The sequence below is a fragment of the Amblyomma maculatum genome, chromosome 7, assembly GCF_055883805.1.
Source record: "Amblyomma maculatum isolate TAMU_Amacu chromosome 7, ASM5588380v1, whole genome shotgun sequence".
NCBI lineage: Eukaryota > Metazoa > Arthropoda > Arachnida > Ixodida > Ixodidae > Amblyomma > Amblyomma maculatum.
The window spans coordinates 95,684,273-95,756,361 of NC_139350.1; the positions used below are offsets into that span (position 1 = coordinate 95,684,273).

The window sequence follows — 72,089 nt, forward strand, 5'->3', positions numbered from 1 at the left end:
GCTGGCAGTGCTTGGATGCAGAATGCAGAAGAATGAACAGTGCTATGAGTATCCATTAGGCATTGATTGAGCCAGTCACCACTCCTTGGCGAAGGACAATATAGCCTCCAATACCTTGAAATAAAAAACACCAAACTTCTGCCCAAGACCAAAATGGCCATGGTGCTCCCCATTATTTTGAAAGCAAAAATGCAACCCATCATATCTGCAAGCCTGAAATTCAACCAAGCAGTACCACAGTGCCAACCCAAAAGGAACCTTCAATTTGGCTGCCATCCCAATGGGTGCAAGTTTGGATTTGAGACCATGCAGCAACCCCTTATATTGCCACTCAAGTAGAATGAAGCTTGCAGGCATCTCTTAAATTGGAAGCTGAAAGTTAAAGAATATATGTTTCAAGCCAAGTACTGGTAAAGTACACTCAGAGTACTTAATCTAAGAAATATAATCTGGAGGGTATCATGAGATAAGTTGCCTACTGGAAGACATATTTTCCGTTGGACCTCGACTGCCTGTCTTAACATATTGCAAGACCCTAATGTTGAACCCAGAGAGCCAATGTGCAAGGGTAATTAAACCACATCCAAAGAAGTGCCAAAGAGAGAGCAAAAAAAATGGAATTGTCTGCCCTAACATGATGCATCACTTGTCGAAAATATACCTGCATTTTTTTTATTTCTAAAATACTTCTACATTTTCCTGATATAACACCACTTCTGGATAAATACATCTACACACTGCATGTTACATATTGATGCCTCTTGCTAAATTTTTACTTCCTTATGATTTGTTCTTTATCACCAGATTTTGACTGATAACTATTGAGAGGTTAGGGACTTCTCTTCAGAGCTAGGGCTTGGGCCATTTTTCCACTTTTCAGCCATCATTGCAAACAAGAATGGTTCTAAGCCTACTTGTCATTACCAAAACTTCAAATTGTCTATATTGGTGATTGGAAACTGGTTGCCAATCACCAATCACTGAACATGAAGATAGTCACACAGATACATGAAGCAGTCTGTTTATGTATATTCTCCCATGGGAGTATATACAGGACTGCTACAATGTGTCATCGACAAGATTAATGCACAGTGCAAAGCTAGTCTAACTAGCCTCACTCAACAAACTATAATCAACACACCACGGAAATAAACACCCACATTCTTCTGCAGCTTCACACATCATTCACCAGCTCACTGTGTGAGGCAACTGGAAAGAGCAGCAGTCTTCAGTGTGCAGAAATGCCCAGCAAGCATAGATGCAGACATATTGCCTTTAAAGCTTTTCGTGTCGCCTCTTTGAAATTAGCAGCTGCAGCATGCACAGGCTGGTAGTATATGCAAATGAGCTTCCTTATAAGCAAATACTGTTAACTCCAACACAGAAGGCATGATTGCAATTAGAACAAAACAGAGTGCTTAATTTACTTGTGTCCATGTGTGTACATAGTTTCGAAAATTGGCATTTGAAAATGACCCCTCCACTTTCAATTTAAGATCACACACAGATGAAATTTTCTCAAAGAAATAATGTTAAAATTACAAAAGAATTCAAAAAGATGTCATTGGTTATTGGACTGCTCCCACATGACCGAAGAGTAATTATGAGAAATATATATTTAGAAATACAAACGACACGACACCCATCCAATGCTTCTTTGCTGAGCTCTCGCCACAGAACAGCCAACAAAAAGCACCACATACACAAAGCAAATAATGTTTAAAAGGATGCAAACATTGCGCACAGCCCCTTGTTTTTTGTTTACATTGGCTCACTGGTAAGTACACTCGGGCTTATGAAGGCTAAGCTCAAGACGCCCATGTAGTGTGCTACATAGCACAAATAAAGCCAGGGAGGTCTCGGAGTGTCTGGCACACCCCACACTTTTTAAGAGCTAGGGGTCTTGAGACCCCTCACACTTGAATGCATAGAGACTGCAAGAATACAAAAGCAGGTTGCCATCTATTCTTGTTAGTACTTGTCAGACTACATCTTCCATAATCTTTTGGCACTTTCACAGTAGGGCCATTTGTTAACCTAGGCCAACTATACCGATTTGGCAAATTTCTGATACCTCCAATGGTGTTATGCTACACTAGTGTAGCTGGCATAGGTTAAAAATGGCCCTAGTAAGTTTTAATAAGAACCATATTACATATTTTCTAAAACCCGATGAGAAACCTCTCTACCCCTTATGCGAATTTGCACGTCGGGCGGACAGGATCACATGACAAGGGTGACATAGGACGTCACAAAGCAACCTCTCCTTATGTAATGAATGCTTTCCACCACCACCTACAACGGCTACGCATTGCCCTCTCAGCACGTTTTTTTTAGAGCGCAGCTCTTTGGCGTCCGTTCCTGGGTTTCGCGTCGGCGTCGTCGTCGGCCTCGTAACCAGCTCCGCCCCCCTTTCATCCCCCCAGCGCTAGCAGTGACCGACTGATACCGCTGGATGCCGCTGACGCCGCTAGAGAGTCAAGATAACGTGACTGCATAGAACACCGTCGCCGCCATGCAGAAAGAGGAGGGGAGGGTCCCCCCCCCCCCCTGTTCCTGTGTGGCGGATAGGGTGCTCTTCAGCTGCCGACGCACCGGTTATTTCACGTAGGCCCCGGCACGTCGACGAATACGTGACCACCTTCCCACGGCTAGACCTGGTTCTTGGCGCTGCGGAAGCGAGGGTATCATATTGTTTGCGTCGGCATCGGCGGCGTTGTCCCTGAAACCAACTCCGCAGCTGGGGTTGACTCACTAAAGGCGTCAGCAGCATCAGTCAGTCGCTGCTATCTCTTCCCTCCTCCCTTTATCGCGTTGTCCGCTTGCTGCGCGCGCTTCTGCCCCCATCGTTTGCCGCTGGGTGTACACGCCGCCCCCCTCTTCCTGCGAGTCTCCGGTTGTCAAAGCGCCGGCTCGAACTTAATTCCTTTCTTCGCTCCTCCTCCAATGCAACCCCAGTGCGGTGGCAATCAGAGAGCCAGATCGGTGGCGGCGGATCTGTATATGTGCACCGCCCGAACCGAAATTGCCGCTGCCGTTCGCCACTGCGAAATTATCTGCCAGTTCTTTCTGAGCCATGAGCGAGACGACCGGTGGAAGTCCTCCGTCTGCTGCTGCTGCTAAACGAGCTGCCAGAGCAGAGGCCCAGCGCCGTCGCCGCCAGAATTCAGAGCAGTAAGCGAGGCTGAAGCAGAAGCTCATCGCCGCCGTCGAGAAGACCCTGCCGTTCGCACCGCCGAAGCGGAGGCTCATCGCCACCGTCGAGAGCAACCAGGTGTAAGCGAGGCTGAAGCAGAAGCTCATCGCCGCCGCCGAGAAGGGAGTCTTTGTTAAAGGAATACGTGTGAAAAATAAAAAAAAAATTCTGTGATAGCGCATACATGTGTTGCTCGATTTCTTTGCCTCAATCTATCGAAAAGGTGAAACAGCTTATTTGCTGCGCTCAAATTTCGCATTAGGAAGTAACGTAATCGTCGGTAATTTTTTTTTACCTCACCTAGCCCAACGCTCTGGTGCTGTGGCTCTTTTGCACACACTTTTTGTTTTCGTTCGTCTTTTCCCCTTCTTTCCCAGCTGGCGGAGATAAAGTGGTCTCGAGATAAAGTGGCCCGTGACCCAAATGGGGGGGGGGGGGTCGCGATCTCTTGCCCTACCCCTAAATATATGCTGGGCACAGCTTGGTTTCTAAACTCTGCTATAATGACTTGCCATTATAAATGAAAAGCGGAAAAACTTACAAAAAGCAATTAAGCACGTCGGCGTTGTTGTGCCTGGCCAAAGCCGCCTAGAAATTCAGCCGGACGCCAAACTTCTTCGGCGAACGCCTCCTTCACAAACTTTGGATACTTCTCTGCAAAGCACCAATGCACTGGAGGCGAGCCGTACCAAAGGGACAGAAGCGACGTGTTTTAACATGCGCTGAACGTCCAGACAGCACGGCGCGCCGTGGCCCTGACGGTGAACCCCTTCTCGCCCCGCGGCATATTTGAAGCGAGAGCGCAGCAAGCTCTCCCATTGGCCCTGCGAAAGTGCTGCCATCGGATTGGACCATTTTGAGCGTCAACGGTTCTCGGCAACGGAGTCTCAAGTGCTTCCGTTCGAGACTCCGAGTGTGTGAGTTCGTCACTAGCGTCCATCGGGAGCAGTTCGCCCCCTGACAGTGCGGACGCGGCGGAATCTCCCCGGCCGTCGCTGCGCGAGAACAGTCGCGCATGGCTATGTTAGCTTTCGGCCCCAGAGCCGATCTTGTTGTTTAAATACCTGTAAATAGTGTATAAAGCCTTTTCTTCATCTCACCAACGCCGACTCGGATTCATCGCTACCGCCCAGGGAGCTGACAGCCCTCGTTCACGAAACGGGTGACGAGCGCTGCGTTACCAACTCCTTGGCACAACCCTGTTGACGGTGGGCTACTGTGTGATAACCCCACCGTCACAACATTGGTGGCAGTTGCAGGATCCTTGGCACAACCCTGTTGACGGTGGGCTACTGTGTGATAACCCCACCGGCACAACATTGGTGGCAGTTGCAGGATCCACTGGCACAACCCTGTTGACGGTGGGCTACTGTGTGATAACCCCACCGGCACAACATTGGATGGCAGCTGCGGGACTGACCGGCGTCAGGCACCTCGGCGCGGTGAGTACCTGAAGTCCCTCAAACGCCAGACTTCTCTAACACACAGGGTAGCTTAGAGAAAGGCTGAGCGTAGCATTGTGTTAACCTTGCGTGTTTCAAGCCTACAGGAAGTGTTTTGAAAACCAGGGGATGCTAAGAGGGGAATCAGTGTGAGAAAGGCTTGCGCATCTCTTGCTAGGAGCGAGATAGCGAACGTATAGTACACTATTCTAAAAAGGCAAACAACAAGAGGCCGGTGTAAAGATGGAAAGTTACAAGGTCAAAGAACTTCTCCAAATTTGTGATGAGTTGGGCATCGATTTGGGCTCAGCGAAAAGAAAAAAGGAAATTCTTGAGATCATGCAGGCAGAAGAAGTGACGGTTGAGGAAGCCGCAGAGGCCTGGGATGATATTCAAGAGAAAAAGAAAGAGGATCGTGAACGTAGGGAACGTCACGAGAAAGAGGACGCCCGTGTATGGCAACTGATGCAGCTGGAGGTTTCAACACATAGAATGAGCGTGGAAAAGATTAAAGCTTTTAATGCCATTCATTGTAACGGTTCAATACCGCGAGACTGTCCACCACCGTTCCTCATCGCCGAGGATATGGCAATGTATTTGGCAGACTTCGAGAATGTCTGCAGAAGTAAACGCTTCGAGCGAGATACTTGGGCACAAAAATTGGTAGCTATTCTCTCCGCTGAGGCGTCGGAAGAAATCAAGCGCGTGATAGACGTTGACTTGAAAAGCTACGATTACCTGAAAGAGTCTTTACTGAAAAGACATCGGCTGTCACCAATAGAACTTAGGGACAGGTATCAGCGTGAAAAAAACTGTACCAAAACGTACTTCGATTTGGCCTATCAGTTGAAAGCCGCTGTAAGCGAATGGCTAAAAAGTCAGGAAGTCTCGGAGCAAATTGTACTTGCACCAGAGAATGAGACACAGCTTGGGGAAGCGGCCGAGCAACGCGATAGCAGCAGCGAGTCGATCGAGCCTCGAACAGAAGTTTCTAGGGTTACCTTGGTCGAGCCACTGGCAGCTGAGACGGTTGGAGCCGACTCCATCGGCGAGAAATCCGAAGTGACACCGTCCTGCACGCATTCCCACGTAGCTGTAGGCATTCCACCAATCGAGAGTGAGGAACTGGCAGTAAATCAACCGCCTGACAACTCAGAAGCAGCAGTTGTACAGCATGGCGGAGATGTAGTCAGGCTAGTAGACGACAAATTGGTGATTTCCTCAGAAGCAGCAGTTGTACAGCATGGCGGAGATGTAGTCAAGCTAGTAGACGACAAATTGGCAATTTCCGAAGTCAGGGTCGACGTAGATCATGACACACAGAAAGACGAAGTGCCGTTCATGGAAACTGCGCAGCCCACGAGTGGTGAACAGCGAAGGCAGGCCCATGACGCGGACGCTGTTGAGAACCACACCTGGGAAGTCGACAGCGAGCGACTAGACTGGAGCCAGGCATCTTCCTGTCCTGACGCGCTCAATTGTATTGGTGAAAACAACCTTGGTGCGAACATGGACCTCACGCGATCCGAAACGCCCCAGCTATCAGACGACCTTGATCGTGCGGCGGTTAGCGCTGAGCGATGCGGCACACCGGCGGATCAGTGTAACTTGAGTGGCGAGCCTGCAGAGGATATGCCTAGCCTGGGGGCTGGCGTGAGCGAGCCTTGTCCTTGTTCAGACGCGACTGGCAGTGAGTCATGCGCTGCTGGCCGCGATGCAGGCGCGGCGCCGCACTCCGACGATGTCGGCGCCATATTAGCTCCGGTTACCAGCAGCTTGAAAGAGCTGGCACCAAAAGAAAGAAAGAAAAAATTCAAGTGCAGCCGCCGAAAAGAGCGGAAAGGCAGGTGCATGAAAGAATGCTGTCACCGAAAGGTGAGCAAACGCAAACGATCGCGAAAGGAAAAGAAACGGCGATCCCAGCGGCACAAATGTACCCGTGCTGAGAAAATGCGCGCTTGGTGCGCAAAGCGTAAGGAACGAGACAGATCGTTCAACAAAGCGAGTAACTTCTGCTCGTCTGTTCTTTCACATACAAAGTGGAAAGAAAGGTCTCGTAGAGAAATGGACAGCCGAAGCTGTAGCGGAGGGAGGAGAGCCAAACCGCCCGAATACTGCTTCGCGTTCTGCCGCTTGCGGAAGAGAGCAGCACAATGCGAACTCGGATGCTTTGAGTCGTGCATTAGAGACGTAGCTACCTTCAACAAGCGTTTCGTCGCTAACGGTAACTTTCTAGGCAGATCGGGGCCAAATTGAATGACCTCCTTACTTCCTCAGTTGTGCTTTATGGCCCAAGTGATTTCAAGGAGACTCTTTTCCATTACTGATTATTAATCTTTTTTGCTATTTAATGTATCCTTAATGCGCAAAATTGTTGTTTGAACCTTGTGTACTGCATCGTATACACTTGTCTCTTGTTGTAGTGGGAGCAAAAAGGGGACAACAATTTAGCTAATTGAATTTGAAATTTTGCCTCTGTCTGGTGTTTGACGGGTGACCGAGGGTACTTGCTTGTGTTGGGTGTTGCCTGTTGTCGGTCGGTTTCGCAAGCCGCAGAACAGTCTACCGTTACCAGTGGCGAGTGGCAAGGGCATCGGAGCGACCCGAGCGAAGTTGATCGGCGTGCCCCGGCAACAAGGCTGTCGGCAGAGATCCTGACCTGGCGAGTGGAACCCAAGGCACGTGAGGCTACCTGGCGCCCGGACACTGTACGTGAGCTTGGAGGAACCTGGCGAACGAGCGCGCCCGGCATCCGAGCCACATGCGAGCAGCTCGTCTTCCCGGCGCATTGTCTGATGGCGGGGGTGCTGTTGTGCCTGGCCAAAGCCGCCTAGAAATTCAGCCGGACGCCAAACTTCTTCGGCGAACGCCTCCTTCACAAACTTTGGATACTTCTCTGCAAAGCACCAATGCACTGGAGGCGAGCCGTACCAAAGGGACAGAAGCGACGTGTTTTAACATGCGCTGAACGTCCAGACAGCACGGCGCGCCGTGGCCCTGACGGTGAACCCCTTCTCGCCCCGCGGCATATTTGAAGCGAGAGCGCAGCAAGCTCTCCCATTGGCCCTGCGAAAGTGCTGCCATCGGATTGGACCATTTTGAGCGTCAACGGTTCTCGGCAACGGAGTCTCAAGTGCTTCCGTTCGAGACTCCGAGTGTGTGAGTTCGTCACTAGCGTCCATCGGGAGCAGTTCGCCCCCTGACAGTGCGGACGCGGCGGAATCTCCCCGGCCGTCGCTGCGCGAGAACAGTCGCGCATGGCTATGTTAGCTTTCGGCCCCAGAGCCGATCTTGTTGTTTAAATACCTGTAAATAGTGTATAAAGCCTTTTCTTCATCTCACCAACGCCGACTCGGATTCATCGCTACCGCCCAGGGAGCTGACAGCCCTCGTTCACGAAACGGGTGACGAGCGCTGCGTTACCAACTCCTTGGCACAACCCTGTTGACGGTGGGCTACTGTGTGATAACCCCACCGTCACAACATTGGTGGCAGTTGCAGGATCCACTGGCACAACCCTGTTGACGGTGGGCTACTGTGTGATAACCCCACCGGCACAACAGCGTGGAACCTCCTCGAGCTGCGCTCGCTGCTCGTTTGTGCCATCGCACTGGTCTTCTAGCGCTCGCGTAGAGCCGGGCTTAAGAAATAAAGGAAATTTCTGGTGCGCCAACTGGATCACACAGCGGACTTGCGCTCGCGAGCAGGCGAAGACACCTGTGAGCAGCAAGGGTACAAGCTCCTTGCCAAATGTAAAGCATCCTCAAAGATATTTCGCTTAATCTGCTCCGTGTGTAAGAGCGAAAAGTGGAGAGCTGCGACGGTCATTCGGTGTGGCTGTCACGAAAAAAGCATGAAATGAAACTAACTAAGAATTACATTGCGAAAATAGATTGATCCTCGGTGGTTTTTCAGCAAATTTGAGCAAGTAAACGTTATTGAGAAACTAAATGAAAGCCTACAAGAAAATATTATGATTAATAATATTGAATTTCACTGCTAGCACCGCCCTGCCGAGCAAACCAAGGTGGTGTGAGCATCGTCTAGCCGCCATCACGCGGATTTTCGGATTAAAGTTGTATTGTATTGTATTGTCAAATATGAATTGAAGATAAAGAGCGTAATACTAAAGTCATTTGCCGCACCCATATATCTTTTTTTTTCGCTTCGCCGCATTCCCATCTCGAGCAAGCGGACTAAACTTTTGCCTAGTAAAGGCATCTGCATGCCTCCTAGCTGCCCGTCAACATCTTTGCGCGTTTTACCTCGCGTAGTATGAACCAGTTTTAGTTATCAACATATATACGTGCTGAGCCGAAAAGCGCAAAGAATGGCGTGAACAGAGCGCAGCTCGCGCATTCCCCGCCTATAATGTGAAATAAAAAATGTGCAGTCAACAGCAGCAACGCGTAGTGAGCTTTTCAGAGCGCGCACGACACCTCCAAACCTCTTCGCCGGTCATCACACACATACATACAAACACACACAAGAAAATGGTAGGAAATAGTGCGCAGCCATCGCGTATGCTTTCTCCTGCACGCAGGACGCCGCTCCTGCGTGCAGAGGGGCGGATGAAAAAGTAAAAAAAAGAAAAGAAAACGCACTGAGGGCAAGGAAGACCAGGACGGCAATGGACGCAGGTTCTAGGGCGCCCCCTTTGTCATGCCCTTCCTCCATGTTGTCAAGTGATTCACCAGTCGCTTTCTATCCCTTCCTTTTTATTTCCCTATTTACCCGTGTAGACCCCCTCCGATGGCAGACTGGTCAGACTTTAAGCGCTGGCTGACAATGAACGTTTAAGGACTATAGTTGGTCGAAAATATACGGAGCCATCCAGTACAGTGTCCCTCATAGCCTGAATCCTCATAGCAGAAGACGCTGCTGACACCATGGAGCTGCGCAAACACCACACGTACGCGGGTGCGCCGATATAGTGACGTCCTGTGGCAGCATGAAACTGCAAACCGGGTCGGTCTGGCCTAGGCAAGGAAAGGCAAGGCAAGGCGGGAATGCTCAAATAATAAATGCCGCAGCAGTCCCAACACCCGTTTCGAAGTAATGATTCTGTCGAAAGCACACCAGGAAAATTATTAAGTTCCGCTGAAGTATAAAATTAACGGCACAGTGTTGAGGTTCGATCAGGCATGGCCACTAAGGCCATGCCTTCTCCAGACAGGTGGCCAATAAAGTCTTGGCAGCCATATTGACCAAAGCAACCGGGCAAATATTGCAGTTTACTTGAAAAATACGAGCATTTTCCAACTTCTAATTCCAACTACTGCCGTCTTAAAATGCGGGTGCCTATAAATGTTCATGTTTGCAATGAAGGAATTTTAACTGTCGAACATTTCTGGCGATGCAGTTGAAATCAAGCGATCAGTAGCCGCCATACTGGCACCCAATAGTCAGCCGCAGAAAAAGACAAAAGGGCCATTTTTTACCCTACACCAGCTACACTATAGTCTATCTAAAACAAACTGGAGGTATGAGATTTTCTACAATGGTGTATATTTTCTACAATGGTGTAGCGGGTGTATGTTAAAAAGAATGGCCCTAAAGTCAGCTTATATTGAAATCACTGCCAGGCCAATGACGTCTTGGCAGCCATGTTGACTAAAGCGACCGGGCAGATATTGCAGTTTAGTTGAAAAATACCAAAATCCTACAAATTCTCATTCCAACTACTGCTGTCTTAAAATGCGGGTGCTTATAAATATTCATGTCTGCAACAAATAAATTTTAAGTGTCGAATAATTCTGGCGATGCAGTTAGAGTACTCAATCGACCAGAGCGACCGTCATACTGGCACCCGACAGTCAATCGCCGAAAAAGACAAAGTCAACTTACATTGCGCTGAATTCACGTATCTTCGGCACGAAAGCTGCGCTGAAACGAACCTTTCGCGATGCGCGTACTGCTATTTATACGTTTGGGTCATGTGATCCTAATCGTCCAGTTACAAAGCCATGCATGCAAATTGTAAGACAGAAGTCAATCCACAAAAACAAAACCAGAACTAAAAATCAACATATCATAATCCGTGCTTTAGTGCCTAGAATATACTGGCTAATGTACCGAGCTATAGTGCTCTAGAATATTCTACAGCACTGTAGCCGAACGCCAGCACTCCGCTGTGTGAGAGTGTGGCGCCATTTGCTATGAAAGCCCGCCGCGGGCAGTAAAGAGCGCTGCCTGTCAGGTGTGTGCCGTAGCGTCGTCTGCTACCACAGCAGACGACGCGACGCGCTTCTCGCATCGTAAAGCCGCATGAAGCCATTGTTTCTGTGCGCCCGTTACTGTCTTTGCTTGTTCGCGTCTTTATGTTAATCGAGGTGCAGTGGTGCTGGCTTTTACTGTCGCCACGACATGTTCAAACCTAGAGATAGAACAAGGAATGGACGCGTTTTGTTACGATGTGCACGAGGGGCTACTGTTCAAATAAGCAGCGTGAGTCGTTCACTGCGCCCACCGACGCTATGCGATTGACGGAGTGGGAAAGAGCGATAAAAAGGCAAGACACCTTCACGACAAGGTTGACACCTTCATGAGTTGTGTGTGAGAAACATTGTGAGGAAAGTTGCATCGAGCGTTCGTTCCACACCACTGTAAACGGCGTGGTGAGCGAGATTGCTCGAGAGAAACCCCATCTAAAGGCCGATACCATACCAACGTTGTTCGAACTGTACTCGAAATATCTAGTGCCCAAAAGGTTACTCAAGAGAAAGGAAAGGAACCTTTGCCTTCAGGAGCCGCCTCCGAAAAGATGCAGACACAAATCTGGGCCGCTGAATGTGATCGACAACACTGCGACAGGTTAGACAGACAGTGCGGCCGCGCACAAGCCCAACGAAAGCGTCGACGCAGCGGAAGAGTTGGTTTCACTCTCGCAAAGTTGTGCCCAGCCTTCACAGCAATCAGTCAAGAGTGGTCGCCCATTTATTGGCATCTTTATCCCAGTAACTTGGATGAAAGTGCCAGTTGCATCCAAAGAGACTTTGTCCTATGCATTCTACGAAGCCGATGCAAATGACTTGGGAAACCTCTTCATTTAAAAAATGGTTACATATAGCAAGCGCTTGCCTAAAGGTGGGACTGATGTACTATGTTTCGAGCTATGTCGCTAGAAAAGCCGTTGCTAAAAATGCATGCAATAGCTGTGCAGCCCAGTTGTATGTACCTCAAAAAGAAGCGCGGAAAGATGCTAACTCCTGGTTCGCGGTTCACTTTTATGACGACGGGCTTATTTATCCTACTGGTGACATAGCAACAACTGTAAGAGTCATGGAGAATGCATTATTTCTTTAGCAAAAACGAGCTGCACGAGGAAAACATGCAGGAGATTTCAGAGTCTGCAGTGTTTGACTTCTCCGCAATTAGGGTGTCCCGAGCATGCCAAGAAAACTTTAGCAAGTGTCCTCAAGTTCTATATTCTTTTAAGATTTCGATTTTTGTGAATTGAAGGGAGCGTGAAGTACAGACAGGGGATAAAATATTTGAAGTTGCGTCATTGCCAATAATTTGCATTGATGCCACGTTTGAATAAAGATACGAGACCAGTGCTATTCACAGCTTGCTTAGAGGAAGAATTCAGAGACTTGAATGGGAGCAGTTAGGGACAGGTGTAGATGGAGAATACCTCAGTAATCTGCGATTTGCTGATGACATTGCTTTGCTAAGTTACTCAGGAGATGAACTGCAAAGAATGATTGCATGGTGACCTAGACAAGAAAAGTATAAAGGTAAGCTTGAAAATTAATATGCAGAAGACTAAGGTTATGTTCAACAGCCTCGGAAAGGAAGAGCTGTTTACGTTACGTAGCAAAGCACTGGAAGTAGTAGGCGAATATGTCTACTTAGGGCAAGTAGTAACCGCAGATCCGGACCATGAAAAGGAAATAACAAGAAGAATAATATTGGGATGGAGCGCATTTGGCAAGCACTCGCAAATTATGACTAGCAGCTTACCGGTATCGCTCAAGAGGACAGTATACAACAGTTGCGTTTTACCTGTACTCACCTATGGGGCTGAAACGTGGAGGCTAACCAAGAGGGTTCTACTTGAGTTTAGGACAACACAGAGGGCTATGGAACGAAAAATGGTAGGGGTAACATTAAGAAATAGGAAGCGTGCAGAGTGGGTCAGAGAAATAACTTAAGTTACTGACATTCTAGTAGAAATCAAGAAGAAGAAATGGGAATGGGCAGGACATGTAGTGCAAAGAAAGGATAACCAAAGTTCACATAGGGTAACAAACTGGATTCCAAGGGAAGGAAGGCGTAGCAGGGGGTGGGAGAAAATTAGGTGGGCGCATGAGGTTAAGAAATTCGCAGGGGCCAAGTGGATGCAATAAGCACAGAATCGGATTAATTAGATAAATATGGGAGAGGCCTTTGCCCTGCAGTGGGTATAGTAAGGCTGATGACGATGACGAGACACTCAGTTTGTATTGAGCTTCCTGTGCCCCGTGTTGAGATGGAAAAAATAATGTGGCTATGAAATAAAACGGAAAACTATTTATGAAGTCCCATTTTTTATGCGTCCATTCATGTTCTTGTTTGATATGCAAACACAAAAAAGTGGGATGGCCATGCTGACGGCTGCGATCGGTAAGTGTTCGCCTGCTTTTCCAATTAAAGGTGAAAGAAAAACCAGAACCTGATGCACATACAACGCCGCGTCAGCTGGCGTCCTCTAAGTAAATATAAAACCACCTACAATACCGCCAATGATGCAGCGGTACCGCCACAAACTGTTATTTACGCCTGATAAAAACGAGGTTCGCAACCAGGTACCAAAGCTGACGGCAAATCTCTGCGACTCGCCTACATACCAACCGGGCGGGAGCGGTGGGTGCACCAGCGCCGCCGGCTCGCCGTAGGCAGTACCATAGCCTCCTTTAGTATAAAGGAGGCTATGGCAGTACACTCCGGCCTTAGCACACTCCTGCATAGTGGCACCCCCGCACGGCTTCCGGTGGCATTCATTGCTCTTCGGGCCATTCTTCCGTGCGTGCTCGGCACACTAGCCAATAAATTCTAGCCACTGTATCCGTGCCTCTTTTAGAAGCCGATACAACTGCGTATGTATGTAGCGATCATGACTGCACCGCCAAATGTTTTTTTTCTTTACTTTTGCTGGCCCTTCCGCTTTATGTTGCTCGCATTTTTTCTTTATAAACCATTTGGCTGCTTGTCAGCGCATGTGTTTCGTCCAAAGAACTTTACTGTCCCGTCCACGGTGGAAGAAAGAGATGTGCTCCGACGGCGCGACCGTGCTGCAGCCAGCCCGCGGTCGCTTAGTGAGACCGGAAGAGAGGGCAGCCGCTAGGGGCAGCACATATTCTGGGGGCCATCCTCTCCGCCGGTTCTGTTGGTGTGCTTATGGAGCACCGGCGCGCGCGCTGATAATTTCCCACTTAAATCAGCATTAAAAGGACCTAGCCCTTAGATATTTCTTTTTCGATATTTACATCCCGACTTCTGAGCAGGTACAAACTTTCGTAACGCTGACAAAACAAATTACTCCATTTCCGAGCAAACAGAGACGCGTCGTCTGCTCGAGCAGACGACACGCGGCGCTCGCCGCTCCCGAGCACGGACCGGGCGCGCTTCAAGCGGACTGTTGCCACGTTTGTCCAAATAAAGAGCAGCTTCATGACATCATGTCGCCGATGCAATGCCTCTTGGGTAGCTGTTCAACGCATGTGCGCACCGCAACCAGACGCCGATGTCAGCGAGAACTCGTATGTCAGCAATCCTTCAATTTTGCTCTCAAAAAAAGAATTCAGTTATCTTGCGCAGAATTAAAACTCGAAGCATGCATTCACTCGTGCGATGATGGGATCTATGCTGATCAGATATGTATGTATGCGAAGTCCCTTCCTTTCTTCTCCTTGTTGATAAGAGCAGCTGCTGTATTTAAGCAAATGTTCTGTCAATAAAAACCTGAGTTGTTAGTAAGCGCTTGTACTGTCTACTTCGTTTCTTTTGTGTCGTGTCTTTTGCGCAAAAAAACACAATGCTTCTTCATTTCACATATAATATTTGGAATAGGTTGCTTGCTCATTGAACATTATCGTATTTTTGTGCAATCCGTGGATTGGTGAAGCTAAAATTCGGAAAACATCCCTGTGCTGCCCGATGCCACAAGCGTATCAGGAACACCGCGCGTACAAATTTCTGAACCATTCACAACGGTGTCTGCCTGCTAATTTGCAACGTCGAGACATAAATGACTGAATGCAATATTATGCCACAGTTGAAGAATAGTGTGCGATTCACAAATGTCGCAGAATCTTTAAACCTGCGTCGTGCGCTGAGACTTGCGCAAAGGTGTCATTGGAGTGGCCGTAATTACTAGTGCAACGAAATTATACAATATGTTTTCAATAAATTTGAAAGGTGCTGTAAAGGAGAATAGGTGGACAAAGTTTAGGAAATATAAAAAAAAATTAGTTGTCCTCGGAAATTTTCATTGTTCGCTGTTTTCTTGAAACCGCGCGTACGTCTGTATTGAAACTTTATATAAATATAAGCTTTCGCAGTTTGATACATTAATATGCTGAGAACATAGTGTGGAAGTAATGCAGCTCTACCACAAACGTTTTTTTTTTAGACAAAGGCTTGCAAGATAGGCAAAATTTCATTTCCTGGGCAGATTTAGCCCTGCCGCGGTGGTGCAGTGGTTAAGATGCCCGACTACTGTGGCGGAGTACCCGGGTTCGATCAGACCGCCGGTAGCTGCGTTTCAATTGAGGCGAAAAGAAGAGGCGCCCTTGTACCGTGCGATGTCGGTGCGCGTTAATATACGCGGGTGATCGAAAAACTCCTTAGCCCTCCACTATGGCACCGCTTTCTCTCCGCTTTCGCTCCCGCCTTCCTCCCTTCCCTTGAGGCGCGGGTCAGGTGTCCACAGAACATTTGTGACAGATGCTGCGCCTTCCCTTTCCTGTGAACCAATTATTATACTTTAGAAAATTTTATAAAAACAAACCATGTGGAAAGGAAAACTGCTATGCGGCACCAACCTCTCCTTTATTGTTCATGTAAATAAAAAAAAATCTACACTTCCTCCCCCCAAAAAACAAAATTATCTGAATACAAACAAAAAGCATGCACATGTTTAGAGGAACCATTTTCACTACCTAACCTTAATATACTTTCTGTAATCAATAACCAAAGCTGTCAAAAACAACAGAGAGCATAAACGTGCCACTCCACTCCTCCGCTATTATTAATTTCCTATGCCCCGGAAAAAAAAAATGGGCAGCAAAACAAATTGCAGATATCTTCTTTCCAGTCATTGGACAATAATATATCAAATTTTAAAATCAATTTATAAGGTTGGCCGATCATCCTTTGTTTGATCTTATATGGAATCGCCCTATAGCAGCCTTCCTTCAAATTGTGCTGTAATGCACGACACGCGCGTGCACATGGTAATAAAAAGAAATGCGAGTAAGGCGCGCCTACGGGTTCTGCTGTTTCAATTTCTTGCGTCATGTTTACATTTTGGTTGCAGCAGAAGCCTTCTACAATTGTCCGTAATGCAATAAATCAGGACATTAGCGTGTTCTTCTTATCAACCGGAAAAAAGAACGGCGAGAAGAATTTCAAACAGCGGAGTGTGCGAACATAACTGTGTTTTTTTTTTCAGCGCGACAGTACCTGAAACTTTGCAAATGTTGGCAGCTCAGCTGTGAAGGCTCACATAGTCATCTTGCCCTCCTGTGGATGCTTTTTACGCGCCGCTCACAGGAGTGGTTTCAGGAAATATTGTATTAGTCGTGTTTGTCGTAAACCGCAAAGCTGCATATCGGTTAAGAAATCATTCATGCGGCCATGAGTCGAATTATAACCCAGACCGCGGCAACACTATCCGCATCAAGTGGTTCCCGGCGCACGCGGGAGATTGTGCATCCTCAGCGAATCACAACGAGACGGCCCATTCGGCGGCGCGAGCGCTTACCTTCCGCGCCCCCGAGAGGGACCGTTCCGAATGGTGGTTCGAAACAAAAGACCGAATCACCAGTTACGAGGAAGTGACTAAATTTTACCGCCTAGCTCGACGGACAATGCCGCCGCCTCACCCGGCACTTAGTCGGGAGGGGCGGTCATCCTAGGGCAAATGCAAACCGGGTCACTCCTATAGCCATGGCAGTGCTACACGTCCCCCACCCAGACATTTACACGAGTGATATGTGCAGTGTATGTCAAGTGGGTCCGGCGGACCAATGGCACATCATGTGGGACTGTGCCAGGTTCCCGACTGAAGCTGCATCCAGGACATACCCGCCGGAACTTCAAAGTGCTGTGCAAAATACAGACAAGGACATTCAACTATGGGCCGTCCAGCAGGCCCGGGGTGCGCTCGAAAAGCACAAACCTCACAACCCACCACAAAAGGGCCAAATGAGGATACATACATACATAAATACATACATACCTACACAACCCAGAAAATGGGCAGAGATATGAAGGTACTAACCTCCAACAAAAAAAATTGTTTCAAGAAGGCAAGCGCCTCTGTGTCAAAATCAAGCGCCCGTCCTAGGCGCACCCACAGAAACGCCAGCGAAACGAGCGACGAGACAGCCTGGATGGAAGGATGGATGGCATCGGGGTGGTACCAGTAGCTATCATGCTCATTTTTCTACCTATATCTTAATTATTGATTTAGATTGGTCAACTAAACCATCATTCTATTCATTAAATTTTTGTTTCTAGATTACTAACATTATGTCACTTCTCTGCTTTTAAGCCCCCAATCTTCCAGTCGTTTTTTGCTAGTTTCCACCGCCGGTTTATTCACCCGACAAATGGTATCTCTAAACCCCAGAGCATCAGGAACAGTGACTGCGCCTGCATCAACTTCCGGATGGATAACATTACATTCAAGTATAATATGGTCAATTGTTTCACTGGAGTTACCACATACAGCAAATGCGTCATCTACATTGCTAAATTTCGTTTTGTATCTGCGTGTTCTAAGGCACCCTGATCTAGCTTCAAAAAGTAGAGCACTGCCTCTTGAGTTATCAAAGAAATCTTCCTTCCTGATCTGCATTTTCCACTTTCGGTATAATTCCACACTCTGTTTCTTTTCCATCAAATTTTTCCAATTTTTACCTTCTGTGTTTTTCACCTGTTGCTTAATGCTCTTTATTTCTCCATCCTTGTGACTAGCATACTTACTAGGTAGTTTCCTAGTTCTTTTCCTCCATTCTGAGTCAACGCTTTTTAAGTACAGGTATTTGAATACTTTAGCTGCCCATCTGGTACTGTCCAATTTCCTCAGGCGTTACTCATATAATATTTTACTCTGAGCTTCCCGTACTTCGAAAGATGCCCAGCCCATATCTGCCTGTACCGCCTCATTTGTGGTTTTGCCGTGGGCACCTAGTGCTAATCGTCCAACGGATCTCTGATTTATTTCTAATGTCGGCTGTACCTCTGATTTTAGGCACAAAACCGCATTTCCGAAAATAAATCCGGGCACCATAATTCCTTTCCAAATACCCCTCAAAACCTCATACTTGTTGTATAACCACAATGCCACATGCTTCAGTATCCCGGCATTCCTTCGTCCTTTGGCCTTAAGTGATTGCTCATGCTTTTCAATGTATGCCAATCCTTCGTTTACCCACACCCCCAGATATATATATTCTACTACTCTAGGTATTTCATGGCCTTGTATTTTAAGATCCTGATCAGTTGAGCCGTTGAAAATAATCAGACCCGATTTAACTGCGCTAAAACTGAAGCCTAGAGCGTCCCCTTCGTCGCCGCAATACTTAACTAGAGTTTGCAATTCTTCCAGACTCTCAGCTAGCAGCACAATATCGTCTGCATACATCAAACCGAGGAGGCGCTGCTCTACCGCCTTTCAACCTAATCTATATGACAGGTTAAAACCTAGGTTACTGTCTTGTATCCTCCGCTCCAGGCTTATCATATAAAGCATGAACAGCAGCGGCTACCAACTCTCTTCGCTCCAGTAGGTTCGCCAACGGCATGACGAGCATTTGGGTGAGGTTCGTGTGCTCTGTTTTGCAAGTAGGCCTCAAGTACAATTATCATTCCGACGCAATGGAATCCAGTTTCACATGACCTATAACTGACTGTCACCTCGCTCAACAATGCATGGCTCGTGCCTAGAGGCCCAATCCCGTGGCTGCCGGAGAGTAAAAATCCGGCTACCAACACTCTTCGCCCCAATGGGTTCGCCAGCGGCATGACCAGCATTTGGGTGAGGTTCGTGTGCTCTGTTTCGCAAATAGGCCTCAAGTACAAGTATCATTCTGTCGCACGCAATGGAATCTACCTTCACATGCCCCCTTCCTGACTGTAAATTCGTTAAAAAATGCATGGCTTGTGTTTAGAGGCCCAATCATTTGATGCCCGACAGTATGAAAGTGGCTACCAGCTCTCCTTTCCTTAATTGGGTCCGTCAGCTTCATGGCGAGTAGCTGGCCGAAATTCGTGTGCTCTGTTTTGCGAGTAGGCCTCAAGTACAATTATCATTCCGACGCAATAGAATTCATCTTCACATGATCCCTTACTGACTGTCGCCGCACTCAACAATGCATGGCTTGTGCCTAGAGGCACAGTGACGTGGCTGCCGGACAGTATGAATCCGGCTATGAACTCTCTTCGCTCCAGTGGGTTCGCCAGCGGCATGGCGAGGATTTGGGTGAGGTTCGTGTGCTCTGTATTGCAAGTAGGCCTCAAGTATAATTATCATTCCGATGCACGTAATGGAATCGACATTCACATGCCCCCGTTATGCCTGTCACCTCGCTGAACAATGTATGGCTTGTGCATAGAGGCCCAATCAGTTGGCTGCCGGACAGTATGAAACCGACTAGCAACTCTCTTCGCTCCAGGTGGTTCGGCAGTTGCATGACGAGCATTTGGGTGAGGTTCGTGTGCTCTGTTTTGCAAGTAGGCCTCAAGAACAATTACCATTCCGAAACTATGAAATCCATCTTCACATGACACCTTCCTGACTGTCACCTCGCACAACAATGCATGGCTTATGACTAGAGGCCCAATCACGTCGCTGCCGGACAGTATGAAACCGGCTACCAACTCTCTTCGCTCCAGCGGGTTCGCCAGTGGCATGACGAGCATTTGGGTGAGGTTCGTATGCTCTGTTTTGCAAGTAGGCCTTAAGTAAAATTATCATTCCGATGCAATGGAATCCAATTTCACATGACCCCTTCCTGACTGTCACCTCGCTCAACAATGCATGGCTCGTGCCTAGAGGCCCAATCCCGTGGCTGCCGGAGAGTAAAAAACCGGCTACCAACTCTCTTCGCCCTAAAGGTTTCGCCAATGGCATGACCAGAATTTGGGTGAGGTTCGTGTGCTCTGTTTTGCAAGTAGGCCTCAAGTGCAATTTTCATTCCGTCGCACGCAATGGAATCTACCTTCACATGCTCCCTTCCTGACTGTAACCTTGCTCAACAATGCATGGCTTGTGCCTAGAGGCCCAATCATTTGGCTTCCGGACAGTATGAAACTGTCTACCAGCTCTCTTATCTTCATTGGATCCGCCAGCTCCAGGGCGAGCAGCTGGCTGAATTTTGACTGCTCTGTTTTGCAAGCAGGCCTCAAGTAAAATTTTAATTCCGACACACGCAATGGAATTTACCTTCACATGCCCCCTTCCTGACTGTCACCTCGCTCAACAATGCATGGCTTGCGCTTAGAGGCCCAAGCATTTGGCTACCAGACAGTATAAAACCGGCTACCAGCTCTCTTTTCTTCATTGGGTACGCCAGCTGCATGGCGAGCAGATGGCTGAATTTCGTGTACTCAGTTTTGCAAGTAGGCCACAGGTACCATTATCATTCCGAAGCATTGGAATCCATCTTCACATGACCCCTTCCTGACTGTAACCTCGCTCAACAATGCATGGCGTGTGCCCAGAGGCACACTCACATGGCTGCCGGACAGTATGAAACCGGCTACCAACTCTCTTCGCTCCAGTGGGTTCGCCAGTGGCATGGCGAGGATTTGGGTGAGGCTCGTGTGCTCTGTATTGCAAGTAGGATTCAAGTACAATTATCATTCGGACGCAATGAAATCCATCTTCACATGACACGTTCCCGACTGTCACCTCGCTCAACAATGCATGGCTTATGTTCAGAGGCAAAATCACGTGGCTGCCGGACAGTATGAAACCGGCTACCAATTCCCTTCGCTCCAGTGGGTTCGCCAATGGCATGACGAGCATTTGGGTGAGGTTCGTGTGCTCTGTTTTGCAAGTAGGCCTCAAGTACAATTTTCATTCCGAAACTACGAAATCCATCTTAACATGACACCTTCCTGACTGTCACCTCGATAAACATTGCATGGCAGATGTCTACAGGCCCAATCGCGTGGCTGCCGGACAGTATGAAACCGGCTACCAACTCTCTTCGCTCCAGTGGGTTCGCCAGTGGCATGACCAGCATTTGGGTGAGGTTCATGTGATCTATTTTGCAAGTAGGCCTCGAGTAAAATTATCATGCCGACGCAATGGAATACAATTTCACATGGCCTGTTCCTGACTGTCACCTCGCTCAGCAATGCATGGCTCGTGCCTAGAGGCCCAATCCAGTGGCTGCCGGAGAGTAAAAAACCGGCTACCAACTCTCTTCGCTCCAATGGGTTCACTAGCGGCATCACCAGCATTTGGGTGAGGTTCGTGTGCTCTGTTTTGCAAGTTGGCCTCAAGTAAAATTATCATTCCGACGCAATGGAATCCATCTTCTCATGACCCCTTCCTGACTGTCATCTTGCTCAACAATGCATGGTTTGTGCCTAGAGGCCCAATCACGTGGCTGCCAGACAGTAAGATACCGGCTACCAACTCACTTCGCTCCAGTGGGTTCGCCAATGACATTACGAGCATTTGGGTGAGGTTCGTGTGCTCTGTCTTGCAAGTAGGCCTAAAGTAAAATTATCATTCCGACGCAATGAAATCCATCTTCTCATGACCCCTTCCTGACTGTCACCTTGCTCAACAATGCATGGCTTGTGCCTAGATGCCCAATCACGTGGCTGCCGGAGAGTATGAAACTACCAACTCTCTTCGCTCCAGTGGGTTCGCCAGTGGCATGACGAGCATTTGGGTGAGGTTCGTGTGCTCTGTTTTGCAAGTAGGCCTCAAGTACAATTATAATTCCGACGCAATGGAAGCTACGTTCACATGCCCCCTTCCTGATTGTAACCTCGCTAAACAATGCATGGCTTGTGTCTAGAGGCCCAATCATTCGGCTGCCCGACAGTATGAAACTGGCTACCAGCTCTCTTTTCCTTAATTGGGTCCGCCAGCTTCATGGCGAGTAGCGAGCTGATTTTCGTGTGCTCTGTTTTGCAAGTAGGCCTCAAGTACAATTATCATTCCGACGCAATGGAATTCATCTTGACATGACCCCTTCCTGATTGTCACCTCGCTCAACAATGCATGGCTTATGTCCAGAGGTCCAATCACGTGGCTGCCGGACAGTATGAAACCGGCTACCAATTCTCTTCGCTCCAGTGGGTTCGCCAATGTCAAGACCAGCATTTGGGTGAGGTTCGTGTGCTCTGTTTTGCATGTAGGCCTCAAGTACAATTATCATTCCTACGCAATGGAATTCATTTTCACATGACCCCTGCCTGACTGTCGCTTCACTCAACAATGCATGGCTTTTGCCTAGAGGCACAGTGACGTGGCTGCCGGACAGTATGAATCCGGCTATGAACTCTCTTCACTCCAGTGGGTTCGCCAGCGGCATGGCGAGGATTTGGGTGAGGTTCGTGTGCTCTGTTTTGCATGTAGGCCTCAAGTACAATTATCATTCCGACGCAATGGAATCTATCTTCACATGCCCCCTTCCTGACAGTCACCTCACTCAACAATGCATGGCTTATGTCCAGAGGCCCAATCACGTGGCTGTCGGACAGTATGAAACAGGCTACCAATTCTCTTCGCTCCAGTGGGATCGCCAATGGTATGACGAGCATTTGGGTGAGGTTCGTGTGCTCTGTTTTGCAAGTAGGCCTCAAGTACAATTATAATTCGGACGCCATGAAATCCATCTTCGCATGACACCTCCCGGACTGTTACCTCGCTCAACAATGCATGGCTTATGTCCAGAGGCCCAATCACGTGGCTGCCGGACAGTATGGCACCGGCTACCAATTCTCTTCACTCCAGTGGGTTCGCCAATGTCAAGACCAGCATTTGGGTGAGGTTCGTGTGCTCTGTTTTGCATGTAGGCCTCAAGTACAATTATCATTCCGAAGCAATGGAATTCATTTTCACATGACCTCTGACTGACTGTCGCCTCACTCAACAATGCATGGCTTGTGCCTAGAGGCACAGTGACGTGGCTGCCGGACAGTATGAATCCGGCTATGAACTCTCTTCACTCCAGTGGGTTCGCCTGCGGCATGGCGAGGATTTGGGTGAGGTTCGTGATTGCAAGTAGGCCTCAAGTACAATTATCATTCGGACGCCATGAAATCCATCTTCACATGACACCTTCCGGACAGTCACCTCGCTCAACAATGCATGGCTTATGTCCAGAGGCCCAATCACGTGGCTGCCGGACAGTATGAAATCGGCTACCAATTCTCTTCGCTCCAGTGGGTTCGCCAATGTCAAGACCAGCATTTGGGTGAGGTTCGGGTGCTCTGTTTTGCATGTAGGCCTCAAGTAAAATTATCATTCCGACGCAATGGAATCTATCTTCACATGCCCCCTTCCTGACTGTCACCTTGCTCAACAATGCATGGCTTATGTCCAGAGGCCCAATCACGTGGCTGCCGGACAGTATGAAACAGGCTACCAATTCTCCTCGCTCCAGTGGGATCGCCAATGGTATGACGAGCATTTGGGTGAGGTTCGTGTGCTCTTTTTTGCAAGTAGGCTTCAAGTACAATTATCATTCGGACGCCATGAAATCCATCTTCACATGACACCTTCCGGACTGTCACCTTGCTCAACAATGCATGGCTTATGTCCAGAGGCCAAATCACGTGGCTGCCGGATAGTATGACACCGGCTACCAATTCTCTTCGCTCCAGTGGGTCCGCCAATGTCAAGACCAGCATTTGGGTGAGGTTCGTGTGCTCTGTTTTGCATGTAGGCCTCAAGTACAATTATCATTCCGACGCAATGGAATTCATTTTCACATGACCCCTGCCTGACTGTCGCCTCACTCAACAATGCATGGCTTGTGCCTAGAGGCACAGTGACGTGGCTGCCGGACAGTATGAATCCGGATATGAACTCTCTTCACTCCAGTGGGTTTGCCAGCGGCATGGCGAGGATTTGGGTGAGGTTCGTGTGCTCTGTATTGCAAGTAGGCCTCAAGTACAATTATCATTCCGACGCAATGGAATCTATCTTCACATGCCCCCTTCCTGACTGTAACCTCGCTCAACAATGCATGGCTTATGTCCAGAGGCCCAATCACGTGGCTGCCGGACAGTATGTAACAGGCTACCAATTCTCTTCGCTCCAGTGGGATCGCCAATGGTATGACGAGCATTTGGGTGAGGTTCGTGTGCTCTGTTTTGCATGTAGGCCTCAAGTAAAATTTTATTCCGTCGCACGCAATGGAATCTACCGTCACATGCCCCCTTCCTGACTTTAACCTCGCACAACAATGCATGGCTTGTGCCTAGAGGCCCAATCATTTGGCTGCCCAACAGTATGAAACTGGCTACCAGCTCTCTTTTCCTTAATTGGGTCCGCCAGCTTTATAGCGAGTAGCTGGCTGAATTTCGTGTGCTCTGTTTTGAAAGTAGGCCTCAAGTACAATTATCATTCCGACGCAATGGAATTCATCGTCACATGACCCCTTCCTGGCTGTCGCCTTACTCAACAATGCATGGCTTGTGCCTAGAAGCACAGTGACGTGGCTACCGGATAGTATAAATCCGGCTATGAACTCTCTTCGCTCCAGTGGGTTCGCCAGCGGCATGGTGAGGATTTGGGTGAGGTTGGTGTGCTCTGTATTGCAAGTAGGCCTCAAGTATCATCATCATTCGGGCACAATGAAATCCATCTTCACATGACACCTTCCGGACTGTCACCTCGCTCTACAATGCATGGCTTATGTCCAGAGGCCCAATCACGTGGCTGTCGAACAGTATGAAACCGGCTACCAATTCTCTTCGCTCCAGTGGGTTCGCCAAAGGCATTACGAGTATTTGGGTGAGGTTCGTGTGCTCTGTTTTGCAAGTAGGCCTCTAGTACAATTATTATTCCGACGCAATGGAATCTATCTTCACATGCCCCTTCCTGACTGTTACCTCGCTCAACAATGCATGGCTTGTGCCTAGAGGCCCAATCATTTGGCTGCCCTACAGTGTGAAACTGGCTACCAGCTCTCTTTTTCTTAACTGGGTCCCGCAGCTGCATTGCTAGCAGCTGGCTGAATTTCGTGTGCTCTGTTTTGCAAGCAGGCCAGAAGTATAATTATCAATCCGACGTAATGGAATCTATCTTCACATGCCCCCTTCCTGATTACCACCTCGCTCAACAATGCATGGCTGATGTCTAGAGGCCCAATCATGTGGCTGCTGGACAGTATAAAACAGGCTACCAGTTCTCTTCTCTTCTGTGGGTTCGCCAGCGGCATGGCGACCATTTGGGTGAGGTTCGTGTGCTCTGTTTTGCAAGAAGGCCTGAAGCACAATGATCATTCCGACGCAATAGAATCCATCTTCACATGACACCTTCCTGACTGTCACCTCGCTCAACAATGCATGGCTTGTCTAGAGTCCCAATCACGTGGTTGCCGGAGAGTATAAAACCGGCAGCCAGTTCTCTTCTCTTCTGTGGGTTCGCCAGCGGTATGGCGACCATTTGGGTGAGGTTCGTGTGCTCTGTTTTGCAAGTAGGGCTCAATCACAATTATCATTCCGACGTAATGGAATCCATGTTCACATGACATCTTCCTGACGGTCACCTCGCTCAACAATGCATGGCTTGTCTAGAGTCCCAATCACGTGGTTGCCGGAGAGTATAAAACCGGCAGCCAGTTCTCTTCTCTTCTGTGTGTTCGCCAGCGGCATGGCGACCATTTGGGTGAGGTTCGTGTGCTCTGTTTTGCAAGAAGGCCTCAAGCACAATTATCATTCCGACGCAATAGAATCCATCTTCACATGACACCTTCTTCACTGTCACCTCGCTTAACAATGCATGGCTTATGTCTAGAGTCCCAATCACGTGGCTGCCGGACAATATAAAATCGGTTACCAGTTCTCTTCTGTGGGTTCGCCCGCGGCTTGGCGACCATTCGGGTAAGGTTCGTGTGCTCTGCAAGTAGGCCTCAAGCACAATTATCATTCCGACGTAATGGAATCCATCTTCACATGACACCTTCCTGACTGTCACCTCGCTCAACAATTCATGGCTTGTCTAGAGGCCCAATCCCGTGGCTGCCGGACAGTATAAAACCGGCTACCAGTTCTCTTTTCTGTGGGTTCGCCAGCGGCATGGCGACCATTTGGGTAAGGTTCCTGTGCTCTGTTTTGCAAGTAGGCCTCAAGTACAATTATCATTCCGACGCAATGGAATCCATCTTCACATGACACCTTCGTGACTGTCACCTCGCTCAACAATGCATGGCTTGTCTAGAGTCCCAATCACGTGGTTGCCGGAGAGTATAAAACCGGCAGCCTGTTCTCTTCTCTTCTGTGGGTTCGCCAGCGGCATGGCGACCATTTGGGTGAGGTTCGTGTGCTCTGTTTTGCAAGTAGGGCTCAAGCACAATTATCATTCCGTCGTAATGGAATCCATGTTCACATGACATCTTCCTGACTGTCACCTCACTCAACAATGCATGGCTTATGTCCAGAGGCCCAATCACGTGGCTGCCGGACTGTATAAAACCAGCTACCAGTTCTCTTCTCTGCTGTGGGTTCGCCAGCGGCATGGCGACCATTTGGGTGTTGCTCGTGTGCTCTGTTTTGCAAGTATGCCTCAAGTACAATTCATTCTGACGCAATGGAATCCCTCTCCACATGACCCCCTCCTGACTGTCACCTCGCTCAACAATGCATGGCTAGTGCCTAGAGGCCCAATCACGTTGCTGCCGGACAGTATGAAACCGGCTACCAACTCTCTTTGCTCTGGTGGGTTCGCCAGCAGCATGGTGATCGTTTGGGTGAGGTTCGTGTGCGCAGTGCTCAGCGCCTCGATTCCCTGGCGTTATATCTTCACTGCCTCGTTTCGTTCCGACAGCGCCATCTAGCTTTCACGTTTGTTCACCACATCGAACTATAAAACAGCAGCTACAAGCATTCAACTTCAGTGGGCATTATGATATTACTGATGATATTTACTGTATGTGCTTTCTTCGCTTGTGCGGAGACGTTGAGGTATATCCAGGCCCTAATCCCGATGAGTCTAGCGCTCGTGAGTGTCCTGAAAAATTGCTCTTAGGTCCGAATAAGCTCGCTGAGGATGTGGCAGCCCTCCGTACACAGCAGACAAATATGGAGAAACGTCTTGGGGAGTGGGATATCCGCTCCTTAGAAATAGAAAAGCAAACTGCGCGCGTGGACAGCCTTGAACGAACGGTAAAATTCTTGGAGGCCAAGAGAACTGACTTGGAGGACCGGAGTAGACAATCAAATCTAGTGGTAATTGGCGTGCTTGAGCACGAAGATGAAACCGAGGCTGATTGGCGCAACAAACTCTGAAATTTTTTCCGCTAAACTTGAAGTCACATGTAAATCAGTTTGCAGAATTCCCCGGCTTGGTCGGTCTGGCAGATCGCGACCAGTCATGTGGTTGTTTTCTTCGTAATCTTTGAAGTACAGGATTATGAAGATTGATCACAAATTAAAAGGTTCCAATACATGTGTAAAAGAGGACTATTCGCGAGATACGCTCAGGAAGGGTAAACTTTTGTGGTACAGTGCTTCAGAGGAAAGACAACAAAAAAGGAAAGTAAGCTTAATTCACGAAAAACTCCGCATTGATAATAAACTTTTTTTTTGGGATGATACGGAGATTGCACGAGTAAAAGTTGGAAAGCACAACAATTCTAAGAAGGAGTGACTTCACTATGCAGATATTAAAGAACTCCGTATTATAAACATCAATGCCCGTGTTATTGTTTATAAATGTAATCAACTTGAGGCTATTATCATAGGTTATAGTCCACATATAGTTGTTTTAACCGAAATATGGCTGCACAGCGGAATATATGTTGATGTCGTGTTCCCACCATCTTATCGTGTTTTTCGACGCGACAGATCGACTAGAGGAGGTGGGGTGGCTTTGCTTGTATAAACAAAAATATGCCGTCCACTGTTTTGCGTTAGGCTGACGATATAGAAACTATTAGCCTAAAAATTTCTTGTTGGGGACAATCTTTCCTGTTTGCCGTTTATCGAGCACCCGGTTCACCGCTCCAATTCATGAGTGATTTGCGTATGCATATCACTTCGTTCACGCACAAAAAATATTCCTGTTAGGAGACTTCAATCTTCCAGGAGTTAATTGGGATAATAATACTTCTTGCACTGAACTTACTCCCCATGTCAGTTATATGCGTGGCATAATTCTCTGCCTCAATTTACATCATCATCATCAGCCTGACTATACCCACTGCAGGGCGAAGGCCTCTCCCATATTTCTCCACTTAACCCCAATGTACATCAAGTTGTAACTTTACCCACGCGAGTGCAGGGATCTTCCGTCATCAATACTTGACCTCGTGTTTGTGAATAGAACTGTCGAAAAGTTCTGTGCCTTTTGAACGCGGTATATCTGATCATTAAATTCTATGTTTTTCATGCTGCTCGGAAAAATGCAATCCCAGAAAAGCAAAAAGTGTTTTAGTGAAAGACTTTTCGCGTGCCAGGGATGAATCGATTTTAGATTAAACAGATTTTCACCTCAGCAATTTTAAAGGAAACAATGTTATAGAACTTTGCGACAGGTTTAAAGAACTTATACTGTGTTAAAAATTTTGTACCAAGCAAAACTGAGAAAACAGCGAAAGTTATTCCTTGGGTTAGGCGGTAAGCCATTCACTTGAAAAAAAAGATTAAACGCTGGAGATGAAAGAACGACCTTATAACACAAATTCAAACCGCGAGAGATAAATTAGGCTCGTCTATTGGGCATGCTAAACGGCGATATTTTAACCGCACTCTGCCCAATTTTATTCGCACCGCGCCACAAACATTTTGCACATATTTGAGTAAAAAAAAACCAATAGAACAAATAGTAGATGGCGGCATTCTTATGGTCGAAAAGCAAAGTATTGCGGATTATTTCAATACATACTTCCATAGTGTCTTTGAAAATACAAGTGATATTTCGATTCCCATTTTTTCTTTGTCCGGTGCAAACTCGGAGCTTGTATCTGTACCGGGCGTAGTGTCCATGCTTCTTAACTTAAAAAACAAAACAACTCCTGGTCCTGACAATATATCGAATAATTTCTTCGCCGATACGCAGCAATGGTGTCCAACTTTGTGATCATTTTTCATGCTTCATTATCTACAGCAACTCTTCCTATTGACTTGCTAACTGCAGGCGTAGTACCTGTGTCTAAGAAAGGGGACGTAACACTGATAAATAACTATCGCCCAATATCGCTATCATCATGCTGTAAGATGCTGGAACACATCATAGCTAACTACATTACTAAATTCTTAAATGATAACAGTGTACTCTCACCTGAGCAACATGGTTTTCGAAAAGGTTTTTCTACTGTCACCCAATTAACATCGGTTATCCATTCTTTTGCGAATATTCAAGACAAATCCAGCTAGGTAGATGTAATATTTTTAGATTTCATGAGAGCATTTTACCTTGTTTCACACTCTAGGTTAATTGAAAACTTCGAATAATTAACCTTCCTTGTTTCATTGTTAATTGGGTTTTAGCATACCTCACTAACCGAAAATAGTTTTTAGTATCGATACTTACCATTGCAATGAACTTCCAGTTGCCTCAGGCGTCCCTCAGGGTAGTGTTTTAGGGCCTTTATTATTCTTCATTTATATTAATGACATTGCCAGCGTTGTCACAGAACTAGTTCAAATAAAATTGTTGGCCGATGATTGTGTACTATTCAGTGAGGTAACCGGTCGCGATGATCAGATAACCCTGAAAAAGCATCTTCAAAACCTTCTTTCTTGGTGCAATTGTTGGAACATGGAAGTAAATGATAACAAAACAGTTTACATGAAGATAACTAAAAATTAAATAGCCTATCGTTTCCTTACACTCTTGGATCTGAGTCACTAACCGAGGTTAGGGAATACAAATATCTTGGCGTCACAATAACTCATAACCTGAAATGGAACATTCACATTTCTAACGTATGTGACTCAGCCTTTCGTTAAACTTTGTCTTCTACTTCATGAACTAAAACAAGCTCCCGCTGAAACTAAACTTTTAGCCTACGCATCACTAATAAGACCGAAACTGGAGTATGCCTGTATAGTGTGGGACCCTTACACAAAAAAGAACATTGATGCACTAGAAAGAATACAGCGTAAAGCAATTAGATTTATTTTTCGAACTGATTCCCCGACAGAAAAAATGAGACAACATGGCATTCAGGCATTGAAAATAAGATACAACGGCTGAAATTTCTTTTTCTTCTTAAAAATAATCTCCTCATCCTCACTCCTCAGCCTTATGTAACGCCAATGGCAGCATGTCGAACACGTCATCGTTATGCTGACTGTCTGACTCCCTATAATGCCAGAACTAACATTTTTAAATATTCTTTTTTCCCACGCACTATAAGTGAAGGGAATAATTTACCTCAGCCGCTACTAAACTGTATTGATTCCGTTGACCATTTGAATTACTGATTTTATTTTCTGGTGAATTAGTAATTACTCCTGATCTTTGTGTTATTCCTTCTCACTGCCTAAACTGTACTGACGGTTTATTTGTACATTTACTTTTCATTTTTAGTTTTGGGAATTGTTTGGTTACAAAACCGAGTGTTCTTTTTACCCATTTTGTTATCGCAGCTGGTAGGCTGCATTGCTATTGTGCACAGTATTAATTTGGTCCTTTTGTTCTTACGTCTGCTAAAGTAATTAATCTGTACTTTGTATGCCCCTCCAGCCTGGGCCGCAGTGAGGCCTGCAGTACTGTATAAATAAATAAATAAATAATAAATAAATAAAATAACCATAGTGTCAGAAGTGGTTTCACCGCTGGGCAGATAACCATATTTATGTTTTATGGCAAAGTTTCCGTCACCGATCCCGCCGTTGTCGTCAAGCTCCAACCCCGCACCATACTAGAGAAATTGGAAACAAAAGTTCGACATTTTCGAGGTGGCGACAAAATACCACAAGGAAGACGAGACGCGGCTGGCGCTGCTGCTACACGTCGGAGGGCCGAAGCTCTTGATGGAGTACCAGACCCTCGTATTTTCGTCAGCGCACCGGAAATTCAAAGACGTCGTGTAACGTCTCGACCAGCACTTCGCAAAGTACCGCGAGACGACACATGCGTCTTACGTATTTCACAACTTGAGCCAGACGACAGGTCAGAGTTTCGAAGGATTTGCGCTGGCAGTTGCCAAGCAAGCAGATCAGTGTGAATTTGGCACCGCACGCGACTGGTTGAATACGGACCGGGTAATCCATGGAATAAACGACAGCGCGCTCAGGGTAAGTTTTCTGCGTAAAAAGACTCATGCTGGAGAAAGTTATGGACCAGTGCAGGGCAGCCTAATTGTCCTAGGCGTACGCTCAAGAAATACAACTGCAGAAAAGTGAAGTACTCGCACTGGATTGGCGCAACCAACCTGGCTTGCAACGAAAGGATAAATTGAAACAGCCCTGGGGAGGTGCGACATCGTACCGCCAACTGCCACAGCATCATGCTAACGCACAAAGAATGTGCTCGAGGTGTGGCCAGCAGCACCAGCCTCGGCAGTGCCCGGCATTTTGCCAACAATGCTACAACTGTGGCAAACCCAACCACTATGCTACATTTTGTTACGACGGGGGTAAGACGTCGCAGCGCTGAACAACACAACGATATGGCAGAGAGCTCAGCTGACCAACGGCAGCGCGTCCGGCACGAGAGTCTTTTTCCAACATCTTTCTCCTTCACTTGTGTTCTAAACTTCACCTTCTTCTGTACTGTTACATTTTCCCCCTGGGCGGACGAAGCCCCTCGGCGAGGTAGTTATTCGTTTCCACGAGAGTGACACGGCTTCATCCGGGCGACATGGGCAACTTCGGTTCTGACTGAACGACGACTACTTGCTGTCATACGTGCTATTTGGTAGTTCACTTCACTGACGCATTCAACCACAACGTAGGGGCCAGCGTAATGCGCCATCATTTCCTGGGCTAAACCACGCTTTCGGAGAGGTCGCCAAAGCCACACTAAATCTCCAGGGACGTAAGACACATGGTTATGCCGGCTGTCGTACCGAGCTTTTTAACGCTCTTGCGAAGCGAGAATTCGCAAACGGGCGAGACGGCGAGCTTCTTCGGCTCGTTTCCGCAATGCACGGTTCGTCATGGACGGAGTAAGGAAGAATGGTGTCTAGACAATACCGAGGAGCACGGGCATATAGGAGGAAGAACGGGCTGTAGCCAGTCGTCGCATGTGTTGCAGTGTTGAATGCAAACGTTATAAACGGCAGTATAGTATCTCAATTCTTTTGGTCAGATGCAATGTACATAGATAGCATGTTTGTGAGTGTGCGGTTTGTGCGCTCCGTCAAGCCGTTGGTTTGAGGGTGATACGGTGTAGAATGCCGAAAATGCGACGCACACAAACGAAGAAGCTCTTTCACAACATCTGCCATAAACTGGCGACCTCGGTCACTGATGATCACTCGCGGAGGTCCATGGCGGATGATAACAGAACGGAGCAAGAACAGGGACACGTGATGAGCGGTGGCTGAAGGAAGAGCTGCTGTTTCGCAGTAGCGGGTGAGGTAGTCGGCACAAACCACGATCCAACGATTTCCGTCGGATGACTTCGGGAAGGGACCGATAAGGTCGATTCCGATTTTCTCAAATGCGCCCCGTGGTGGAGTGACAGGATGTAGCAGGCCCTGTGGCGTGGACGTAGGATGTTTGTGTCGTTGGCACTCAGTGCAGCTCGCCACATATCGCTCAGTCGTCTGGCGCATCTTCGGCCAATAAAACCGGTCGCGGGCACGATGGAGCGTTCGTGCAAAGCCCAGGTGACCGGAAGTGGGGTCGTCGTGCATGGCACGTAAGATGCACGAGCGGTAGCTTTATGGAACCACAAGCAGAAACTTCGTGCCGGTGTTTGAGAAAGCCTTTTTGTACAAAAGGCCATCACAGAGACAAAATGGGCTGGAAGCAGTGGAATCCCGCGCCTCCGCAAGCAGTGGCTCGAGGCTTTTGTCGGTCTCGTGCGCAGTCCGCAGAGCCGAGGCGTCGGGAAACTCGGGCACGACGGAGGCGATGTAGTGATCGAAATCACCAGAGTCACATTCTGTCATAGGAAGAGGAGGACGTGAAAGACAGTCTGCATCGGCGTGTTTGCGGCCACTCTTGTACGAAACAGTGAAGTCGTACTCCTGCAGACGAAGGGCCCAGCGTGCCAGACGACCAGATGGATCACGAAGGTTGACGAGCCACACAGGGCATGATGGTCCGTCACAACCGTGAAATAGCGTCCATATAGGTAGCACCAAAACTGCTGAACAGCGAAAACTACACCAAGGCACTCCTGCTCCGTAAAAGTGTAGCTACGCTCAGGTTTGCTGAGGGAACGGCTTGCATACGCAATTACATGCTCGCCTTTTGTCGAACGTTGCACAAGCGCAGCGCCAACACCAATCCCACTTGCATCAGTGTGGACTTCAGTCGGAGCGGAGGGGTTGAAGTGCCGTAGTATGGAATGTGACGTAAGCAGAAACTTTAGTTGGCGGAAAGAGGCGTCACAATCTGAGGTCCAATCGAAAGGGACGTCCTTTTGTAGAAGGGATGCCAGAGGGTAGGCGACGTCGGCAAACTTTGGGACGAATCCTCGGAAGTAGGAACACAGCCCCAGAAAACTGCGGAGCTCCTTATGAGCCTGTGGTCGTTGGAATGCTGCAACTGCTGCAGTCTTCTATGGATCTGGCCGAAGTCAATCGCGGTCGACGAGATGCCCGCTTACCAGCGATTGACGTTCACCAAAACGGCACATTTTGGAAATCAGGACAAGGCCAGCCTTCCGTAGGCAATCTAAAACAACAGCGAGTCGCGTGTTATGTTCACTAAAGGTCCGGCCAAAAATAACAACATCATCTAAATAGCACATGCAAATTTCCCACTTGAGGCCACAAAGTATTGTGTCCACAAATCTTTCAAATGTGGCCGGCGCATTACATAGGCCGAAGGGCATCACGTTACATTCAAATAGGCCCTCCGGCGTAACAAATGCAGTTTTTTCCTTGTCAGCAGGGCAGCAGGGTCCATCGGAATCTGCCAATACCTCGACCGAAAATCAACTGAAGAGAAATAAGACGCGGAGAAAAGGCACTTTACGGCATCGTCGATGCGCGGGAGAGGATACACATCATTTTTAGTGACGGAGTTGAGGCGACGATAGTCAGTGAAGAACCTGCATGTTCCGTCTTTTTCTTCACCAATATTGTAGGAGCAGCCCAAGGACTGGAGGATTCCTGTATTACGCCCCTGTTCAACATGTCTTGGACTTGCTCGGTGACGCTCTTACGCTCTGATGGCGACACACGGTACGGCTTTTGACGGATCGGATGGGCAGATCCCGTGTCAATCCTGTGGCGTGCGCTCGACAGCGGAAAACGTTGCGAGCCGTCGGACAGTGCGAAATCAAAGACGGATAGGGGCTGGGACAAGAGGTTCTTCAATATCCCTTTGTTGTGAGGTGTTCAACGATGCGCTGGTCATCGGAAGAAGCTTTTCGTCAGCAGGGGAGTTAGTAGCGGGGCTGTCTAGGGAAGGAGTAACGACAGCTACACAATTCGGGAGAGTTGCGCTACATGAAGCTAGTTTGGAGCCCGCTGGAAAAATAGCTGGTTCCGATGAGCTGAGTCCACAGTCCGGTAAGGACCTCTTTCACGCGAACCAAACAATGCGGAACTAACGCATTTTTCTTTACGCACTGTAAATTAAGAGGCGCCACAGTAGCCTCAAAAGAGTCGTTAATAGCACGGGAGCAGGACACCTGGACACACACTGCAGAATGTAGCGGTATGACGACTTCATCACACACACACAAAACATCTTCATAATTTGATGTCTCTTCCAAAAGTTCACGAGGAAGAGAACCACTAACACTTAGCTCTCTCGTTCGACAATCAACTCTAGCGCCGCATATAAGCAGGAAGTAAATTCCCAAGATTACGTCGTGCGTAGATCGAGGCAGTACTGCAAACTCCGCCGGAAATACTGTGCCCCCCGAAGAAACTTTACCGCTGCATACCGCAAGCGGATACAACAACTCTCCACTTACCCCATAAAAATTTGCAGTTTTTTCCCAAACAAACATAACTCTGTTCTTCAAAAGGTTCTTAAAATCTAAACTCATTACTGAAACTAGCACCAGTGTCTACCAACGCCATCGTTGGCAAACCATCAACAATAACATTGACCTTGTTCTTTATCATGCACACAGACGGAGGAATAATAGGTATCAGCGCACATTGACCAGCGACCTCACCTCCATTGGCCGCGCTGGCTAGTTTTCCGTCATTGGTAGCGGAGATCGGCGCTGTGGAGGCGGGGAGCGGCTCACACGAAATGACGGAGGTGGTGTAACACTACGGTCAGACGCTGGCGAATGGCTGCGGGGCCCTTCATTTTGAAAACGGCCCCTCCGGAAGGGATGTTCTGGCCGATAGCTGTCGATGTAGGGCTGGACGATGCGTCGGTTGGATGCCGTCGGGGTATTCCGGAAAGATGTGCGCCGATTGCAGTAGCGGGAAATGTGACCCGCGGAACCACACCGGTAGCACACTGGAAGAGGTCGGTCAAAAAGTGGCGTGTCAGCTGGTTCCTGCATGATAGGTCGCGACGAATATCTAGATGGTGGTTCCGGGATGATGTAGTTGTCCGGCGGTTGGCGCGATGTACGATAGAAGTAAGGGCGAGGATCTCTACGCTGATGGCAAGAGAATTGTTGGAAACTCTCTCCCGGTCTTGGTCGCGGAGTGTATAGGTCTTCGCGGCAGGCAAAGTCGGTGACATTCGCGGACATCGGCGGGCACGCGCCCCCATAGGTTGGAAGAGCATATACGTCCCCTCCGAAGCCATTGGGCCGGGCAAGCTGCTCACGTTGTGACATCTCATCTCGAACAATTTCACGGATGGCGCACAGGAGGCTTTGAGATGGCGATTCTTCAATACTAGCCACTGTAGTCACATTTGCGAGCCGTCCAAATTTCAGTGTAATGCGGCGAGTCTTTAGGGCCTCGAATGTTCCGCAGTGCCGGATAACGTCAGAGACCGAACTCAAGTTTTCCTTGGCAATGAGGAAGTGGTAGACATTTTCCGCAATTCCCTTGACCAGATGGCCTACTTTATCGTCTTCAGTCATCCTGCTGTCGACGGTCTTGCACAACTTGAGTATGGCCTCTATGTAGGGGGTGCAAGTTTCTCCGGCTGTCTGGGCCCTCTGAGCAAGTGTCTGCTCGGCCTGTTTCTTCTTTGCAGCTAGGTCACCGAAACATTCCTTGATTGCTTTGACAAAACATTCCCAAGTTGTCAGGGAGTCCTTGTGGTTCTCATATCACATCAAGGCGGTTTGCGTCAAAGAAGACTACATTGGCTAGTTTAGCCACTGAATCCCAGCGGTTATAGCGGCTCACACGTTCATAATGAGTGAGCCAGTCATCAACACCTTCTCCTGCTTGGCCGGCAAAGAAACGAGGCTCGCGAAATGGTAGCGTCGCATTCGTGGTGGTCGGTGGCACATCGCGAGATGGGGTAGAGGGTCCCGTGTTGATGTTCGGGGCTGCTCGGTAGTATGCTGCATTCTTGTTGAAAAGGGTGGGAGACCAGCGAGGCGACGGCTCCGACGAGGCTCCAGCGGTTGAGAATGCGTCTTGAGAGTAGTCGGCCCCAGCACCTCCACCAATTTGTTACGACGGGGGTAAGACGTCGGAGCGCTGAACAACACAACGATAGGACAGGGAGCTCAGCTGATCAACGGCAGCGCGTCCGGCATGAGAGTCTTTATCCAACGTCTTTCTCCTTCACTTGTGTTCTAAACTTCATCTTCTTCTGTACTGTTACAATTGCGTCGGCAGCCACAGCAACCTCGCCAATGGCACCCGGACCAGTCACGAGTTGTGCGAGCATTATAGGGTGACACGCCTCAAGTGGGGCTCTCTTGTTAGATGTGCTGACCGCTCGTGCCGTCCGCCACTCGTCTTCACGGCTCCAACGATCCAAGTGAACGGGCATGACATCTCGTTCAAACTGGACACTGGGTCAGATGTGAACCTCATATCTGCAAACGAACTCCTGAAATGGCCCGATCCTGCACTGCTGAGTGATCCCTGCACCGGCGTAACCACTTACACTAGTTAACCACTGGCATTGAGGGGAGAGCGTTTTCTCCACTGCAACTCGCAGGTACGTCAGCAAAATTGAAGTTAAGCGTAACTGAATTTCCAGGTGCTCACGTCGTGGGGCTAGATGCCTGTCGGAATTAAGTTGAAGCTAATTCAGCGCGTCAGCCAGTTAGACTACAGCCTAGCTCATTACACGCCAACAAGTAGTGAGACACCAAGGAACATAATTGAAGAGTAAAGTGACATGTTTGAGAGAACAGGAAGCCTTCCTGGAGAATTCACAATAACGCTAAATTAAAAGGCACAGCCATTTATCTCTGCACCACGCAAAATCCCATCGGCAATTGAAGACACAGTCAAGCAAGAATATCAGCGCCAAGAGGAAGAACGTGCGATCATAAGGGTCACAGAACCCACAGATTGGGTTAGCCCAGTTGTTGTAGTGACCAAAAAGGATGAATCTCTTCAGATCTGCCTCGAGCCACAAAACCTCACTGAGGCAATCAAGAGGACATACTACAATATTCCAACGTTTGAAACTGTCCTCACAAAGTTGCATGGCTTTTCGATATTCACCCTGCTAGATGCCTTACATGCCTTTCATCACATTAAGCTCGAGGATGACAGTCCTCGGCTGTGTACATTCAAAACACTCTGGACGTTACAGGTTTCTCGTGATGCCATTCGGTTTGAGTTGTGCCCCTGAGATGTTTCTGCACGTGATGGATCAAGTGTATACATGAGAAGAAAGCATCAACCCATACTTTGACATCTTGATTGCCTCACGCTGCATGTCTGAACACTGCACACAGTTACGGCAAGTGCTAGAGAAGGCTCATCAGGCCAACTTGAGGTTCAAAAAAGACAACCTGAAGTTGTCAGTGCCTGAGATCAACTACCTTGGTCATGTGCTTTCTGCTGATGAAGTCAGAGCAGATGCAACCAAATTGGAAGCCATCACGCGGTATCCCCAGCCGGCCAACCGACAGGAGCTCAGCATTTTCTTGGCATGGCTAAATTTCTAACAAAGCTATCTCAACGAAGTTATAAACTCAGGCAGCTGCTTCACAAAGGCACACCTTCGCTGTGGGATGCAAACACACATAAGTGCTTTGAAGATATAAAGCGGTCACTCGCACAGATTTCAATTCTGGGTTTTTTTGACAAAACTCAGATTGTGACGTCTGTCGACGCCAGCTCATATGACCTGGGAGCAGTGGTGATGCAGCAAGACAAACCTGTTGCATACGCATTGGCAAAACTTTAAAGTGCTCAACAAAGGTACGCACAGATCGAATAAGAACGTTTGGCCGCTGTATACGGTGCTGAGAACTTCCATTAGGTTTTGTATGGGCGTCCTTTCAGGCTGAAACTGATCATCAACCCCTTCTGGGGTTGATGATCCGACGTCTCCTGCCATATAATGTGCATTTGGTGTTTGTGCCTGGCGAACAACTCTCCGGCAGACGCACTTTCTTGAGCCCCTCCGGTATCCATGTCCGTAGACACGTCATCTGTTGACACCTATCAGTCAGTGTGCTTGCTTGTAGGTGCAACTTGCGAAACCGTCAACCTTATCAGAATGCAAACAGCCGCTATGAGCAGCCTGGCTGCTCTGGAGGGGTTGTAAGAAATAAAGCGGCCTCATGTCTGCATTAAGTAGAGCATTGTCACACGTGTGTTAATCAGTCATCTAATGCGACCCGGAGCTCATCCGCGGACCCACGTAAAACAGTGTTGAATGTCATTTCTGCGGCCAGTGAGCGTTTTTTATGCTTTCTTGTTTCCCTATACGTGTGCGTCATTCTCTGTGCTGATGTGCATGCTTGTTGTCAGAATCAGGTGAATGGTGACTGACTGGTACTCGAAGTGGCGTTTGAGCTTCATATGCTCAGAAGAGGTGCTTGGTTAGGCTGGTGTTGTCATTGAATGTTTGACCCCTTAATAACAGCTTTTTTTATAAAGAACCTTAAGCGATTGTTCCTGCGGAATACGCTTGTCCCGATGCCCATGTGCGGGGGAGAAAACATAAGGGAAGGCAAAGGTTCGGAATATGGTAACTCCAGTGCTGTTTGTATACTTGCTCGGGACCTCTCCTTTTCCAAGTATTTGATTAGCCGATATACTTTCCCCGTCTTTTATTAGCTGATGGAAACGTTATTTCCATTTCCCTGACCAACGATTGGAGAGAGGTGTTGTCTGATTTCTTATTGGTTACTGTCCCCGCAGAAGGCGGAGACTGAGGCTTAAAAGTAAGCGCTCGGGGTTAAACCGAGGCTGATTTCGTCTAATAAACGGTTCAGTCATATAGTTTTCTCCTTGCTTGTTTCTTCTTGTTTTATTCATATGTAATAAGTAGGTTATTTTTCTTTCCTGTCCTCACATAATATGAATGTTTGCAAGTCCGAACCATCATTTATTTATTTATTTATTTATTTATTCAAGTACCCTAAAGGCCCGGGCGGGCATTACATAGGGGGGGGGGGGGGCGGAAAGTGGGACAACAGTACAAACAATGCATCCAAAATTGCGATAAGTATACAGTGGTTAACAATATAGCCAGGCGCAAAATGTTGAAAAGCTAGTGCTTCAAACACTCAAATAAAGATACAGATGGCACCTAACATTCACGTTTTTCGAAGAGCAGCGCTTTAATACGAACATAAAAAAGAAATGCAAAGATGAAAGTTACAGCTCGAAGTGATTTTTTAGTCCGGTTACAAACGTTTCATAATCACTGGAAGATGCAATGGTGGCAGGCAGCAGATTCCATTGACGGATGGCGAGGAGGAGAGGCGAGTGAAAGAACAGATTGGTTCGAGCAAAGATGGGTTGCACTTTCAGTTGGTGATCAATGCGTGGGAATACATGATGAGCCGGCTTGATATGATACAACGCAAAGGAAGAATTACTATAATATAATTTGTAGAAAAAGGACAGTAAGGAAAGCATTCTCCGTCTTTCAAGAAGAGGTAAGTTGAGGGCTGTTTTTATTTCAGTTATACTTGCTGATCGCGAATAGTTTTTAGATATAAAACGGGCGGCTTTATTTTGCAGAGACTCCAATTTTGTTACTAGGTATGCTTGATGAGGGTTCCAAATTAAAGAGGCGTACTCCAATTTAGAGCGCACTAATGTGGCGTATGCTAATAGCTTTGTGTCTGGATTAGCTAATCGCAGGTTGCGTCTGAGGAAGCCGAGTGTTTTGGAAGCCTTATAGATGACCGTATCTAAGTGACAGTTCCATGAAAGGTCTGATGCTAAATGTACACCTAAATACTTTATGATGGGTACCGATTCAATATGCACGTTGTTCAAAGTGTAATGGAATGGTTCGGTGTTAGATGTTGTGGTAAATCTGACAAGTTTTGTTTTTGAGGTGTTAATTTCCATTTGCCATTGTGTGCACCAATTGTTGATCTTATCAATGTCTGATTGTAAATGAGTACAGTCTGAACGATCATTTATCTGTCTGTATACCCCACAATCAGCAAATAATCTGACCGTGGAATTTAGGTTATTGCTGATATCATTTATATAAACTAAGAACAAGATAGGTCCGAGTACAGACCCTTGCGGCACTCCAGATTTAACGGGGGAGTGGGAGGAAGAATGGCTGTTAACAAAGACCGATTGATAGCGATTAGCCAAAAAACTCCTTATCCAACAAATAACCTTATAATTTATGTTTAAATTTTCAAGCTTTTTTATTAGACGTATGTGTAGAACTTTGTCGAATGCTTTGGCGAAATCTATAAATACGGCGTCTATTTTAGAGTGCACATGAACAGCATGATGAAGGTCAGTAACCATTTCAAACAGTTGTGTTTCGCAAGACCTACCATGTAGGAAGCCGTGCTGATTGGGAAAAAAGAAGTTATGCTTCACCAGATGACCCGATGATCATTATATCAAGAACATCAATATCCTCATCAACAAGTGTTTCCTCACATCGCCATATGAAAAGGAAACTCAACCATGAATGAAGCTACTAGCCCTAGTTCGCCCTCGACACCGTCATCTGCGCTGGAGCTTTGCGTCAATGGGATCCTCCTATCTTCAGCGGACCATGACGTCAAAGGCTGGCTGGCCTCATAAGAGTGGGTCAGTACCCACAAGAAATGAGATGACGGCCTCAAGTTATTGACATGTTCGAATTGACGGATGCTGCAAACCTGTGGCTCTGGAACCACGAGGCCGACCTCACCTTATAGTCAGCGTTGAAGGCTAGTTTTGCCAATATCTTCTGCCGGCATGCGGTGCGCAAGCTGCGCGCTGAGCAACGCCAGTGCGGCAGGGCGCACTTCCCGAATATTTAAACATTACATCGAAGTAGTTGTAGACCTGCGCAAGAGCCTGGACGCTTCAATGACCTCTTTCGTATTCCTCTAATTACCCGGTCCTGTGCTAGCTGCATCCACTTTACCCATGCGAACTTCTTAACCTCATCCACCCACCTAACTTTCTGCCGCCCCTGATATGCTTTCCTTCCCTCGAAATCCAGTTTGTTACCCTCAGCGACCATCGGCTATCTTCTCTTTGCACTACATGTCCTGCCCAGGCGCATTTCTTCTTCTTGATTTAAACTAGAATGTCAGTAACTTAGTTATTTCAATGTCAGTAACGTCATCACCGAATGACAAATCTACGATGACTTACGCAAGCGCCGTAACCTCGCTCGTTCTCCTCACCGTCTTTTTGAGATGCGGCAGTCATGGTTCACTACATAATGTATGCCTTAATTGTTTATTTGGTTCATTGGTTGAGACGTACAGTATTACGACTCCATGGAGAATAATTGGGTAGCGGCTGACACACACAGGCACAGATTCTTGGGAGTAATTATTCACCACCGACTATCTTGACTATGGTGAAGAAAAGGCTAATTAATTTTTGCCATGTACTTCGTTTCATAGCTGGAATTAAATGGGGTCCAACTGAGCACTCCTTAATACGGCTTTACGAGACTGTTTGTTGGCTACATCTGGTACATTCTCCCAGTACTCTCTGGTATGCGCATTGCCTGCTTGTGGACTTTAGAGTGCGTGCAAGCGCAGGCACTGAAAATACGCCTTGGTCAGCCCAGATGCACCTCTAACAAGGGCACAGTTGGAGAGGCACATGCTCGCCCAATATCCATATACTTGTCACACGAACTACTTCGTGTATAATTACGAGCACTTAGAGGACACCGTTTTCACCCACTCAGCAAGATCCTGGATGAGCGGCCGGACTGCAGTTTTACAAGTGCACTCCGCTGCCATCAGTCGCAGGTACCGAAAGGATATGCCCTCCCATATCGCCCCGCTTAACCACCATGGACAATGGATAATCCTTTGGTGCACTTTCGTGTTCCCAGAATACTTAAGAAATCAATTGTGCCACTTAGTGCACCCCATACAAAAATTTCCTATGATCAGCTATTGAAAATTCTTTGTATGGCCGGTTATAGAAATTTGGCCCAAATAGCTGTAGCCGCTTCTATGGCTGTCTTTAGGGTTTTGTATAGTCTGTTCTGTAGAAGTTTTTAACCTGTTCTATGAACTTATGGCTTTCTATGTACTGGAGTCTTTAGCATTTCCTATGGTCAGGTATAGCCATAGACAATCCCTGTATGGTGGGCTAGAGAAATTTGGGCCAAAAAGCTATAGCCTGCTATAGACGTCTGTAACCTATGAACTAATTCTGGTGTCATAATGTATTGCATTCTAGCATTTTCTATGGTCAGCTATAATATATTCGCGCGCGTGTGCGTGTGTGTGTCACATACTCTATATCTTTGGACGTTTATTTTGAATTCGATGCCTAAATAACTGAAAATTGGCCAACAGTCGCCCACGACTAAAATCATCGTGGGTCGGAGGTACTCACAGCAGGCGTACTTCCATGCGGCGACAGTGCTCCCACCAGTTATACCAAGACTGTGACGCAATCCATTTGTCATACAGCATTGCGGTTGGGGACATATGGTTTCTCGTTGCATACAGTACACAACTCTTAATCAAGCTCGAGGACAAGTCGTACTAGGGATTCGAACCCACGATATATGTACCTTTATAAAAGGATGTACGCCTGCTGGTCTATAGCTTTTGGTACATACAATATTCTATAGCCAGTAAAAACAATATGGCTTGCAGTCTGTAGCTTTAGAGACATTGACATTTCTATAGAGAACTAAAGACACTGTATGGCTACTAGTCCATATCTTCTGGAGCATACACTTTTCTATAGCCAGTTAAAGCAGCTTATATGGCTTGCAGTCTGTAGATTTAGAGCCTTTCAAATTTCTATAGACAGCTAAAGACATCTATATTACTAATATTCTATAGCTTCAGGAGCATAAACTTTTCTATAGCTTGGTAAAACTGATTCTATGCCTTGCAGTCTGTAGCTTTAGAGGTATTCAAATTTCTATAGAAAGCTGAATATAACTGCATGACTAATTGTCTATAGCTCCAGGAGATTAAGTTTTTTATAGCTTGCTAAGCTGATTCTATGGCTTGCAGTCTGTAGCTTTCGAGCCGTTCAATTTTCTATAGACAGCTAAAGATAACTGTATGACTAATAGTCTATAGGTTCATGGACATACGGTTTTATATAGTTAGCTAGAGATTTTGTATGGTCCAGAAGCTATAGACACAGTGGTATAGAATTTTCTATAGCTGCCTATAGATATTTCAATGGCACTTTATACCTGGCTATAAAAGATTATATATAGACATAGCTGACCATAAACTTTTCCATTGGAGCACATAGACCATTTTTGTATGGGATGGACTCAAACAACTTACTCTGCGCACATCTGGTCAGAATATCCTGATTATATTCACGTATACACCGATGGATCTGTGTCGGCACAGGCATCCGTTGCAGCTGTGGTCATACCTGCTCAGAAAACGACTCTACATTGCCTTTTGGGACATACTTCTACATCAATCGCTGCTGAACTTGTAGCCATTCCGGAATCTATTCGCTACATATGTGGGGAACAACCTCAGAAATGGTGTATATGCACGGCCGCAAAGACAGCATTGCAAATTTTGGAAAACGTCTTACGCCACACTGCCTACCAGTGCCCGACACTAAACATTATGGAGCTCCTGAAATCTGCCCAGCTGCAAGGCCACAGGATGATGTTTCAATGGATCGCTGCCCACTGCGGGCTCCATGGGAATGAAGAGGCCTATGTTGAAGCGAAAAGCGCACTCAGCAGTGGCCTCCAAACAGCTGTGCCTTTCTCAAGAGCGGATAAGACGTGCCTTCTTAATGAAGAATGCTACAGCAGCTTACTGGGCCCGGCCAGACGCCCGACACATTCGTCTAAAAAAGGCTTGATTGAACAATGAAATTTTATGTTCCGCGTGATATTCCGCGTCATCAGGAATGCTTGCTACATAGTCTTCGTTTAAACGTGGCTTTCACGTGCAAGTACTTACATTTAATTAGAGAGGTGGACTCGCCGCAATGTTCAACTTGTGGCATCCCAGAGACTGTGGATCATATATTATTGGTGTGCCCAGTGTATGCGTTCGAAAGAAGTGTGCTAGCCGCTTCCTTCAAGCGTTTAACAAGAGGCCTCTGTCGGAGGAACTGCTGCTGGGCGCTTGGCAGGACAAGGTGAAGGGTGTCCAGGCAGTGCGTGCTCTTTGCCTTTTTTAGCGCCAGCAGAGCTGAATCGCGCTTGTAAAGCAAGCTACTGTGCCTGTATATATATTTCATCTGCCTTCTCCCGCGTCGTCACCCATCATAATCTTTTTTCTTCTTTCTTTCCCCTTCCCAAGTACAGGGTAGCAGGCCAGATTTGAATTATTACGGCCAACCTCTCTGCCTTTCCTTTCAATAAATCCATCTATCTATCTATGATTGGTTGAGGTTACCTTTTGTCTTATTCCACCTTGTTGCGTTTCCGGTTTTCGTACTGTTGTTGCATATCCTGTTACTTTGATATTATCCTTTCTCCATGATTTCCTGCTCGCTGGGTAACGCAACCGCCACACGAGAGTCTTACGCGGTCTTGCCAGCCTTAACAAAAACGAAATTATCAGCACTGGATCTTTGGTCAGGTGGAAGCGTAAAGCAGCCTCTCTGCCCGCCATGTTTTATTTAACCAGGCAGCAGTACAATGAGCAGTTCGTGACGCATATTATAACAGAAACAAAGCTTAATAATTGAGCTCAGAACCTCAATCACTGTGTCATGTAAAATTTGTCCACGTGGAGTCAGTACAGAACAATATTTCTGAGCGTTTTCTGCCACTTAAGAAGGTTTAACTCCTAAGTGGCAGTGTAAGCAATTTCATATAGTAAGAACATGCGCCCAATATTTACCCACTATTATATTTTTATATTATAGAATGCAATACCTTTAGTGCCTGATAATTAACAAGCACTAAGGATTGTTTTGCTGAGTTTTTAATAAAGATCAATGATGATGTTTTTTCTAAATAGGAAGCAAAGTTTACCATTATATTGTGAGCCCTCCACGGATCTTCTTTCATTTGTACATACCATGATCTTCTTCCTCTTGTACATACCATCATCATCGTCCCGCTGCGCCGGCTCCGGCACGCGCTTGGTTTTTGTCCATCGGAATAAACGCCAGACACGGCATCCCTTGCCTGTTTTAGAATTTTGGCCGATTTTGAAGCCCTATGTGTGGAGAAAAGATTTACTAATCTAGAGCTACATATTTTACTGGAACAATGGGCCGGTCCTCCATAATACAAAGAAAAGGTTTCAGTGCCAAAACCTCATTCTACTGTGCCAGAATAAAAGGCAGAAATTGGAATTTTTCGCAGCACATGCGTTCGGTTTTATACATCTTTTTGCAATTTTAAACGAAATGCAGCAATTTTATGCCTGCTATTTATGAGATACTGAGGACTGTTGATGGATATTTTAATAAATATCTAGGATGATATGTTTTTAATGTACGCAATCAAAGTTGGTCAATTTTTGCATTCTGCAATTCAGTCAATTTTGAAGCCATGTGGTGGAGAAAAAATTACTGGTCCAGAGATACAATATTAGGCCGGAATGAAGAAGATAACCTGGATAATGAAGAGAAGAAATTTCAGGGTCATTTCGCAGCACCATGCCAGAGTGTAGGGCTGGAAATTGACTTTTTTGCATCGCGTCGTTACTGGAGCAATATTTGCGATGTTTTTATTGCAGCAACAAGAAAAGTTTAAAGCTCTTCTAAATTAAAATTTGTATATCGTATATAAAGGTTAGGGGGGCACTCAAGCTCTGCCTCTGAGGGTATGACGTGATAGCGTGAATGAACGTGCCTGTGAGCAACGTGATTGCCAGGGTCCTGGCGGGCATAATCTGATATCACCCTCTCATGTGAAAGGAGAGGCCCCAGTTGGTAGCTCCTACCAAAGGTAATGTTGTGCAACCTTATGTCCAGTAAATGCCATACTCGTGATTTTACACTCACAACGCCAACACCGGTGGACAGACGCCAAAGCTGGATTTTTGGTGAAAGGGGCCTTTAACGGTATTGCGCTGAAATGATGCACGATGAAACTGTATTGCGCAAACTGTGGAGCTCCGAAATTGGGATGTCCCTGAAACGATGAAAACCGCGTTTTTTGCTTCTTGCGATATACGTTTTTTTTCGGGTACACTACAGCGTATCTTGCAAAACGAAGTTTCCTTCTTTTATGTCGGCAAATTTGTTACTCATATAAAACTTTCATTGAAAATAAACAACTGCCATGAGATATAGATGTTTTTATATGAGCGGTAATCGAGGTCCCATTACTGTTACCATTTAATTCATTAGTAATGATTCATTAGATATACAGCGCGTTGCACAATTACCGGCGCGCTGTAGAATGCTCCCAGCTAAACCTTGGAATCCTCGCAGTTCAAATGTCTCACAGAAATGGCATTTTGTTAGTATTTTTAATACCAGATTTTGCCTGGTTCGATCAGAAGTCGGATGTTCCTATCGCATGCGGCGGCGGCGTTGCAAGACGAGCCGCTGCCTCAGGGATGGCACCGTTGGTGCCATCTCGTGGTAATTGCAACTGTCTAATAGGAAAAGGTGGGCGAACGTTGTTTGGTGGAAGGTTTGAAGATGACTGCTCAAGTGCTGTACCAATAATAAAAATAACAAACAGCACTAGATGGCGCCACCAGTGCCACTGCTGTGGATAGGGTATCCTACTGGGGCAGCGGCTCGTCTTGCATCGCCACCACCGCATATAATGGGAACATCCGACTACTTCAGATCGAATCAAGCAAGTACCCCAAACAAATTTGGTATTAAAAATACTAACGACAAAATTCCACTTCTGCTCGAAGTTTGAGCTAAGAGGATTTTGTGGCTTAGCTGGGAGAAGCACTCTACAACGCGCCGGTAACTGTGCAAAGCGCTGTACGTTTTAGTTGACCCGAGGAATAAAGTGCGTCAAAACGCAGACTGAGATGTTAATTGTTTATGCAACTTTATTTAAGTATGCGATATATGCCGTCCAATGCATATTAAAAGGCCAAAAAGGGAGAGAGCGCTATGCTGGCAAGCGATTTGTGTTCTCTGAGACATGTATTGGGCGACTCAAGTAGCCCCACTTCACGTGGAAGTTTTAACGCGATAGCATTAAAGGTACCGCACACCCGAAAATCCGGCGTCGGCTTTGTGAGCGAGAAATCAGTCCATGGCTTTGGCAGGTGGACGTGGCCAAGCACTGATTCTTGGATGGTTTGTGCCACCTAACGAGACCACGTGGTATCAGAAAGTTGGGATGAACTTCTAAGTCTGGTTGCTCCTTTGAGGTGGGAAGGTGGAATCCAGTGCTCATGGATGCTGAGTCAGGCGCACGGTTTTCCTGCAGGACGGGCCGGCCCGCGTATAATGCCAAGGTTAAAGCGGCCCTTTATATGTCGGGTGGTGATATATCTTTAAAGTCGCAGCTTACGTTTGCTCCCTATAGCTTTTTCGGCGTGTCATCTTTTAACACCAGCAGAAAACTACTGCACTTAAATGGTATACCTTGGTGTGAACATTTCAGTCAGTAACGCTTCAACACCATCTACGACTTCTGCTTTGGCACTTGGAAGCTCGCCCAGTAATTAAGCAAGTGGCTTATTAGTCGTTGCTGCTTAACTATGGAAAAAGAGCACGCTCTGTCGAGTAGGCCCGGAGGCTCTCAGCTAGTTACAGGAGCAAAACGAAGCGTTGAATCTTAAAGGACCCGATAAAATGGCTGTGGCCAAACGTCGAAGCGCCATTGGAAAGAATATTCCCAACAGGAAAAATCAGATCCAGCCGTTCAAGGTAATCTAGCAGGCAGCTCTGTAAAGAGGGGAACCGGCGGCAGGACAACAAAAAAGTCATGAATCATTTTGGGTTGACAAAAGAACGGGCTCAATGAGGAGACCACCTGCCCAATAGATCGAAATCAAAATCTATAAGGTATGCAGTAACAAACCGCGTGTAAGAAACCACACGTTTGCGCGATCGCCATTAGTTACTATCCAAAAAAAAAAATCTGTTGGCCGGTATATGACCGAGATGATCGCTGAGGCAGCAAATTCTTGCAAATTTTATTTATTTATTTATAGGTACTGCGATTTGGTACAGATCATAGCAGGGTGGGAAAAACAAAAAGAAATACAAGCATAAAAACGCACTCAAATTCATAAAATTTGCAGGCACTTTTGAAACATTAGTAAAGAACTTTGAGTTACAGTCTCGCTATTAAGTTTATTCCATTCCGTAATTGTCCTCGGAAAGAAAAAATATTTAAAACAGTTATTTCGCGCGTTCACAGGTCATAGACAATATTTTGCGAGAAGCCAAAGTGCCGTCCCAAAGCTGCCGCTGGGGCGCTAGGTGGTACGACTTTGGTATCTGCTCCGGTCGAGGCTGTCGAGGCGACGCTAGGTGATGACGCATGCGCGTCTTATATGCCTCCACATGCCTCCCTGATCGCTCGTTTTGCGTGAAGCGCTGCTTGTTTAGCGGCTATTCGCTTTTCGCTGGTCGCGCTCCTCCATACCACGCGGCCGTCGTTCTCAGCGCGCAGCCAGCCAACAACGAAGGCAGCGCTCGCTCACGGGCCGGCCGCCTTTATAATGGCGTCTTTTAGAAAAGAAGGGAAGCGCTATGATTTCTTTATTTCGATAATAATTTAGAGCAGAATTGTTTGCGAAAGAAGCCTCGTTTCTGCAAACTGCCCACTGCGACAAAAAACTTCTTCTCGAGGAAGACTTCCGGTCCGTGGGCTTCAACTGCCAACGCTAGCATACATTGCATCCCATTCATAGTTATTATGCCTACTCAGAACGTGAGATACAGAATACTTAGGCACCTTTCACTGAAAATGAAACAGAATCAAGCAGGAAGCAGGCAACCCTGGCAAAGGGACAAGTAAAAATTGTCCTCTGACATAAATCATAAACATATAAGTTGCAGGCTCACTGGTAAAATAACTAATACTTGCAGAAATCGCCATTAGCAGTGGTAACTCTTGCGCAAAGGCGTGGCATCGATTCGTATTGAGAACGGATCAGATTTGTGTCGGCTCGAAGCCTTTTCCATTCCTCTCTGACCGCTTCACATGGTGTGTCTGCGCTGGCATTTCTGAAGTGGAACCTCGTCGCATTAGCTTTGATTAGAACCCACACATTCCCCTCCCCCAAGTACCCCATTCAACTTCTTGCTGAACGGACCAGGCATAGCGCTTGGAGCGGACCAGGCACAGCGCATGGTTTGTTAAACCACCGTGTTTGAAACCCATGTAAGAGCATCACATTTTGTTATCATATGGCTCGTTCCTCTATTTCGCGTTACCTGCAGCAACAGACCTTGACATCGCAGCCAGCAGCTGCTCGCCGCCTGCTCGTTTGAGATGCGATGGGGACGCGGAAAGCGGCGTTCTTATTGCCACTCATGAAATATTGCCTCAAACATGAAACTCATTCCTTCTATCGCTCTTAAGCATTCAACCAACCCGTTATTTTCAGCTTCTGCTACGTCGGCTCGCAGATGCTGCAGCTTCGTTTGGAGCGGAATTTTAAAATACCCTTCATTTTATAGCAAAATCATATGTGTGCGCATTTATTTATTTATGAAGCTGAGTTCACCACACAACACAAAAGGTGGTGGAGATGATGATATGTATGCTGTCCAGACGTCTGTAAGAAGTCACATAAACTGCGTGCATAAATGTTCTCCATAAATTGGTCAAAGTCCTGCCTTTTGGAGAATGGTGTTGCGCATAAGCGAAGTTCCTGGGCATGCCCATATTAGATGCTGGACAGTGGTCTCGCAAGCGGGCGCTGCGCAGTGCGGGAATTTGTCCTGAACTGATATACTAGCACTTCACTACTGGTGTCGAATTGCTGGTGTAAAGGCCACTCCGCTCTCAGCCGTCTCAGAGATACCTCCCCCTCCCTTGATAGATGGGGGCAAGGGGGTACATACACAGGGGAATGCGAACACATGTACGCTGCCTTAGGGATGCTGTAGAGGTCAAATGGGTCGCAAATGAATCTGGTGGCAAGGAATTATGAAGAGATTATGGTACATTTGTTGCATGCGGATGAACATCTGCTGCGATGTTAATCAGATCTGTGCTGTGTTGAACCCAGTGCATGAGTATAGTCACTGGGTAACGGTGACAAGCAGCATGTATTGGCCTCGAGGTTGAGCAGAGTCGCCACCTTGCGGCGCAGAAACAAACCTTACTCAGTGTGGATGCGCGTTCGCGTCGTGTGCCGTGCGCGCGTGATGCGTGTACAAGCGTATTTTTTGTTTCGCGGTTATTGCGCGTTTTTGCTTACCTATCTGCCTCTTGTAAAGCAAATGTGAACAGGCTTTCATCCCACGCTCAAAAAAGAAAAAAAGAATGCTTGCACATATTGAGTAGTTCATGCTGCAGAGCATCACCAGTCGGCCTTCAGCGCTTTGAATTCTTTGATGGGCGGCGTCTCAAACGAAATAATGATGTCGTTAGACGCCGCGTCAAGTCCGGTAATCGCCGTATACAACACAACCATCACATTGAGGAAAGGGTACGAGTGCCAGAGCTATGGAGAGGCGCCCTCCGTGTTCGACGCCTATTCCTAACAAAATAGACAGAGAAGACCACAATGGACGGCGTCAGGCGCGGGCAAATGCCCTGCATCGCCATTATGGCTCTAAATACAACGTTTTCTATGTGGATGTTGTGGGCCCGCACCATTCCAGGGAAGGATGGTACACGGCTGCAGTCGTTCACTGTGAAAGACAGGTGGATGGCCTCACGTTTAAGGCCCCTAGCGCAACCGACGCGGAGGAGGTAGCAATCGCCCTGGCTGCCTCCCACCCTCAATCTAAATTCATCCTATCCGACACGCGAGGGGCCTGTCGGAATTATGAGCTGGTCTGGATAACGCCTACAGCACAAAGAATACTTCGGAGAGCAGCTTGGGATCAGGAACCCCAGACCCGATTTCTCATTTGGACTCCAGGCCACCAGGGCCTACCAGGAAATGAGGCCGCCAACTCGGCCGCCCGCGCACTCACTAACCGGGCCCCCGGCGTAGACCCTACCGATCTGGACCAGGACACTTACCCTCTCTTAACTTTTCAAGAAATGTGTGCCTATTACCGGGACTCGCGCCGTCAGTACCCAGCTCCTCTCAAGGGGCTAGGGAAAGCGGGCGAAATAATACTTCTTAGACTTTTTACTAACACTCTACTGTGCCCGGCAGTACTCAAACATTTAGACCCTTCCTTTTCTGGCCTCTGCCCTTTCTGTGGAGAGGTGACTGACACCTTTCACATGGTCTGGGCATGCCAGCTAAATCCTTCTCTTTTACCCATAACCCCTTCACCTACCCGAGAGGACTGGGAGGCGGCCCTGCTCAGCTGCCTGGATCTAGCGACACAACAAGCGCTGGTCCAGCGAGCTCGTGTGGCGGCCCAGACCAATGGAGTCCCGGAATAAGGGACTCCACCTAGTATTGTAAGGGAAGCGGCCCACTATAGGGGTGGCTCTCCAAGCAACCTCTCCTTTTGTAATAAATGCTTTCCACCACCAAATGAAAACAGGTCGCTGCCGTCAATAAAACTTAATGCAAACGCTCACGAATCATCCATTCCCGCTTCTGTTCGGAATACCAAAGCTGCTCAAGCATGCATAGCAGAATGCAGTTTGAACAGGCCACTATTCTGTATGCACGATCGAGTTGTCTGGGTACCTTTTTTGTCTATTAAACGTCGCGGTATCTGTTGGGGAGCTCCACTGATGAGCTCGAGGACGGCCTCGGGGGTTCAATCGCAGCCGTTTTGCAAGGCACTCCTTTGCTGCGAGAATTGGCTGTATACGGTAAACAGCCCTAGGTGGTCAATGAGACCGAAGCCCAGCAATGCCCATCATCCGTCATAGCCGTTGTCTCTTTGGTGCGTTAATTTCATTCTTTCGTTGTTTTTTTATCTTGACGGCAACATGCTTCTGAGTATCCGTAATAAGGTCAGTGAGCAAATTTTGGTTTAGAGAAATGCTCGAACGATTGAGAAACATATCTTCCCAGCACCTAATTATTACATATTACATAATACACCTAGTTCAATGTACTTCTCTGGTGGCCCATTAAAATCTCTTTGTGTCTAAGCGCAACTGCTGTCTCCCGAACAAACATAAGTTTTGAGAAGGGTAGAAAAATATTGTTACGTAGCGACAAGCAACAGTACGGCATAACATGGCAACATGGTGAAGGATGATTTAATGGCTGGCCTAGCGCGAGGGCTCCTCTCGCGCCACTGCCGATCTTGTTCTTCGCAACACTTCCTGGGGCCACCGAGCGATCGTCCCGATCGGTTCGTTGAAGTCGATGGTGACGTGACGGTGTAGATGTTTAAGAAAAGATAGAAGAGAATGATGCGCTTGTCACCTCGATGACGATGACCGCGATGATGCTTGGGTGATCCGCGTCCCCTGGAGCTCTTCAGCCATACACCACCCAAGCATCCATAGGACCGATGGCTCGAGTTCGCGTCGGGCGGCTGGGCGGGGCGAGGGTTGAGTGTTCTTGTCTTTTGGTTCTTCGGGTCGGTCGGATCTTTGCTCTGTTCTGGTCTCTGATCACTTCATGTGTGCGCCTTGTCTTGAGATTCGGACTAGGGGCTGCGCGGCGGTAATTGGTTGGGTCTGGGCAGGAAGAGCTGGGGCGAAGCTGCGCGGCGTTATTCCAGGTCTCTCGGTCGATGGTCCTGGCGTAAGCATGACGTCGATGCTCCAAGGCGAGGATGGGGACGAGGTACGCCGCACCTCTAACCAAGGCCGCACCTCTAACCAAAAAGGGCACGGCAGCAGGGCTTTTACGCAGATGGCTCATCCGTTCGTCATCTTTCCGCAGATCATCGCCAGCCTGCTTCTGATACCAGCGGGACATCAAGAAGTATATCAGCCTTTCGTGATCTACCACGCGCATGTGCTACAGAACAGCAGCTTTTTGCCGTCTCCTATCTTGCATCCCGCGGATGGGAACCTAACATCGTCTACTTCCAGCGACAGGACACTCTTCAAGCCATCCACCGTGGCGCTTCACACTTCTCGGGACATAAAAGCCGACAGCGAGCTACCAGTTACCAAAGGGCACGGCAGCAGGGCTTTTACGCAGATGGCTCATCCGTTCGTCTTCTTTCCGCAGATCATCGCCAGCCTGCTGCTGATACCAGCGGGACATCAAGAAGTATATCAGCTTTTCGTGATCTACCACGCGCATGTGCTACAGAACAGCAGCTTTTTGCCGTCTCCTATCTTGCATCCCGCGGTTGGGAACCCAACATCGTCTACTTCCAGCGACAGGACACTCTTCAAGCCATCCACTGTGGCGCTTCACACTTCTCGGGACATAAAAGCCGACAGCGAGCTACCAGTTACCAAAGGGCACGGCAGCAGGGCTTTTACGCAGATGGCTCATCCGTTCGTCTTCTTTCCGCAGATTATCGCCAGCCTGCTGCTGATACCAGCGGGACATCAAGAAGTATATCAGCCTTTCGTGATCTACCACGCGCATGTGCTACAGAACAGCAGCTTTTTGCCGTCTCCTATCTTGCATCCCGCGGATGGGAACCCAACATCGTCTACTTCCAGCGACAGGACACTCTTCAAGCCATCCACCGTGGCGCTTCACACTTCTCGCGACATAAAAGCTGACAGCGAGCTACCAGTTACTAAAGGGCACGGCAGCAGGGCTTTTACGCAGATGGCTCATCCGTTCGTCTTCTTTCCGCAGGTAAGAAGGCGCTATGGAAAATGTTTTCGCTCCAGTGAGCGTTGTCTCGTCGTGCTGCCGTGCCCTACGGTACTTCTCGGTTCTCTCAGTGACATAGTGTATCTTGCAAATTTACTATTGCTTTCCGGTGATGTAGAGACCAATCCCGGGCCCGACTTGTCAGATCTTGCCGAACAACTAACTCAAATCGCCGCAGACATAAAGACAATAAAAGAAGAACGACTGACATCTATTGATAATAAACTAGAACGCTTAGCATGCCTTGAAAAGAATGTTTCAGCCTGCACTGAACAAGCCGCTAGCTTGCAAAAAAACTAACTTTCTTAGAGCTAAGATTAGACGATCTAGAGAATCGGTCTAGAAGATCGAACCTTATTGTGTACGGCATACCGGAAGACGAGGAAGAAAATTACGAATCACCGGAACGCGCAGTAAATGAAAATGTCATTAAGCATACCTTGCAACAAGAGGAAGTGGCTATTGAACGTATACATAGGCTAGGAAAACCAATGGCAAACAAAACTAGGCCAGTAATCTTTAAATTGTTAGACTTCCGAGAGAAAACTAAAATTTTGCGCAAATGTCGCAAACTCAAAGATAGTGCCTACACCATTAGCGAGGACTTTTCACCGCGTGTTCGAAACATTAGGAAGAAATTGTGGGAATATGGAAAACCAAGGAAGGATTTTGGTGGTAAGGTGTCATTGGTGTACGACAAACTAAAGATTAATAGTTGTCTTTATTTTTGGGACGAGGAAAAGAATGACGTGTCACCCGTAACGTCAAATTCAAACGACACAAAAAACCAGGACATCGGTGCACGGACCCTCCGTCCGCGCCGCACACAACGTCCAAAATAAGCTTCGCTAATATTAATGCTCGAAGTGTCATTGGTAAACTCGGTCCCCTCGAATCAATATTAATAGCTTACGAACCGGCATTTATAGGAATAACAGAAACCTGGCTAAAAAAAGACATCAAAGATTTAGAAATTATTCCCCCAAACTATGTCATTGTTCGCAAAGATCGTTTAACTCGAGGCGGAGGCGTTGCTTTACTGACAAAAAAAGAAATCCCTTTCGTTACACTGCCTGAGGTCGAAGGAGTTGAAGACGTTTTTTGCAAACTTTGCCTTACTAATGGCACCTTCATTGTGGGATGCATTTACCGTAGTCCTTCTTCTGATTTGAATGTTCTCAATCATTGCACGTGTATATGCAGCAGTATGTGAAGGGAAACAAGGTGATACTAATAGGCGATTTCAATCTACCCGATATCAACTGGCACACACTACACCACCACTCACCTTGCGCAGATACCTTATTAGACATCATGCTCTCTTTTAATCTAACCCAGATAGTAACTGAACCCACTCGCGTACAAGGATCCAGCTGTAACATTTTATATCTAGTATTTCCAAGTGATCATTTTCTAAGTCATAAAGCTAATATCGAAGTGTCATCTGGTCTGTCGGACCACAAACTAGTATTATGTGCGGTACCATATCACGATTCGCTACCTTCGCAATCAACAAAAACATACAAAGACTACAGCAGAGCAGACGATACAAGCATCATTGATACACTGTCTCATATGAACTGTCGTCATTCAATGAACTCTCACATGATGCAAGCACAGACATAGAAATTTTATGGCAACGGTTCAAATCAGTTGTGTCACATTGCATCGCTAACTACGTCCCATTGAAGACTAAGAAAACGCACAAACACAACCCCTGGATAACTCGAACCGTTATCCACGCAAAAAGAAAAGTTCGCCGGCTCAGAAGAAACCAAAAAAGCCATCCGTCGCAACGCACAGTACAAAAATTAACTTCCACCAATGACGACCTGAAATCAAAGATAAAGAGATCCAAATCATACTACTTTACAAAAACACTTCCCAATTTCCTGAAGAATGCTCCCCAAAAATTCTGGCGTTATTTAAACCCTAAAAAACGAGATGAAAGACCAACATCTACCGAAGATAACAAGCATACTGCGATTACTCTGAACAACTACTTCTGCTCCATCTTTACAAGTGATAATGGAAAACTTCCCACGATGAACTCTAGCACAGGTATGAAGATGGAACCTATAATTATAACAGAAACTGGAGTATTAAATCTATTACTAAATTTAGGCACTAAGAAAGGACCAGGGCCAGATAACATTCCTAACATATTTCTGCATCGATATGCTGAGTGGGCGGCCAAATTCCTTTTTCTACTCTTTAACAAATCATTATCCACTTGCACCCTTCCCAGGGAATGGAAATCAGCAAAAATAACCCCTGTACACAAATCGGGAAATAAATCTGACCCCTCGAATTTCAGGCCAATATCATTAACCAGCACAGTATGCAAGCTACTAGAGCATATCATCTTGAAACACATAAATGCCTTCCTAGAAGTAAATGATATTTTAACCCCCTGCCAACATGGTTTTCGTAAGGGCCTATCCACCATTACTCAGTTAATTGAATTAACACATGATATATCCTTGAGCATTGATAACCAGAAACAAATAGACCTCATATTTCTAGACTTTTCTAAAGCATTTGACCGCGTATCACACACAAAACTTTTGATAAAACTCGAGCTAACTTTGGGAACTGGTCCTGTTCTAGATTGGATTAAAAATTATCTTAGTAATCGCACACAATTTGTTGAAATTAACGAGAAATCCGCTTTAACTACTGTTTCATCAGGTGTACCCCAAGGAACTGTCCTAGCTCCAGTATTGTTCTTAATTATTATAAATGACTTACCAGCTTACGCTTCACATAATATTAAACTTTTTGCTGATGATTGCGTTCTCTATCAAGAAATTAACTCCATTGATGATCATCTAACCTTAAACAACGCCATAACAGCAGTATACCAGTGGTGCCAGGACTGGCAAATGAATATCAATTTAAAAAAGTCTGTTCTTTTATCTATAACAAGAAAAAAGCATTCATCAGCATTTCAGTACACCCTTAACAACATTCCCCTTGGATCTGTTCATGAGCACAAGCATCTTGGTGTGACAGTAACTTCTGACGTCCGGTGGAACTCTCACGTTAACAACATCACGTCAACCGCCCTAAAACAGCTATTCTTTATTAACAGGCGTCTTAAACTAGCACCACTTGAAACAAAGTTACTTGCATATAAAACACTTGTCAGACCGGTACTAGAGTACGCTAATACCGTTTGGTTCCCGTTTACTAAACAGCTCATTAAAAAAATGGAGGCAGTACAAAGAAAAGCACTAAGATTTATATACAATAAACACTCCATTACAGACTCACCAACAGAATTACTTAAACATGCAGAATTACTAACCTTAGAAAACAGAGCCTATCTTGCAAGACTTAAAATCATATACCAGATAATACACAATCAACTAAAACTGCCTATTACAAAGTACATGCCGACGTCCTCGAACAGATTAACCCGTTATAACCTTACGCATACATTAGGCGGATTCTCATTTCATACTGATATTTTCAAATGCTCATTTTTTCCAAGGTCAACACGAGAATGAAACAATCTACACACGCGCATTACTAACACCACGTCCTTAGCTGAGTTTTGTTCCCTTGTTGCAGATGAACTATACCCATTGCAGTAACAATTGTATTCCTTATTTTTATGCTTCCTTGTTCTCTTGGTATTTTTTCTTGCCTGTTGTGCCTGAGTCAAGTTGTGAATTCATTATAGTCGATTTTCTTTTTTTTAGTATTTCAAACCTTGATTGTGCTTTGACTGTCAATTACAACTAATACTGATCCCCTCGCTGTATCATCCGTAGTCATGTAATTGATATAAGTGATATTATCTGTGTTATTCGATTGTTGTAAGCTGCATGTAACACTCGACACCATGTATCATTGTGTATGCTTTTATGCTGTAGCATAATATGCTCACAGCCCTTCCTGTTACAATCCCTGATGGGATTCACAGTATCAAATAAAAAAAAATGTTACGTGGCGACAAGCAAGAGAATGGCACAACATGGTGACATGGTGAAGGAAGATTTAACGGCTGGCCTAGCGCAAGGGCTCCTCTCGCGTCACTGCCGATCTTGTTCTTCGCAACAATATTTCCATACGTGCCTAACTACCAGTGTTTATTTCGGAAATTAATACATCTTTATAGTCGCACGATATTGAACTCCATTTCTTTCGGGACAGTTTTATATCCGGCATTGGCAAGTAACCCTAATATTTTAGCTTCGCACGAGATTGAGCTACTGCTCAGTAATTACAATGATAAAGAAATCTGCCTCTCAAAATTCCTTGCCAGAACATGATAGCGCCCATGCGCATTTTCTTACCTTGTCTTCGCTGCGACTGACTCGTAGGTTTTGCACTTTAGTATCATTGAAGATTAATCCCTGGTAGTACGAAATATTGCCAAGTGTGCAAAACTTCTCTCACACAGTGAAATGTATTGGCATTGTAAAAAAAGTTATTACACTATTTATCAAAATCACGCGCATCATAAATTCCTTATACGCATTTCCTCGACTCAAGACTTGAATCAAGTCTTTGGTATGGGCTAGTTGGTTCAGAGCTAAAAGGCGAAATAACAGCGCGAAACAAACGAGGACTAAGAATCGCGCAAAACACGGGACACACAGGAAAGAGAGCATGGACAAGCCGGCGAGGGGTATCTGAGCGGACATCACTAGAACAATTCTTCTGATGGCTGCATTCTTTACACAGATACAACCGTAACGCCAACAGGTAGTTCAACTGCTTTTATACCGCCCCTATATCTGTACACACACCTGCTTTGCAGTTTCACGTTAAGTCACTGGAACTGGGAAAGGCCGCATCCCTTTTCTCTCCGCCGCCGCGCCAAGCCGCGCCTTAGACTGGTTCCCCGCGGTGACGGGGTCACGTGCCGCCATAACTGTTCCGTGGGCTTCCCGAGCGTCAGTGGTCTAGCAGGGAGACTGCTTGCGCGGCGTGCACCAGAACATATCCTCTCGCTCCTATTGTAAAACTAAGGCAAATGACTGTAAGTGCGCACAAGTATGCCCGGTTGCTGCACTCTGTGGTTCAGCAACAGCCAGGAATCCGCGATGGCCGGTTTTATAATTCCGAGCGGTATAAATGATAGATGTGCTATTTGGCTACGCAGGATAAATTGGTATAAATTTTCACCCACGAAAAACACAAGACTCTGCGAGCTAATCGCTTGAATATACATTGCGCTTCACAGCGCTCTGCATGTGAATACTTTTATAAGGTCAAGGTGATATAAATTTAAAGGAGCTGTGTGGTGTCGTAATTATCAAACACAATGAGTGCCTCATTCGAAACACAATATTCGATAGAGACTTGCTTTGATGGGGAAGCGCAATTATAACAGGAAGAACGCCAAGGCCATTTTTGATATAATATCGGTAATTTCAGAACATTGTGTTGTACTTTCTTGTGGTTAAATTGCAGCGAAAGTTCCTGCTTCGTGAAACTTTGTTCTCTTTTGCGAAATTCATTTTTTCTTTGCACGACGCCGCTGAGCACTTGAAGAGTGGAGTTATTCGAATTATAAAGAATTAAACAACACAATGTGTCTCACGTTTTTACTAGCGACCTCCAGGAATGACCATGACTCACGCGAAGGTGGACGCGGAATTCCGCTTGCACCTCATTTTCCGGAATGTGATGAGCATTCCGGCCCTTTATTATTGTATCTCCTTATTACCTCCTGCTCGCTGGCCGCGTGGCGTACGCTTTTTGCATTGCTTTGTATTTTGCGCACTTTTTAGCTTCGTTTCATAACGTAGACAAAATGTACGCATTCAGTTGCCGAATTTACGTTTATATTTACCTCTAAGAGCATCGGAATGCGAGCAGTTACTGCCAAAATATTGCGAGATAAACGTGACGAGTTCCTGCAATGTCAATTTCATTTTTATTTATTTGACTTACTTCGGCTCTACAAACAACAAACACGCAAAATTGATGTACTTGTATTATTTTTTAGCATCTCTAAACTGCAACACAGTAATTAAGTGAAGCAGACAGGAGTTGTATGAAATATGTGGCACATCAGCATTTACTACTACGATCTCAACAACAACGTTCATGAATTTTAAGACCTAATGTAACCTTCAAGTGATATGCGCATTTTACGATACCAGAAAACTATTTTTTTTAAAGCTAAAACGCAAAAATTGATTACGTGCACGCTAAACCTTTGGTTCATACATGTTCCCGAAGCAGAGGTAATTTCTTTACCTGGTCGGATATTACTTCTATCGTCGATGCATTTAGCTGCTACTTTCGTTACATTTTTTCATTTCACAAACAGTTTTATTCGCACAGAAGCCGTATTCTTCCCTTTACTTCTTTCCTTACAATTTAAGCACGACTTCTTAAACCTGTTGCCTGAAAATTCAAAGAAATGCGCCCATTCATAGCGCCCCTCAGGTTCCGAAGCTGCGAGAAACATGCGCAGCCACGGGCGCTCCGGCTAAGTTAGAACAAAAAAATTCTAGAGGGCACTTTGGAGCACAAATGTGCTATGAGGCGAAAGCCATTATTGCGCGGCGAACGGTAGCCCTTCACCACGGAACCTCTATCTCTCTTCTTCCACTCCCATCCTCCTCCCTTCATTTATGGCGTGGTGCATGTGTCCGCGGAAATTGTGTCAAATACTGCGCTTTTTCTATCCTGTAAATGAATTTCAAACGCCGCTGATGCCTGCAGTATTAACGCCTACTAGACATCTGGGTCTGCTTCTGTTTGCTGTGTGGTGCGGCGTTCGAGGAAGCGGGTAATGAAAGAGGCCGCACGGTTGCCCCCCTGGATAGGACGCCCGGTGGGGTCAGCTTCGTATATGCACAAATCGCCTGGTGACGTCATGACCTTTCGTGAGAGCAGATCGCGCGCCCTTTGTCGAACACACCCAGTATTTCATTGAGCGCATCAATGTTCACCGGCGTTCTATAATTCGTTTACAGGAATGAAAAGGAGCAGTATCTGTCATTCGCGGAATCCCGCTATCATCCTCACTGTAGACCAGGGAAATTATGAAAAGCGTTTCATCATGAGGGGCGTGGTGCAGTAGGTAAAGTGTTCCAAGCTGCCTGAGTATCTAAGGAATGGAAGTTCGATTCCCCGTGGCGACAAGGTTTATTATTTATTTTTAACTCTCACTCTCAAAAGCGTGACACCTCTGCTGACAACCTTCTGTCGACAACGATGAGGCATTAAATGCTTTCGGCTTAAAATATGGCGGCTGCAGCGGCACGGCTTCGGCGGTTGTGGTACTTTCCCAGTTCCAACGACTTTAGTTTCACCCCTACTGAAAAATCCTGTATAAAATTCGTACAGGAAATTGTATACAGGTTTACTGTACAGGATCTGGGATACAGGATTGGGGGCTATTTCAGCAAATTCCTGTACTGCCCTGGAAAGTCCGGAATGAAACCGCGCGGAGCTCTGATACGGGAATGGCCTGTATGGTTGATGGCCCTCGTTTCCGGAAAGAAACGCGTCGCCAGGGTGGAAAAAGCATGCAACAATATAAAATAAAACGACTACATTTAAAATAATAAATAAAATAAGAAAAATAAAAACAACTTTACTACCGAATATGGAATCGAACCTCGGTCCTTATGGTCTTCAGACGGGCACCTTAACCCCTACTCTACGGCGGATTTTTTGTTACTTTATTGCATGGAAAAACTTCCGTAAAAAGGAACAACTCCACTTACTTAAACATGTCCATGTCTAAAGTTACCGGGCTGCTTAATACGAGCCCGTCATATCCCCAGCCCGACAATGCACAATCATCAGAACATCAAAAGTCTGGGAGACATACACATGCGTCTAGATACGGCAACCAGTTTGGAGGTTCTTCACGTGCAGCATATACAGTTCTCACCAAAGCACACTGCTCCCGAAACACGGATTTGGACGATCTTGGTGGCTCTGCATGCCTGTTGATCATGCGGCTTTTCCAAAGGCTGAACAGTCCCATCAACACAAATAGATCGTAAGGCACGACAGAGTTTTTGTCAGGAGGCAAAAATCTGATTGTATAAGGCGTAATTTAAATGTCCTTTTTAAGAGTTCTTTGTAGTATCTCCCAAAAGAACATAGCATCACGGCACAGAATAAAGCAATGATCAATTGTCTCAGGCACGTTACAGAGACGACAATTTACCGAACAGGGCACAAACGTCTTCTTATTGTGAAGAAATGTCTTGACAGGCAACGTCGCTGTATGTAATTTGAAAAAGAACGTTTTTGCAGCTGCCTGAATGCACATTTGCCTAACACGCTTTAGAACAGTGGTGTCCAAAAACCCTAGATAAGGCTGCCGACACAACGGTGTAGGGAACAAAGACTCAGTGAGAGCCTGGGTCATCTGCTTTCTCGAGAGGATATACAGGTAATCTACAGAGAAATGCACAGTGAGAAAATCGAAAGTGTCAGCAACCTCCTTAAGGAATCCCCATAAACGCCCCTCACGAGCTTGCCCAGTTGGTGCGAATAAGTAAGGCAAATGTGGACTAAGACGCCTAATGAGCACAGTTACAAGAAACGGATGGTTTGCCGATTTGAAAAAGAAAAAACGGGAAACAAGTTGATGCACAAACAAGTGAACAAGGCCCACTCCACCAGACTCTAAGGGAAGAAACAAGTTGTCACGCCGCATGGGCTCCCATTGAGAGCGCCACACAAATGTTGCAAATATTCTGTGTATAACTTGTACTTACCTCCTCGCACAATGCAGGACTTGAAGGACATACGCAAGCTTTGCAAACAAAAATATGTTACAGACCTGTGCCCTAGCAAACACTGAGAGTTCCCTACCCATCCAAGCCTGCGTTTGTCGCCGCATAGGTACGATTTGTGAATCCCAGTAGGCTGCGCTGTTACGAACTTGGTGCAGCGGAACCCCTAGGTACTGAAGAGGACTACAGTCCCAGCATATGCCTCCAAACTGGCTTGGTCTAGTGCCCCAGTGTCCCAACCAAAAACCTTTGGATTTATCTAAATTAAGGGCCGCGCCTGATACAGCACAGAACTGTTCAGTCAAGTGTAATGCCTCAAGTACACTCTTTTTGTCAGAACAAAACAGGGCGATATCGTCCGCGTAAGCTAAAATCTTAACTTCACATTGAGCCAGAGAGAAACCACGGATGGCTGTACTGTTAATTATACTGAGACAGAGGGGTTCCAGATATAAGCCAAACAACAGTGGAGACAGTGGACATCCTTGATGAACAGATGATTCCAGTGGTATTGGTTTCGTTAGCTCCTGATTAACAATTAGTCTTGTATACGAGTTCATATAGCACAGCGTTATGCCTTTGAGCAAAACGTCACCAATGTTTGCATTCTCCAAGACCGCGAACAAGAAATTGTGCCGAACTTTATCAAACGCCTTCGCCAGGTCAATTTGAATCAGAGCTACTTGGCCTGTCTCATCTGATACTGTCTCGATTACTGAACGTGCAATATGGATGTGTGTTTGAATACTGCGCCCTCTGATACCACATACCTGATGCGAACCTATCAAGTCCATGATAACGAGCTGCAAACGAGAACAAAGGACCTTGGCAAAAATTTTGTAATCAACATTACAGAGCGAAATTCGACGATATCCTTCAACAGTTTTCAACCGATTAGTATCTTTGCTTTTGAAAATTAATATTGTGTGGCCTGAATAGAAAGTGGGAAGCAGGAAACCCACATCATAAGATGCTTGGAATACTTCCATCAAAACAGGCGTTAGGCAAGGCGAAAATGTTTTATAAAATTCGCTAGTAATACCATCTGGGCCAGGAGATTTCTGGTTCTGAAGGTCTGAAATGGCTGATTTAATTTCTTTCAAAGTGATGGGTCCCTCTACTACAGCACACTTCTAATCGCCTAGTCGAGCAAAGTTCTCAAGTAAGGAATTATAATCAAAACCCTGATTTGGATCTTTACAACTGCCGAACAGCTTTCGATAATAATCATAGAAAGCAGCAAGAATACTAGGAGCATCACTATATGTGCAATGACCATACTGAATTTCCAATATTTCCTTCGTAAGAGCATTCTCTCTTACTCTACGGCGGATTATGGTTACACTGGTTATTATTCAGTATATGTAGCTACTTTTGCTCTTTCGTACTTGTATATTTTCCTTGGTAGTAGAATTTGTGGCCGTAATTCACCGATCGCCCTTTAAACACGCTGAATATCTTAGCAGGCTGTCACGAGGGTTCACAAATGTGCCGTATCTTTATAATGCGTCGCTTTATTGAAGGCAAACCTCGACATATCATAATTTACTAGTGCTGATGTGTTTTTCATCGTCTACGAACGCTTGTAAGTTTTCCTACATACAGAGATATCCGGTGCACTAATACTTGTAATACTGGGCGTTTTAGCTTCACGTGCTACCAGCGGAGCATCGATGTCAATGAATGCACTTCCGACTGAGCGGTTTCAATATGTAAACATTCGAGAACGCGTCGCCCGGTGTGCGGCTATCTGCGCATCTTTCGATGGTCACCGATGTTTGTTTATTTTTTCTCGAACAGTTTTTTGTCATCGCTAGCGAAACGATACGTTCGTGCTTCTACTTTTGTGTTGTAGGCGGCAGATCTTTAGTCGCAGATATGAAGACGCACCGCAAGATCGTACGAGCTGCAGCGACTGTTGTACGCGCAAAAGCGACGCGACGCCCGTATATGCTTGCTAGCACACACTTCGACGGCTTCGCATTTTCGAGGTATTTGGGAAACGAAGCGCGCCCTTTATATACAGAACAGTTGTATAACATGTTTGGTATCATGCTTATTTAGTGCGCTGGCGTGTCCGGCATGGTCATTCTGGTTGAGCTTCGTCGATCGGCCCGGCTTCTGTTCAGAAGCGGAATACTCTGCCCGGTATCAGTTCCAGAAATGACGCGTTCGTCCGGTTTCTGGTTAATTGATACAGGCTGAACAATACATAACACCACTACATTTGAAAAAGAAAAAAAAAGAAAAAAGGAAAAGAAACAAAAAGAAAATGGAAAAGGAAAAAAATCACATGTGATTCGAATTTCGGTCTTTTCAGCCAGCAAGCACGCACTTTAACCACTACACCACGGCAGGACACGGTAATGGTGGTTATATATCTGCTTATGCAGTCGAGATTTCTCTTTTGTAGTTTGTGTATTTTTGTAGGGTGTAGAATTTCTGGTCGTAATTGAACGATCGCCCTTTAAACACGCTGCATCTTTTTCCTGGCTATCACGAAGGGTTATCCGTGTCCCGCATCTTTACAATGTATCGCTTTCTTGCAGACAAACCTCAGAATGTCACAATTTACTAGTGCTGATGTGTCATGGTAGAACAAATGGTAGCGCAACTCCCATAGAAGCCTGCGTGTCGACTCTGAGCGAGGCTTTAGTTTCCCGGCGCCCCCTGCGAACTGTGAAGCACAACAAACACGTGACGTTGCTTGTGACGTCGCAGTGACGTACTTTTGGCGGGGAATTTGTCTTTTTACTTATCCACGAAAAACAAGGCCAACAACGACGGAGGCAGAACGATGCTCGGATAAGGCAGAAAAATGGACACCGTAACTGTTCAGCCAACTTTACTTGACATGGATTTCTACTGTCAAGTTTTACGTTAACTGAAATGTTACGGCATCTTTAACCACCTTATCATAGCATCGTTCGGCCTCCGTCGTCGTTAGCCTAGTCTTTCGTCGCGCGTCATGTAAACGCATTCTGGGGCTCATTTCTTCGGGCACGTTTGTGAACAAGGGCCTTCAAGTGAATTCGGCAAGCACATGGATAGAATCACATGGCTTGAGGCATTTCACTAAGGGCATAAATGAGTGAAGCTGTGCTGCATAGAAAGCCAGGCTTTATTAATTCACGATTACTTACATAGACGCTTCACGACAATGAAATCTTTAAGTGTAGGAAAGTGACCACCGCTCATTCGTCACGGTCTTCATGAAATCCTCGTGATAACAAAATGACCTGAGCGTAGGTCTCCAAACGAGACGCGGTGAGATTATAAAACGGTAAAAGATCTTGCTAACAAACAAAGTACATATCAGCGTCAAAGAACAACAAAAACAAACGAACGGAACAACTAACGCTAGCGCTAGAACGCCAACCTGTAAGAGCTTAGGTAAGCAATTCAAATTGGGATTGCTAGTATTTAGAAGTTAATGCGTCTGAGAAGGGAAAATATCTACGATATAGCTTCGCTCCAATAAATCTCGCCCTGTTCACGATTCCCATATTTTACTCGCGCTTCATTTGCCACTGAAAGGAGTCAATGTGAGGTTACAAATTGACAACTTAAGCATTTAACATGTTCATGAGAAAGATCCCATTGACAATAGGAACATCACTGTAATAACAGCTAAAGCACGTTCAGCGAACGTTGGTGCGGTAATACGGCGCAGTAAGCAAAACATGCAGCAAAGGGAGCGGAACGGAAGGCTTTGAGCAATGCGACACGCGTCTTGGGGGCAATAAAATCTCACCTTCACCGCTCAATTAAAACATGCAGCGATACGCCGCTCATGCAGACGTGTATCCGTAAAACAAGCCACCACTTTTACGACGTGCCTGGGAGGCCGAGCCGAGCCGCCGAGCTGTGACGCAGCATTGTCCCATCATCCGGAAACGCGCACATGCAGCGGCAGTTTCTCATCGAGCACAGTCTTCGCCTTGCTGTAAAGCTCCACAACCAGCAGAATGAAATACTGACTGTTTGTTACAGATAACCCACCCTGTACGCAGCACGCAACGATGAACGTTGAACCGGGGCCGATGACGCAACCATTCCGCGGATGAAAAAAGCTTTGGTCTGAGCCATATCTTAGCTTTGGGCAACTACGCAGCGGATAATAAGTGGCCGAGAGAGGCCTTTAGAAACAAGTTAAAATATTATTAAAAATGTGATACATTTTTTTCTTACGCAAGAAACAAAAACTGTATTTATTCCTGAGCGCGAATATTATGTTTACTTTCTAATTTTTTGGAGTTGTGGCAGATCTTATTTTCTGTGCGCTAGTAATTTGCCTCAAAGTTCGCAGGAGCCCTCATCATCGAGTTGATGCCGCTGGCAGTAGGCAGCTGCACGCGTTTTCTTCCAAATTGCGCGACCAGTTGTACATTGACTTTGGATTGTTTTGTCATCGTCTTCGAACGCATGCAATTTTTGCGACATATAGATATATCCGGTGCACCAACACTTGTAATACTGCTTGTTTTAGCTTCACCTGCTGCCAGCGGAGCCGCGACGTCAATGAATTTACTTCTGACCAAGTGTTTTGCATGCGTAAACACTCGAGGAAGCGACTCCCGATGTGCGGCTGACCTGTGCATATTTCGATGGTCAGCGATGTTTCATTTATTCTTGAGCGTATTTTATCCGCGCTAACGAAACGCTACGTTCTTGCTTGAACTTTCGCGTTGAAGGTGGCAGATCTTCAGTCGCAGATTATGAAGATGCACCGCAAGATCGTACAAGCTGCAGCGACTGTTGCACACGCAAAAACAAAACGCGATGCATGTATGTACTTGCTAGAGCACACATCCACGGCTTCATATCTTCTAGGTATGTACGAAACAACGCGTACTCCACATATATAAAAAAGTTTTAACGTATATTATGCATGGTTTCATGCTTATTTAGCGTGAAGGCATGTTCTGACGTGGTCATCCTGGCTGAGCTTCACGATCCGCCCGAGTTGTACTGAGAAGCGGAAATACTCTGTCCCGTATCAGTTTCATTCCTATCGGATTTGTCCGGTTTCTGTTAAACCGGACATGACCTGTCCTATCATCATCATCATCATCATCATCATCATCATCATCATCATCATCATCATCATCATCATCATCATCGGCCTGATTATACCCACTGCAGGGCGAAGGCCTCTCCCATATTTCTCCACTTAACGCGGTTCTGTGCAAGCTGCATCCACTTGACCCCTGCGAACTTCTTAATCTCATCCGCCCACCTAGCTTTCTGCCGCCCCCTGCTACGCTTTCCTTCCCTTGGAATCCAGTTTGTTACCCTCAGCGACCATCGGTTATCCTCTCTTCGCACTACATGTCCTGCCCATGTCCATTTCTTCTTCTTAATTTCTACTAGAATGTCGGTAACTTGAGTTATTTCTCTGACCCACTCTGCACGCTTTCTATCTCTTAATGTTACCCCTACCATTTTTCGTTCCATAGCCCTCTGGGTTGTTCTCAACTTAAGTAGAACTCTCTTGGTTAGCCTCCACGTTTCAGCCCCATAGGTGAGTACAGGCAAGATGCAAGTGTTGTATACTTTCCTCTTGAGCGATACCGGTAAGCTGTTAGTCATAATCTGCGAGTGCTTGCCAAATGCGCTCCATCCCAATCTTAATCTTCTTGTTATTTCCTTTTCATGGTCCGGATCTGCGGTTACTACCTGTCCTAAGTAGACATATTCGTCCACTACTTCCAGTATTTCGCTACCTAATGCAAACTGTTGAGGCTGTTGAACATTACCTTAGTCTTCTGCATATTGATTTTCAAGCCTACCTTTCTACTTTTCCTGTCTAGGTCATCAATCATTATTTGCAGTTCATACCCCGAGTTGCTTAGCAAGGCAATGTCATCAGCAAATCGCAGATTACTGAGGTATTCTCCATCTACCCTTATCCCTAACTGCTCCCATTCCAAGTCTCTGAATACTTCCTCTAAACAAGCCGTGAATAGTACTGGAGAGATTGTGTCTCCTTGCCTAACACCTTCTTTATAGGAATTTTGTTACTTTCTTTATGCAGAACTATGGTTGCTGTGCAGCCACTATATATATCTTCCAGCACTTTCACGTACGGCTCGTCTACCCCCTGATTTCGCAATGCCTGCATCACCGCCGAGGTTTCAACTGAGTCAAATGCTTTTTCGTAATCAATGAATGCTATGTATAAGGGCTGGTTATATTCCAAGCATTTTTCGATCACCTGATTGATGGTATGGATATGATCGATAGTAGAGTACCGTTTCCGAAACCCTGCTTGATCCTTTGCTTGATTGCAGTCTAAGGTTGTCCTGATTCTATTAGCGATTACCTTAGTAAATACCTTATACGTAACAGACAGTAGGCTGATCGGTCTGTAATTTTCCTGTTCGATATAAACCCGTTTAAGCTTCATACAGGACTGGTCACACCGGTATCAAATTTATACGGGATAATACAGGACCGGTTCAAACCCGTTTGTCGCGATACGGGATTTTTCCCTAGGAACGAAACAGGTCGCGCATCTGGCGGCTGAAGAAAGAAGCTTGAAGGTGCTTTTTGGGTTGTCTTATCTACCCGAAAGTGATTTCTCACTGTTTAACTGCTAGTGGTGCACCCGTTTGTGCAGTTGAGGACGAAATAGGGGTAAAAGGAATTGCGTAACCACTCATTCACGAAGTTCACAGAGAGAAGAGTGGACACTGGTACTGCTGCTGCTTCAATGGGTACTACAGTCGCCAACTGTCGGCATGTGTGAGGCTGTATAATTTTATGTTGAAGCCTTTGGAGAAGACACGCACGCGAAAAATGGAATTATCGCAGTGCGACGAGTCGAGAAACTGAACTGCTGCCAGTAAATAAAAATAAATGCGGCAAAATCAGACTATTTACTATTCTAGTTACCGTCAATAAGATAACAAACTCTGTTTCTCACAGTATAGGTAGTTTGCCCAAGGCGGTCGATTACATGTGAACGTTCACTGTTTCGTCAGTGTTTCAAGGTTCATCGGTGGCTAAAAGCCTCGTTAGAATCGCGCAGGTGTCATCTTGCGGAGACAGAGAGCGCTAGTCTGCACACGCACTCTGCTCTGTCTCAACGCGAAATAAATGTTTATTTCACACTGACGATCGAACTAGTTGTAGACATGTTCGTAGAATGTTCTGAGACACAGTTAACGTTTGCCCGGTGATAACCGTTTTGGCCGTAATTTGGATTGCCTCGATTTTTCATGCCCGTTGCGATGGTGCGTGGTTGACGCCGGCGCATGAGAGGCGGCCTGGTTTAGCCGCTGTCAGGCCTGTTTCTTGTCTTCTGGTCTCTTCGTGTGAATTATTAGTGCAAGTACTTCTGCTGTTCATTCGCAAAAATGACGAATTCAAGCTGCGTCAAAGCAGGGGACAAAGAAGTGCGTGTGAAATGCGTGATTTAACCCGCCGCATTGGACTATTGTTTAGGTCGTTCGGCTATTGAACCCAGAGATCAGGATTCAATACCAGCAGTTGCAACCGCGTTTTGGTAGAGGAGGAACGCAAGACGTGGCGTGCAATGCGAGTGCAAGGTAACAGAACCTCCAGGTGCTCGAAATTGCCCGGCACACTCCGCTCAGGCGCTCATAGCCTGAGACGTTTCGAGACACTAGACACCATAAACGAAAACCAATCTGTGGCCTTAGTAATAACTAGACAATTTATTTGTATGCACCGCGTATTTGTCTACAATTTAATTGCGACGATTGCATTTGTTCACAGTGCTAAACGTGTTGCAACAGATGTATGGTCATATACATGTTTTGCTCATTTCGCCTTTGGCGACCCCTCAAGCGGCATTGTTTGCGCGATTTGAGGGTGTGTTTCAAACATTTTGTGATCGGTCGAAAAAGCACGACTAAAGCCAGGCTGTCAAGGCTTTGTATAGGGACGATAAAAAGAAATTCAAAGAAAGCTTACTCATACGCTGTTCGAATTTCTTCTCGTCAATTATGTGTTCATGAAGTAACAAAATTGAGCCAGAGTTGTCTACGATGTGATAACAGGCGACTTTACCGTGTTGTTGTTGGAAGCGAATTACAAGCGCGACTGTAAAAAATTCGAACAGTGGAAAAGTAGGCGCTGCACGGTTCTGATTTCCTTGTATCCCAATTGTGCCTAAAATATTTCCGAAGGCATAAAAGAAGCGTCTATTTCTAAGGCACCGAACACGTGATGGTTTCCCGGCAAACTGCATTCTTTCCGCAGTAGTTGTGGCCGAAAATATTCGTCGATGACACCCACAGACTTGAAATCGCAATGTGAACCCGCGACGTCGCGTGTAGCTCGCGCTCTCTCCGGATGCTGCCTGGTGGAAACAAAACAAGTTCCGAGCAAGTACGCTTGCGGTGCAGCGTTGAAGAGGACTGTAACGCCGCTAGCACAGCCCGAAGCAACGACCGAAACAAGCGCTATAACGGCGCCGAAGCCCGATTGGGCACCTCAGTGCTTAACGGCACCTCCGTTGGTGGCGCGGACATCAGTGCGCTGGTGGTGCCACCCAGCGATTACAGGTTCTTTACTTGGTGACATTAACCTTCATTCAATATCATGAAATTCGTACGATGACGCTAAGTAAACAGAGCATTGGAACCGATTTCATTAAGGGGGAAAGGGCTCTTCTTACATTTTTCTTAACACGGACAAAATGCAATGAAATTTTACAGTCGTAACCAGTTCTTTGATACCTATATTAGTTTTCAAATATTCGACGTTTTCGCTCCCTTGTGCATGCAAAAAAAAAACACCAATAACAAACTATTATTAACGCGTGGCTAGATAGTATATTGGTTTGTCCGTGGTTGACTTGAAGAAACAAGGCGTTCGCGAACACAAGAACTATTTATTAGAACTCGATTCGAGAGGAGCGCTCTGGCGGCCGCTCATAGGCGCGGTCCGAAGTCATCTCCCTCCAGACAGGGCGGCTGGCCGCT

General features: G+C 46.5%; 1 protein-coding gene across 1 annotated transcript; it reads right to left on the bottom strand.

The window, feature by feature from the left end:
* Positions 1 to 39,842: 39,842 nt before the first annotated feature.
* LOC146183994 (uncharacterized) lies at positions 39,843 to 40,563 on the bottom strand. The gene has a single exon (XM_084608462.1). The coding sequence runs from the start codon at positions 40,545 to 40,547 to the stop codon at positions 39,843 to 39,845; it is 705 nt and encodes a 234-aa protein (XP_084464588.1). The 5' UTR covers positions 40,548 to 40,563.
* Positions 40,564 to 72,089: the final 31,526 nt, after the last annotated feature.

What these genes read in the sequence shown, in the direction of transcription:
- LOC146183994 (XM_084608462.1), bottom strand. Translation starts at nt 40,547, where the DNA reads ATGGAAATTAACACCTCAAAAACAAAACTTGTCAGATTTACCACAACA.